Source organism: Eriocheir sinensis, chromosome 13, assembly GCF_024679095.1.
Source record: "Eriocheir sinensis breed Jianghai 21 chromosome 13, ASM2467909v1, whole genome shotgun sequence".
In the NCBI taxonomy this organism is placed as follows: Eukaryota; Metazoa; Arthropoda; class Malacostraca; order Decapoda; family Varunidae; genus Eriocheir; species Eriocheir sinensis.
The window spans coordinates 18115631-18187220 of record NC_066521.1 but is presented as its reverse complement, the minus strand read 5'-3'; the positions used below and the strand labels follow the sequence as shown (position 1 = coordinate 18187220).

The 71590-nt window shown below is 44.1% G+C and overlaps 1 protein-coding gene and 2 long non-coding RNA genes across 10 annotated transcripts; 1 reads left to right on the top strand and 2 right to left on the bottom strand.

The window, feature by feature from the left end:
• Positions 1–11519: 11519 nt before the first annotated feature.
• LOC126998116 (uncharacterized) lies at positions 11520–19933 on the top strand. Its single transcript, XR_007752641.1, has 4 exons — positions 11520–11843; positions 12095–12298; positions 19056–19500; positions 19787–19933. It is a non-coding gene; the product is annotated as an uncharacterized LOC126998116 (long non-coding RNA).
• Positions 19315–23549, bottom strand: LOC126998115 (uncharacterized). 2 transcript variants are annotated; one of them, XR_007752639.1, is made up of 5 exons: positions 23424–23549; positions 23205–23301; positions 20020–20142; positions 19592–19879; positions 19315–19461 (listed from the first exon to the last, which is right to left on the bottom strand). It is a non-coding gene; the product is annotated as an uncharacterized LOC126998115 (long non-coding RNA). The 2 variants fall into 2 exon arrangements; XR_007752640.1 differs by lacking the exon at positions 19315–19461 and having other exon boundaries at positions 19502–19879; positions 23424–23537.
• A 977-nt stretch (positions 23550–24526) lies between these two features.
• LOC126998114 (uncharacterized) lies at positions 24527–55431 on the bottom strand. 7 transcript variants are annotated; one of them, XM_050859523.1, is made up of 11 exons: positions 45463–45884; positions 43032–43100; positions 37176–41718; positions 35775–35912; positions 33866–33916; positions 32175–32275; positions 31806–31938; positions 31374–31458; positions 30905–31076; positions 30440–30536; positions 24527–28499 (listed from the first exon to the last, which is right to left on the bottom strand). In XM_050859523.1, the coding sequence occupies exons 3-11, from the start codon at positions 41712–41714 to the stop codon at positions 25431–25433; spliced, it is 8385 nt and encodes a 2794-aa protein (XP_050715480.1). In that variant the 5' UTR covers positions 41715–41718; positions 43032–43100; positions 45463–45884; the 3' UTR covers positions 24527–25430. The 7 variants fall into 7 exon arrangements, with proteins under 7 accessions (XP_050715480.1, XP_050715479.1, XP_050715476.1 ...); XM_050859522.1 differs by lacking the exon at positions 43032–43100 and adding an exon at positions 42903–42966 and having other exon boundaries at positions 45463–45883; XM_050859519.1 differs by lacking the exons at positions 43032–43100; positions 45463–45884 and adding an exon at positions 55305–55431.
• Positions 55432–71590: the final 16159 nt, after the last annotated feature.

The window sequence follows — 71590 nt, the reverse complement described above, 5'->3', positions numbered from 1 at the left end:
CAACTTTCCCTCATGATCTTCGGCTTCTGACCACCAACTTCACCACCCCCCAACCACCACCACCACCACCGCCTTCCAGCCTCCCTTTCACCTCCTCTTGGCCGCCTACTCTTTCCCCCCCTCATCCTCTTGGTCTTCGTCATCGCAACATCTTCACCGTTTCTTCATCTTGATCCTCTTGGCGTGATGACTCCCTTTGTGGCGCGTCCTGCCTTCTCTCGGCCCTCTCCGGCTCAAGACGATACGGAGAACGATGAGGGTGAGGGCGAGGATGAAGATGATGGTTGGCGTGTGTGTAGGTGGTGTGTTAAATGTTGCTCGTGGCTTATGTTTATAGCTCCGGTAGGTTCTCTTCAGCAACGTTGCCAGATTGTCTTACTCAGCCTCTTATATTTACCGACTTCCGACCCAAAAACACTCTCGTGGACCCCAATAAGGAGATTCACCTCTAATTATCGTTAAAGTAGTTAATTCCTGATGTTTCTTGGCAATAGTTAGGCGTCAGAAACCGGTAAATAATATGCTCTAAGTACGACAATCTGGCAACGGTGCTCTTCAGGGTCCGGGTGGATGGTCCCAAACGTTAGTGGCGCAAGCGAATTTTTTTATAGTGACTGCCGTGTGGTTAGATAGCCGGATAGATAGTTAGAGGGAGTTAGTTAAGTCATGCGATTTTTTATTACTATTTGCTGTGTGATTTTGCTTTTTCATATATTTCCTGTTCCTTTGAGCTTTTGGTGCGATAAATTTCATGAAAGCTTATCGACTCACTTGATAGATCTCCATTTTCTTCGTTAAGAAAATATCAATACGCACTACAGCAGCTACAATAAATATTTCATACCATCGACTTCTTTGTACATGAGCAGTGCCAGAGGGATTTTTCTTTCTTCTCTTATTTTCTTTTGCCCTTGATCTGCCTCCCTTACTGTAAAAAAATATAAAAGAAATACACCCGATAAACATACTCGGATTTATCCCACTCCGACTTAACGGCTTTATCTTTCCTTACTCGTGGCCGCCTCTTTTTCCTCCTTTTGAGTCCCTTTGATGCCCAAGGACGCCGCCTAAGCCTCGAAATTGTGATCCAAAGCTTTTTATCCTGTCAGTCTGTTGTACACATGTTTGCTCTTCGTAAAGGACGCTTGCTGGTTAGTTTTTGTACCTCCCCTTGATCGAATGAGCATTGAATTGATGGGTGAAGGACTGCTCTGTGTGTTTTGTGGGCGATAGGTTCAAGGGATTATGGTAAGAAGGAAAGGGAGAGAAGTGATAGAGAGCGTGAAAGATGAGAGTTTTGATAAGGGTAGGGAAGAGGATAGGGAGAAAGGGCTACTCTGTGTGTGTTTTGTGGGCGATACGTTGAAAGGCGGTGATGATAACGAGGAGGAAAAGGAGTTAAAAAGGTGATAAAGATAACGTGAGAGATGATGAGTATGATCAGGATAAAGAGAATGATAGGGACGATAACGAGGAAAGGAAAGTTAAAAATAAATTATAGCTAACATGAATGACAATGGATATGGTCACTAAAGGAACAGAATAGGAAGAAGACACTAATGATGGTACGTTTAGAAGAAAAATAAAGGAATAAAAAGGGAGAAGGGAGGAAGCGTAGATGACAGAGGGTAGGAAGAATACCATTAATCAGTCGTTGAAAAATAGGATACTGCTACTACGACTACTACCACTACTACTACTACTACTACTTCTTCTAATACCACCACCACCATCACCAACATTTTCTACCACCACAACTACATCCATGGATTTGTGTTCTTTAGGATTGGAAATGAAAGAAAAAGGGAAAAAGAAGAGAACGGGAAGACCGGAGAGGGAGGAGGTAGGCGTCCAGGTGGCCACACAAGCCCGTGATGTAATTATATAAAGGTGTGGTGAGGGAGGAGCGGCTCTCCCTCGGGTCCCACGCCTCACCGGCCACCAAATCTCGATGATGTCGCAGATTTAACTAAATTGGAAATAGTCTTAAAACGTGTAGCTCAAAGGACGGGGCTCGCGCTCTCTGGTTTTGTTTCTTTTTCCATTTCACCGTAAAAAGAGAAGCAGACAGTGAATATAAGGTAACAGGATAGACACGATAGAAGATAATATTTAAAGTGAACTACGAATTGTAATATCTAGGGGTACAGTGTATTTCGTTTTTCTGTTATTTTACTTCACCGTTGAAAAAAAAAAAAAACAGACAGTAAAATAACAAAGCAGGCATTGAATATAAAGTAACAAGATAGACACGACAAAGGATATATTTAAAGCGAAACTACGAATTGTAATATCTAGTGGTACAATATATTTCGTTTTGTTATTTTTTTACTTCACCGTTGAAAAAAAAAAAAAAACAGTGAAATAACAAAGCAGGCAGTGAATATAAAGTAACAAGATAGACACGACAAAGAATATATTTAAAGTGAAGCTACGAATTGTAATATCTAGTGGTACAATATATTTCGTTTTGTCATTTTTTTACTTCACCGTTGAAAAAAAAAAAAGACAATGAAATAACGAAGCGGCCAGTGAATATAAGGTAACAGGATAGACACGTTAGATGATATATTTAAAGTGAAACCACAAATTGTAATATCTAGTGGTACAGTGTATTTCATAGTTATTTTTTTACTTCACCGTGAAAAAAAAAAACAGACAGTGAAATAACGAAGCGGCCAGTGAATATAAGGTAACAGGATAGACACGTTAGATGATATATTTAAAGTGAAACCACAAATTGTAATATCTAGGGGTACAGTGTATTTCATATTGTTATTTTTTTACTTCACCGTGAAAAAAAAGACAGTGAAATAACGAAGCAAACAGTGAATATAATTAACAGAATAGAGAATAATTTATGATGGAAACTAAGAACACTACGAAGCAAGAAGTACAACAGCGTCTTTAGTTTTGTTTTCCTTTTTTACACTTCACCGAGTAAACCAACTCACGTATACAAGTTCTCTGATAAAAAACAAAGCTAAGAACCACTATGGATGTTAGTAGAACCGTGAAGCTTTAAGAACTACACGACCTAGTAATACAACAACGTCTTTAGTTATATTTTCAACTTCACCGAGAAAAAAGGACCTACGTATGCAAAGTTTTCTGCTCTAAACGAAACTAAGAACCACAATGGATGTTAGTAGAACCGTGAAGCCTTAAGAACTACACGACCTAGTAATACAACAACGTCATTAGTTATCCTTTTCAACTTCACCGAGAAAAAAAACAACCTACGTTTACAAAGTTCTCTGCTCTAAACGAAACCAAGAACCACAATGCCTGCAAGTAGAGCCGCGGAGCACTGCCACAAGGATAACTGCCGCGTGGGAACTTACGGGAGTGGCGCTGCGGCTGTGCTCAATGGGTGGACCCGAGCCGAACCTGTTTGACGGGGTGAGGGACGACACGCGGGCGACGGCAGCGGCGCCCACGTAACGGTGATGAAGCGAAGGGCAGGGGATAAGGAGGGCAGGGATTAAGGACAGGACAGGGATTTAGAAGGACAGGGTTTTAGAGGGATAGAGATTTAGGACAGGGACTTGGAAGGACAGGGATTCGGAAGGATGACGGACAGGGATCAAGAAAGACGGATTTAGAAGGGCAGGGATGAAGAAGGACAGTGTTTTAGAAGGATAGAGATTTAGGACAGGGACTTGGAAGGACAGACATTCGGAAGGACAGGGATCAAGAAAGACGGATTTAAAAGGACGGGGATTCAAACGGACAGGGGTTCAAAGGGACAAATTTTCGGAAGGAGAGTTATCAATGTTCATCCTTGTCACAGCCCTCCCAGACCAACACTATGGATGGACGCGTCAGTGGAATATAAAGGAATGTATAATTATAGGAGTTGTTATTACGGTAAGTGGTTGGAAGGGCATTTATTGTGTTCATTCCTTCCACAGCCCTCCCAGACTAACACAGGAGATGGGTAAGTTAGTGGAGTGTAAACGAATGTATATTGGAGTTATCACTGTTAGCCGCCACAAAAACTAACTACACTGTAATTTCGGAGTTGATATCACGGTTAGTGGCTACATAAACTAGACAGCATTTAATAATCATATGCTGACTAGATTTCAGAAGCTGCCTCGCGTAAGCCGGCTAAAGATATCCTGTGGTCTCCGTATCCATGCATATCCCTGTGTTTTTTTTCTTATTATTTCGTGTGTCTGTTCCCAGAAAGACTATGGCTGTCCATCATGACACTTTCCCTCTCTAATTAAAGCTTGAGGATAAAAAAAAATATATAAAAAAAACCGTTGAATTATGAAGCAGAGGTACTCCCTCCACAGAGCTATAGCAACCTCGTGTACTTTTGGTTGAGAATAGAAAAAAAGAAAGGATTGTGGAAGGGAGAAAGATGACAGGAGAAAGGAAGGAAGGAAGGAAGGAAGCACGCAAGGATGGTGATGAGGATGACGATAGTGACGGTGATGATGATGATGGTGATGATGATAATGATAACGGTGGTAATGGTGATGATGGGAATGATGATGATGATGGTAGTGATGATAATTGTGACAGTGAGTAATGGTGATGAAGACGATTATGAAGATGAGGCGCCGAATCGAACATTTCCCCGAATACGAATATGCCTCACTACGAAACACGCGATACGCACGAAACACAGCGATCGAAAGTAGACGAAGAGGAGGAGGAGGAAGGTGAAGCGAGGGACGAGGCTTCAAGACCCTGACAATAGCGGCGAATCTGGCCCTTCTTCTTCACCCTCTTTTGAAGCACTTAACTCCTTTTTTTCTCTCTCTTTTTCTTTCTTTCCTCCTCCTCCCTCCTTCTCTTCCTCCTCCTCGGTCCCTCCCACTCTCACTGACTCTTCTTCTCTCTTACAGAACCCGCAGACTAAAGATTTTTTTTTACTCTTTCTCTTTTTTTTCCGGTGGACGAGAAAGAGAACAAACCCAGCCTCTCGTCTTCTCGGAATGATTTCATTGACGTGGACTCTTCCAGGAACACGCGGGCATAATTAGGCTCTCGGTCCTTGATGCGCTCACGTCCATGTCCTCATCGCGTCATGCTAGGATTTGCGTATGGTCACCTATTCTTGAACTCGTATTGCTGGTTATTGTTGTCGTTGTTTTTATGTCAGTCAAATCAGGTTATAAGAAAAAGTTGGACATTGAGGAGCGTCACAGTTTAGGATTTGGGTATGGTCATCTATTTTTGGTTCAATTTGCATATGTTTTTTTTTTTTCTTAATTTGTATATGTCAGTCAAATCAGCTCCTACCGTGTTTATCTAAGTCAAATCAGCTCCTAAAAAGTTACCTTCAGGAGCGTCACAGTAAAATTTGCGTATGGTCATCTATTCTTGAACTAGTATAGATGTTTCTCTGTTTAGTAATTTGTATATCGTCACCCTCGTCAAGAAACTGCCCAAGTCATTTTTCGGCGATTTCCAAAATTTGTCTTAATCAGTTTATCATCACGTGCCTTTGTCATTCAAGGCGTGAGTGTTCTAAGATTTGCCTTCACATTTCTGCCTATAACGGAAGCCGGCTTAGAAAATGTGAGGGTTCAATTATTTCTTTTAATTCCCGAAAAATAGAAAAATGACGAGCAGTATATTTTATGCAAGTCAAATCAGTTTCCTAAAAAGAGTTCAACATTCAGCCGCATCACGTCCGGATTTGCGTCAGATCATCGTCGGTCGATTTTACGTTGCATTATTCATCTTTTTGTGTACGTCGTCAAATTAAAAGAAAAGTTAGGTATTCAAACGCATCACAGCAAGCGCAGGACAATCAGGATGGCGTGAGATAATTGTTACATGTGCTTCATTTTCAACTCCATAATTTGTGTTAATCAAATGAGTTAGAGGTGAGTCAATCAAATCAGCAACGCGCGCATTCTTAAACACTTCAAATTTATGACGTACATGCCAGATTAGATTCGCGTTAAGTGGCTTTGAAAAGCAGTGTGTTTGTAAGTTTTCTTTAGATGATCAGCTTCGTGTTTCCAGACAGCGAAACAAAGTTAAAATGTGTTCAGTGTGTTTCCGATCCTTTCTGCAGCTGACTACATTCCTTCGGTCCTTCGCTTAACCGTTTTATCTCTTTATTTATGAATGTCGCGCCGTGCTTGAAAAATTGGAGAGTAGATAACCATAAGTACTGAACAAAGAATGACTGATACACCTTTTAAATTGCGCTAATAAATCAATAAACAGCGATTCGTAGTGATTAAACGAGTCTCAATAATTGCCGCTCACAACAAAAGAATGGTAAAAATGCAACAGTGTGGTTCATTAACTAGAGAATTACCGACAAGTATAATACAAGTGAATGATGATGAACACGCTTGAGGAGAAGACACAAAGAAAAAAGAAGAATCATCAGAGCAAGAGTCCTTAACCCGCTAATCGTTCGAAATTAGAGCAAATCGTGACATATAAAACAAGTGAATAATAATGAACTCACTTAAGAACAAAGAGAAGAGGGAAATAAATAGCAGAACAGGAGTCGTTAACCCACTAACTGTTCGATGGGAAGTGATTAAGAGCTGAAGGGTCATAGAAAAAAATAGACCAAATCATGACAAGTATAAAACAAGTGAATAATTATGAACTCGATTAAGGGAAAGAATGAAAGAGGAAGAGAAAAAAAGCACCAGAATAAGAAGATAAGAAGGACCAAGAACATGAATAAAAAAGGAACGAGAAGAAAAGAACAGAAGAACATTGAGAACAAGAAGAATAAGAGGCAAAGGAGAACAAGAAGAAAGGAAACAGCCGAAGAAGAGTCGTTTAACCCGCTAAATATTCGATGGAAACTGAAGAAGCGCTGAAGGGTCGTTAGGAGAAAAATAGAGCGAATTAGTCTTTGTGTAGCGGTGGTGTTCTGTCTCCCCGTGTCACTCGAAGCTTCCTCAGTGTTTCCTCGCGGTCCTTCCTCCCTTTATGAAGCCTCCCTTGAAGCCTCCCTCGTAGATTACTCTCCCTCATAGACTCCCTTTGAAAGCACCCCCAAGTCTCGGAGAGTCATTTTTTCCTCCCCGCTTTTCTTTCTTCTTCTTTTTATTATTCATTCTATTTCCTTTGTCTCATACATATTTTCTTTTTCATCAGTCGAACTATCCTCCTCCTTCTCCCTCTTTCCTCTTTGGTCCCTCCTGACCCTCCCTCTCTCCCTTCCCTCCATCCCTCCCTCTCCAGTCCCTCAGCGGTTCCTTTCCTTTATATAAGTCTTGGAGGCTAGTGGTGTCTGGCAGTTCACTCGAGACAGGAAAACAATTCACAGACTTCCAATACCTACTTTTGAGGGGCGGTTGAGCGTTGTAGCGTCCTCTCTGCCCGCCCCCTCCACCCCAGGGACGCCGGCAGGGCTCCAACAGGGGTCTTCGGGCGGAGGAGACCCTGAGACGCCCCCTAGCCCATCCGCCAAGGCCCGAAGAACCCCTTGGGAGCGCCGGTGTGTCTAATATCGAGGTCGGAGCGTCTACCGCCACGTCTCGAGGTTTGAGTAAGAGGGTTTTGTCTCTTTTGGCCGCGGCGCATATTACGAGTTCCTCCCACCGCCCTTTGGGAACGATTCTGCGGGGTTATCACGGTTTTCTCTCCCTTTTTTGCTTCTTCTATACTTGGGAGAACCTGAGGAGTCATGTCTTCGGGTTGCGGCCAAAAAAGTTCACGCGAAGTATAAGACATTTCTCTCATGGTTAGTTTTGGCAAATATTCTCCTCCTCCTCCTTTTTCGTCCTCCTCTTCCTCCTCCCCCTCCTCCTCTTCCTTCGGCTTGCTCTTCTTCTCTTCTTCTTCCTCCTTGTCCTTCTCATCCTCGTCTTCGTCCTCCACCTCCGTGTTGACAAGGCAAGATATTTTATTTACATTACCGGAATGAACCGAATGGTCTCTGGAAGCGGACAAAGACGCCAGTGAAAAAGTTATGTGGTAATGTTGTGCAGGAGATGGAGACGGCGGAAAGGAGGAGGAGGAGGAGGAGGAGGAGGAGGATGCATATGACGCTCGGCGAAGGAGAAGGACTTTAGACGTGTGCGGATAATGGAAAGGAGTAATTTGTCAGATGCAAACTTAAAAAAACGACTTGGGGACGGTTTTTGTATTCCGCCCAGACGTCAGGAATTGGGGGTTGGAGGAGGAGGAGGAGGAGGAGGGGGAGGAGGGAGTGTTTGGCGAGGCTTCAGTGAGTTCGAGCGAGAGAGGAAGGGAAGGAAAGGGGTTCGAGGGGGTGAAAGTGGAGGGAAGGCGAAGGACGTTGATGTTGGGATATTTCATCGAGTGGACTTCGAGTACCTTTCATCGTCCCCTACAAGAAGCTGTCGATGGTTCACTCTACGTCATTGAATCTTCGAACTCCTTCACGGGATAAAATTTAGTTCTTTTCTTCTTCTTTTGTTCCCCTCGACGCCTTCTTTATAAACTCTTCTCCTCAGCACAGAAAATAAGAGGCTGACACGAAAGTAGCATCCATGTGGCCACGATGGTAAGATGGCGGGAGGATAAAGGATCAAATTGCTTATATTCATCCGCTGATCCCACTCAAGGACGCAAGGACGGACGTACATTCCAAAAGGGGGAAAGAAAGAGAAGCAGAAAGAGAGGACGAGTAGAAATAGAGGACGAAGTAGAGAGTAAAAGAACAGCGGAAAGAGAGGGCAGTAGAAGGAGAGGACGAAGAAGAAAGAGTAAAAATGAGGGGAACGGAGACACACGTATATGCCGAGAGTACTTGCGTAACTTGGGTCTCATTGTCTCGTGGCTTCATTAGGGTTCCGGCGGCCCTCACGCAGCTGTCCGGCGGGCCCTCGTGCGGGTGGTAACAGCCGCGAGTCTGGCCGCAGGAAGCAAAGGTTGGAGCGATACACGGATCCCGCCCCGCATGGATCCCGACCCTCGACAAGCCCTCTCAAGTCCTTCCTGAAGACTTCCCCCTAAAATTTAATATTTTATCTGGCGGCGAGGAGGGGAGAGGTTGGAAAGTGCTGACGACTAGTAGCACCACCAGCCTTCTTAAAAAAGTCTCCAGGGGGGGAGGGGGGGCACGCGAGGGGGAGGGGACAACTTTTGTCTCAATGAGCCGTTTTGAGAGCCACGTTGGGCAGAGATAACCCTCATTAACACTGCCCGCAAGAGAAACCAAAATGGGTCATATGTACCGACGCCACAGTAGTTAAATCCGTTTGACCCTGGTGAAAATTTTTCCATGGTGACGCCACGGCGCAGCGGCGCGGCGCCAGGGCAGAGTCGGCCTAATGAAGGCGGGCCGTAATGACGAAGGTGGCGGCTGATTCGCTTCCAGGGGGACAAAAGTTGAGGAATTTCAACCCTACTTGCATCGTGCACAAGAGTCGCATTGCCTTTGAATACTGTTTTGTGCTCGTCTTTAGGCAGCGCGGCGCGCGAGGGAGAATTTTCAACTCTATGCCGCGGGAGAGGAAGGCCGAGTTTTCATTAGGGCGGGGGGAAGAAGAGACCCTTGAGGCACTCCAGGTGAAGAGGCACCAGTATCGAGCGAGGACCAGCGCCGCAGGGGAGTGTGTGCGCCTCCACCCAGATGTTCCGGCGCCCTCCGCGGCTCCCGGGCAGGCACGGCGGCCTGCTCCCTGCGAGGCCCCGCCGCCGACGACATGCATGATGCCCCCGCCCCACGCCGCTGCCGCCGCCTTCGCCTCCTCCTTCATACCCTCCTCCTCTCTCTTTTTCCCTCTTTTTCTTCCCCATTTTTTCTTTTCTTCTACTCTTTATACACTCTGCTATTAGCCTTTCTTTCTCTTTACTTAATACATGTTTTCAGTAATCTTTGTTTAGTTTAAAAGTAACATATCTTACTCGTGCACTTGATAAGCTAAATAAGACGATATCATTTAATTTCAATCTATATTTTTGTTGTTTAATTATATAAATTTATATTTACCGTCAGCAGAGACTTTTGATGCTTCGAATATTAGTTATTATTATTATTATTATTATTATTATTATTATTATTATTATTATTACAGTATTTTCATTATCATATATTCCATTCCATCATCATTAGTCTTCATTAAAATGACTGACGACCGCAAGGTGCTCAAGACTCAAGGGTTAATTAGTGGCTACGTTTTAGAATTAATTAGCAGTGTATTTTTTTACCTGTTGCTGATTTTTTTTTATATATACTTAGTAAACCTACATATCGTCGTCGTCTTCGTCGTTATTATTATTATCATTATTATTATTATTATTATTATTATTATTATTATTATTATTATTATTATTATTATTATTATTATTATTATTATTGTTGTTGTTGTTGTTGTTGTTGTTGTTGTTGTTGTTGTTGTTGTTGTTGTTGTTGTTGTCATTATTGTTATTGTCGTTTTCGTCTTCGTCGTCTTCGTCGTCATTGTCGTGTATCATATAATTACATACACATAACATTTTTTGTTACTGTTTTTTCTCCAAGCTAGCATTGTGTCACATCACACACACACACACACACACACACACACACATGACCTGACCCACTTCCAACAACAAATCCGGATTCTCTTGACGCCGCCAGTGTGTGCGCGGCGCAACGTGAAGCCAAACAGCCAGACAGACAACCACACAGCCACCCAGTCCCCCCCCCCCACCCACCCCCCAGAAAGCCAGCCAGACAGCCAGAGAGCCAACCAGCCGTCCAGCCAACCAGCCAGGCTCTCTGCGGGTGGCGGGACACGAGAAGCGACGCTGTAAATTTCATCTCGTCTCCTCCTTCCCGACAACCTTCTTACGTACCATCTTCGTGCTGAGGATCTTCCATGGAGTGACTCTTTAACCTAAAACTGCAGAAGACTGGAAGCGAGGTGCCGCGCGCTGGCTGGCGGAGCGCGTCTCTCAGCCAGCCAATCAGAGCAGCCTTGAGGAGCGGCCCGGCGCGCGATAGGTCAGACGAGGCCGGCCCCTCCGCCAATTGAGACCCTGGATCACTGGATTTATTTGGTGCGTGGAGTTGACTAGCATCTAGCACCATGTGAATTCAGTACATCTTGGGGGTAGATCGACATGTTGCACCTCTCCAGCGACGATACTTTACCGAAATTCACCCCCATCTGCAGCTGTTACCAAGGGCGGCGCTGCGGAGGAGGAGGAGGCGAAGGCGCGGAGGGAATGGCGAGGGGGAAGCCTTGCCATCCAGCCCGCCAGCCCGCCGTCGCCCAGCCTTCTCCTCCCGCCCGGCAGATCATTATGGCCCCCTTGTTTCTCTCAGCAACTTGGTCAATAACTCTGCTCTCTGGTGTTGTCGTATTTTTTCGTCCACACTTTTCATCACGCTGGAGTGTTGCGCCTAAAGATGTGTTGCCGCCTCCTCCTGCTCCTGGTGGGGGTGGGGGTGTCGATGGGTGGTGGACTCGTGGAGGGTGGGGTGGAGTGGGGAGGGAGGAGGGGGTGGGGTGGGTAGGGATTGGGTACAAATAGGGAATGTAGGGTATATAACTCTCTCTCTCTCTCTCTCTCTCTCTCTCTCTCTCTCTCTCTCTCGTTATTACTATTCCCGTTATTATTTTTTCCTCGTCTCTATTTTTACCACCTCTTCCCTCGTTCTTACCATCCTCTTTATATCTGTCTTCCTCTTCACTTCCTTTTAGCTATCACGAACTTCCTCCTTTTGTGCAAACTTCGAATGTAATCCTTCTAATTCAACCTCAAAATCATTCCCTAACTTATCCATCAACTACACTCGCTTGGTAATGGCGCAACATGGCCGTCGAAACTATTTAAATATCATTGCTTCATTTCCAGTCTCGTTCCTCGGTCAGGTGGTTCGCCAGGTTCGAGTCTCTGATAGCTGAGGCTTCACAGGGTTTAGTGTTTAGCTAACCGCTGTGGAGGTAAGGTGTATCTCTCTCTCTCTCTATCTCTCTCTCTCTCTCTCTCTCTCTCTCTTGAACTATTGCTATTGTGTTGAGTGTGAATAGTGTATAGTCAGCCACTTAAAATTACCTCGCTCACCGTTTTCTTTCTAATTATACAAGATAGAATTGCCATTTTAATTTGTTGCATATGCATCTTGATACCTGACCATAATTACCTCGTTTACGTACTAATATTCAACGAAATTATACAAGTTTACCATATTTAGGTCTATTCCGGATGGCTGACGCGGATCATGAAGAACAAGAACAACCAGTGAAGTCAAGTTGCCGGCGACCACTTGAAGATCAGCGGCTGGGAGGAAGGAAGGATGTCATCTCGCATCACTTCGGTTCTTCGTCATGGAATCCTGTGGGTCGTGAGGGTGGCTATGGTATCCTGATCCGCCTTTTGATATGGAGCTGTTGGTGAGGTGAGGCTGAGCATGGTAGTAAATGGTAGTGTACATGGTGTTTAAGGGCCAGTCAAAAATTAAGTAACGCTCTTTTGGATCATGTTTTTACCCCCTTTTCCCGTTTGTCATGCCTTGTAACATGTCCAGACCCCCTTAGAAAATTATGTAGCACCAGTCCCCGTCTCCCTTATTAGCTGGATTACATTTCTTATATCAATTCAGTGATAGTCTAGTCTGGTACCTACAAATTATAATCTTTAGTTGTCTTTATACCTTAATATCAATGAACCCAGATAAATTCAAAAGCTCATGTTCTCTTGCCATTTACTTAATTTCCACATCTCCGAAAATAATCAAATTGTTGTTATAGCTGCCCCCACCCCACCCCCCTCACCCTCAATGGAGCACAGGACCTTGAGATTTTCACTCGTGCCATGATTGACTTATCCATTAATTAAAGCCTTTGCTAGTTGTAGTTTGAGATGAAGTTTTGTGATAACTAAATGCTTGTTTGGATGTAACATTGTTTATTGGGGTGAATATCAGCATATAACGATCGTCACGGAGGTATACTTACGCTGGTGATACCATAAGTGCTTGTTTGGAGGTCTTTTTTTTGCGGGGAGTGGGAGTGAGTTATCAGCAGGTAACGATAGGTAGGTGTACTTGAGTTGTTTGGTCTACTACTACACTGACCTCTCGCTCGTTATCCTGTTAAGTTGGTTTAATTATTGGATTATTTCAAAATAGGGTCGTGGATGAGGGAAGTGGAGGTGTTTAGTGGGGTGTGGCGGGTATGGGGAAGACTACTCGGTTAGCTGGTGGGCGTTAAGAGCTGACGGGCATCATTGAGACGTGCAGCAGCCGTTGTAAAGAAGCTAATGGGTGTTAAGCCTGAGGGTAATTATATAGTTTTCTTAGTTCCCCTGGAGAGAGAGAGAGAGAGAGAGAGAGAGAGAGAGAGAGAGAGAGAGAGAGAGAGAGAGAGAGAGAGAGAGAGAGAGAGAGAGAGAGAGAGATTTTACCTGACCAGTTCTTACCTTACGTAGTCTCATTATCCCTTTCCTCTGAAGTTTGGGCCACCTGTGCCTCCTTGGTTTACTCTGTTTACCTCACCTCAAGGCACCAAGTCCTCCCAAGACGCTGTACATACAAGACTTTGCGAAGGTTTCTTATTCAAACGAAGATGTTGACTTTGGTTCCTTGAGAAGGTCTTTAAAGTTTGTAACGTAGCAACACAACATTTAGGACGTCGTTAGGAAGTTTAGGGTGAATAATGGTTAGCGAACTGCATCAGATGAATTGCCATTGTTGTGTAGCTAACGATTATGAGATCTTTTTGCTGTCTTTTGAATATGTATTTTGAATATCCTGCACAGGTCGTATTTAAGTATTATGTTTTAAGTAAAGATTGAAAGGTAATATGAAACTTAAACCCATTTTCATCTTTGCATATATTGTACCCACTGCCTTCAGAGTTTTACATATACTGTATAGGAATGAGCTGAGTATTTATTGTTACGTAAATAGAAAAACTTGGCTGAAAACTTTTGAGACTAGGAAATGCAGCTCAAAAATAGGATTCAGCTCAGTTTAAAGCCAAAAAGTTTGATGTTATAAATTTAAATGGATTTAATCGACACCCCCCTCTCTCTCCCTCGCTTTCTCACTCCTCAAAAAGAGATAACTAATAATTGACAATATTGGACGTTAAGTAGATCCCTTCCCCCCTCTCTTTTTCTCTCTTATCTCTCTTGTTCGTTCCCTCGAATACACAAACAGTTTCTCGAAGACTTCCTCGTAACCGTATTGGTCTTTGTTGACGGAGCTCGGACGGTGTGGCTTGGAAGTGCGTGGCTACTAGGTCATGCGAGGGTCGTGTGTGTGTGTGTGTGTGTGTGTGTTCGGACCTTAAAGGGGACAAGTCGGGTCCTATACGTGTGCTTTTATGTCCGATCTTTTTCAGTAACATTTTTCTCGTGTTCTTTCACTTTTTTTTTTCGTACCCAGTTCTAATGCGTGTTTCATGTATAGGGTACGAGTTTTCTCTCTCTCTCTCTCTCTCTCTCTCTCGAATTAACGTTTCCATAAATCATGTTTTTCGTTTATTTACACGTTTTTTAATGGATTCCACGAGAGAGAGAGAGAGAGAGAGAGAGAGAGAGAGAGAGAGAGAGAGAGAGAGAGAGAGAGAGAGAGAGGGGGGTCAATCACGTTAATTATTCGTTTTGTAATATTAGTGAGCGCTCATTTATACTTCATTTTCCTTGTACTCAGAAATACGAAGAATTATTCACTCATCAAAATTCTTAGTACTCGTAATTAGAAGTCGGGAGGAAAATGGAGGTAAAAAAAGACATCTAATATATACATTTCAACATTACTTCGAACAAATCCTGACCGAGAGCAAATATATTAACCTGAAGAATAAATAGTTAGACTTTTAGATGTATAGAAAGAGTCAAGCAAGGAGAAAGAAGCTGTGTTGATCATTTGCCAGTTCTCAGACGGTAGGAAATAGAGTATTATGTAAGGAGGAGTGAAGACGTTGGTGAAGCATGAGCAGTTTACAAGTAGGCGATGATATGTGCTATGAATCAGGTTGAAAGGGAAATCATAGAGGCGAAGCAGGTGTTTACGAGTAGGTGACAATATGAATCAGGAGGGAAAGGAAGTCAGAGAGGTGTGGTGTGTCTAAATTCAGGGGTTTCACGGGTTAAGGCAAGAAAGATGAAAGGAAGTACGTAAAGGAAGGTGGTGAAAGTGGAAACAGATACAGGTGTCCATCATGAGAGGTGCCAACCAGATCTGTTATCCGCATATTTTCCTTAAAAGAGCAAAATCACGAACCAAGAACAGTCCTTACGTGGTTAAATGTTACATAGACACAGATAGGTAGCAGAAAAATTAACTTAGCCTTCTCTTAAAGATAAAAAAGGTCCGGTAAATACCCCATTAGAAAGGATCGTGGGAAACTACTAATTCAAGGTGTAATGTTTGCTTTTATTGGGGATTAAGGAGATGAAGGGTAAGGGCGACAGGACACATGGCATACCTTTACGGGACTTGGCGTTTTAAAGTGGAATGATGAGGAAGGTGGCGAGAGGTGGAAGAATGTAGTGGAGGTGGGAGGTGGAGGGGATGAGGTGTGGGAGAGGGGAGAAAAAGGGGGTGAAAAGGGGGATATGAAGGTGAAATAAAAGGGAGGGGTTTGTTTTGAGTGAGTGAGTGAAGGAGGGAGGAAGGAAGATGAAAAAGAGGGAGGAGGAGGAGGAGGAGGAGGAGACTGTGCAAGGAAGGAAGAGGAAGGTTGGATGATGGATGGCAGGATGGTGTGAGGAAGAAGAGGAGGAGGAGGAAGAGGAAGAGGAGCAGCAGCAGCAGGAGGAGGATGAAGAGGAGGAGGAGGTTGGAGGAGGACGCTCGATAGGTTCATGTGTGTGTGTGTGTGTGTGCGTGTGTGTGTGTGTTTGGATGTGAGTGTGTGCGTGTGTGCGTTGGTAGGCTGACTCAGTTGCACAAAATGGCGGCCTCTGACTTGGAAAATGGCTCTGATTACGAGAAAAAGATATATACATTTTTTTTTTTTTTTGTCGCCATCTTTTCGTCCTTTTTATTTTATTTTTCATTTTTTTCCCGGACGTTTTTTCTTTCTTAGTTTTTCCTTTTTTTCAGTTTTTCTTTTTTTTTATTTTCTGATGTTTTTTCGTTGTCGTTTTTTGGTGTTTGACGAGGCGTACGAGTTTTTTTCTTTCGTTTTGATTAGAGAGCGGGTATAGACTCTCTCTCTCTCTCTCTCTCTCTCTCTCTCTCTCTCTCTCTCTCTCCTACTAACAACCTTCTCTTTTTAAGCTTTACATAATCTTCAATTCTTCCACTTGCCACTTCAGACACTTGCTCACTTCTTTTATCTTTGTCTATCACTCTTTGCTTGCTCTGTTTATCCACTTTTTATCACTTTTTCTGCTTATCTTTCGCTTCTTCCCTTGCATTTGTTCTTTCACCAACTTTTCCTTATCTACTTTTTTTCTACCTCCTTTTCTAGATACCTTTTCCTTCTTCGCTTGCTTCTGTCGATTCACTTTTTCTCGCCTACTTTTTCCTCTCTTTTTTTTTTTCTACTTACACCTTACGCTTCTTTTCTTGCATCTGTTCTCTCATTTTTTCCTTCGGTCGTACTCTCTTCATTCATTCTCTATCTCACTTTCTTCTCATGTTCACACCTCGTTGATCGCTCCTTTGCATGCTTCTGCTCTGAACGGAGGAGGAGGGGGAGAGATAGGGCGACGGAATATAGATAGGGAGAGGGAAAAGGAGGAGAGATAGGGAGACGGAATATAGATAGGGAGACGGAATATAGATAGGGAGAGGGAAAAGGAGGAGAGACAGGGAGACGGAATATAGATAGGGAGAGGGAGAAGAAGGAGAGATAGGGAGACGGAATATAGGTAGGGAGAGGGAGAAGAAGAAGAAGGAGGAGAGATAGGGAGACGGAATATAGATAGGGAGAGGGAGAAGAAGAAGGAGAGATAGGGAGACGGAATATAGATAGGGAGAGGGAGAAGGAGGAGAGATAGGGAGACGGAATATAGATAGGAAGAGGGAGAAGGAGGAGGAGAAATGGGGAGACGGAATATAGATAGGGAGAGGGAGAAGAAGAAGGAGAGATAGGGAGACGGAATATAGATAGGGAGAGGGAGAAGGAGGAGAGATAGGGAGAGGAAGAAGAAGAAGGAGAAATAGGGAGACGGAATATAGATAGGGAGAAGAAGGAGGAGAGATAGGGAGACGGAATATAGATAGGGAGAGGGAGAAGGAGAGATAGGGAGAGTAAGATAGAGATACAATTGTCTTTTCCTTTCCGTTATTAGATTTGTAAGATAGAGAAGTAGTTTTCTTTTCTATTATCAAAGCATTTAAAGTGTCGCCTAAATCACTTTTAATTCTCTTCTCATATCTTCGTTCATTCTCCATTTCACTTATTTCTCATTTTTTTCACACTTTTCGTCGTTTCTTTCTATCTACTCACTATTCTTTTTTTATGCTTTCCTGTTTGTTCTTTGTTTTTTTTTCCTCTTTTAGTTATTCTCTTCGCTTTCTTTGTTTGCTCTTGTTATATTCTCTTTTTACTTCCTTTCTTTATTCTTTTCACTCGTGTTTCATCTCGCTAGTTCGCTTCTCATCTCGCTCACTCAATCCTCGTATTCATCTCTCTCTCTCTCTCTCTCTCTCTCTCTCTCAAGTCTTTTATTATTTATTCCTCCTCCTCGTCCTCGTTTTCGTCGTCGCTTCATCGCTCTGGAAAAAACGAGAAGAAAAAAGAAAAAAAAGTCTTGGAAAATGTACCGAGCGAGTCATAAATAATTACTACCCAGACGAGAGAGAGAGAGAGAGAGAGAGAGAGAGAGAGAGAGAGAGAGAGAGAGAGAGAGAGAGAGAGAGAGAGAGAGAGAGAGAGAGAGAGTCATTAATGCGAGATGACTTGGCTAACGTCCTGAAAATTATCTCTCTGCACGCGTGTTGTCCCAGAGGTCTTGGCGTCAAGGGTGGGAAGGAGGAAGACGAGGGAGGGAAAGATTTTGTGCCCGGGAAAAAAAAGTTAGCGTGTTTCTCTTTCCTATTTCTTTTCGGTGTGTGTGTGTGTGTGTGTGTACGAAACTAAACACTTCACACACACGCACACACGATTTACGTTTTTTTTTATTTCCTCTTTTTTTTCTGCCATGCCTTCATATTTTAGCTTCCTTATGACTTAATTATATTACGAAGAAGAATCCCTTAGTGTTGCCAGAAGCCGTTTGGGTGGGCGGGAGGTCGAAAAATGTATATATCAGTCTGCATTACGAATTTTTATTTTTGTTTCATACATTAAATTATAAGGTAGCATCCGGGCAGAGATCCTGGCTTTTGTTTGGCTTAAGAAAGCATCTTTAATTTTGAATGCATCCCCTCCCCCTTTGAGTCCTTCCTCCCCCCATTCCTCCTCCTCTCCATTCCCCCCACACCTCCTTCCCCCATTTCCTCTCTCCCCCACCACCCTTGTCCTCCCCGTCTCTTATCGCCACCTGCCTCCCTCCCAACTTCTTGCATCCCCTTTCTCCTCTTCTCCATCACTTCCCCTCCTCACCACCTGCCCGCCTCCTCCATCTCCTCTCCTCCCGCTGTGCCGAGTGAGGTGGCATCGATCTCGCTCCTCCTCGCCGTGTCTTCCCTTGACGTGCCCGCCCTGAGCCCCGAGCCCTCCTGACCTTTGCCTCAACTCTGCCCGTCGCCTCCTTCCCTCCCTACCTGACCTTACTCACTATCAATCTCTCTATGTATACCTTCCTCTTGTGTATTTAGTGACATAGTTTGAGGTTAAGTTTAACGTTGACACTATTTAAGGTTACGTTACATTACGTTAATGCCAAAACACCTACCACAAAGAGTAGGCTACACAGTTAATATTTTGAGAGTCCTTTAAGTACAAAGTTGCTTTACTAGGATCCCTTGCCTAACCTTGCGATACTCAATAGTAAGGATGAGATGTTCGGGTTTTCCTTGCTGTATATTGGTGGGCATGTTGATAGCTGCAGGTACTCGAGTATGTAGCATTATAGGTGGTTGTGAGTGTTTGATGGAGAAAACATTATTGAGGACAACACGTGGGATAGCAGGAAGGGTGAATATGTGGCACGAGGTTTTTTACATCTGAAGGTTTCATTACTCATTTTGTAGGTGTCATGCAGCACAGTGACGCTTCTCTATGATCCCACTAAACTTCGTTGCTTTGCAGGGAAGTGTGCCTACGAGAGCTGACCACAAAACCTGCAAGTGTGACAGAGTCGAAGTGTAGAACGAAGAGGAGTTTGTCAAGTCTTCGCTAATTGTTGATTACTTCTGGAGGAGCGTCCCCACGTAGGCGACGGTACACTTGGGGTGTGTGTGAGAGGGAACAGGAAACTATGCAGTGTAAGGATGTGAATACCATAGTTGGAATGTGTAATTCACAAGTAAGGGGCACAATATAGAAGAGGCTGGTATATGGATTCCAACTGTGGTATTCACACCTTTACTGCACAGTTTGTTTATTCCCTCTCGCATGCACCAAAGTGTACCGTCACCGCCGTGGGATGGTCCATCTTCTGGAAGTAATGAACATTTGTGACGAGTCCGTTGACAGTGAAGAGGTGCAGCAGTACCTAAGAGAGAAGAGGAGGGAGAATACTGAAATGCAAGAGGTACCACTGATATAATTCATTATATTTAGAGCTTATCTTCAATACAGCTGTTAATAATGCAAGATGGGGTAAGCAGCTCCTTTAGACTTACCACCACCTGACAGTTCTCCTGGTCCATGTACTTCGGACAACAGGTAGATGCTGTATGTTCACAGAGCTGCCCTGTGTAGGCAGATTTGCCTCCGCCCAGTCTTGAGTGTGTGTCTTCTGATGATGGCAGTTCAACAGGCGGTGCCTTCCTAGCTGTAGTGTCAACGAAGTATCCTTCCATTTCTCTTCGTTACAGATGTTGGATTGATGGCTGCTGCAGCTGCTATCAACGTCACTGTCATTGGATATCTTCTTGGCCTTCAACACTGCTGATGGGATCGGCAAGCACCTGCGAACAACACCAATTATCAATGGAAACACAGAAACCTTTTCTAACAAAAATAAAGCTAATATTCTATTCAGGCTGGTTATTATCCATAATCACAAGTGTAGATTGGAGTTAAACATTGTTTAACTGCAGTATAGTACCCGGACTCCGGAGACTCTCGGATGATAGCCATCATGCATGTCAGCCTTCCAGTGTGAGTGTGGAGGACAAACCCATGATCACTTCTTTCATTATGCTTCACCTGAAGAGGACTTCTGAGCAACCTGAAATGCAGCAATGAGGTCTTCCATTAACTGCAAAAGTCTACAGTAAAACTGGTAATTTATTCCTGGATACTTCTGTGATCCTAGTTGTTCTCGGGAGAACAAAAAGCACATCCTGTATAAACACCAGTTTTATCAATATTTATTGAATCTAACACTACGTCGGCAGTAAATAAAGTTTAAAAAATATTTAAATTTCTAGGCGCTCTATTTTATTCCAAGAAATCGGTGATAACTTTGGGGCATCTAGTGGTTGGATTCAACCCCCTGAACACATTTTTTTATCCTTCATGCATATAATTTGCTTATTGATGTTTCCCAGTTTGATTCCTTAAGCAAAGTATACGCATGAAGGATAAAAAAAATATGTTCAGGAGGTTGAATCCTACCACTAGATGTCCCAAAGTTATCACCGATTTCTTGGAATAAAATTGAGAGCTTAGAAATTTACATTTTTTTCAACTTTATTTACTGCCTACGTAGTGTTAGATTTAATAAATATTGATAAAAGTGGTGTTTATACAGGATGTGCTTTTTTTTAGCATGTATTGAACAACATGATTGAGTTAAGGCAGTCTTTATGAAGCAGTGAAGTAGGTTTATCAACTCGTCAAAATAGTGTCACAATAATGGAGCAGAAATATACTGTACATGCAATGGGGGGCAAATGCTGACGTGCAGGTGGCCTCAGTGCTCATGTCTCATTGGCCCTTGAGTCTATAATGGGGAAGAACTTATCATCATGGAATGCAGGGCCAGTGCGACATTCAGATTACCAAAATTCTCCTTCCCAGGTGACCAGCCCAAAAGAAAGCCTTCCTCCATGGAGCAGTGGTTAATGTGCATAGCTACAAATCTGCAGACCTGGGTTTGAATCCCAGCCCGGGCAGTCGACATGCAGCCCACACAACTGTTTCTCCTCCCTTTTGAGCTGGTCAATAAATGGGTACCTGGGGAAACCTAGGAAAGGAAAACTTTGGCAATCCCGGACTTCACTTTTGCCCTATGTCCTGCGGTAAATGGGTTCTTACCACCACATGTTCAAAGGGCTAATGCAATGCGATGAGCACCACAGCCATGCGCAGCTACAGCGTATACACTCAATATTACCTTTACCAAAAGGGAGGATAAACAAAGGGGTGAGCAGGGCGCTGACTGACCAGGCCAGGATTGAACCCGAACCTGTGAGTTCTTGTGAGCTAGGCAGGCTAACAATTATGCCACAAGGGTGCAGCATGTGGAGGACAGTGCATGCTGTAAAAACCCTCTGTGGCAATTAATCCACTGCAGCAGAGGACAGCGTGTGCTAGGACTTTAGTGTAGCACAACCAATCGACAACAGTGATGACTATATGGATATTGAATATACTATGGAAACTCCATTATCTTGAAAGTAGAAACAATTTTGAAAAAGGAATGGCTAATGGACAAGTACAAAGTAGAATTCAAGCAGTGTGAAATAAATGGAGAAAGGCACTGGGAGTCTTGTGTGCCAGGAGGGTCAGTAGTCATGGGAAGAGTCTTATAGGTCAGTGGTGAGACCAGTATTGTTGTATGGCATGGAAACAATATCTTTAAAGAAGCCAGAAGAATATAAGTTAAACATGGGAGATGGTGATGTTGCAATGGAAGTTTAGGGCGACAAGATGAGAGAACAAAAGCGCTTACATCATGGGAACAGTCAAAGTTATGGAAGCATCAAAGAAAGTCACATACCTCGAGAGGGTCAAATACAGATATCATAAAGTTGGGAAGAGAAAATTAAATGAAAACCAAATAAGTATGTTTTATAGAACTTTCAAATGTGGTCAATACAGCATCCATCTATCTTTGCCTGCCTGTATGCCTGAAAGATTAGTCTGTGTCAAGGTCAGGCTTAACACGAAACCTCAGCTTGGTGACAACAATGGTAACACTGCTGCCTTTGCCTAAGTCTATCGGATGAACTTTACAGAAACTCCATACTAAGACAGGAGGGTTAAGTTAACTACTACCAATGTCTGGGGTCCACCAAATTAAAGTTCTTACTATCATATCTGGATTAAGTGATGTGATGAGGTGATTCAACTGGGCTATCGTATTTTTCAAGCTGCAAAAAATGTTGATAATCTGACGGAAATGTAGTAATGGTGTGATGGATATGGATCGGAAGGGATGGAACAGATGATGTGGAAGGTGATAAGAGGAAGAAAGTGAAAGTAAAGATGATTGAGGAAGCAAAGAAAGTGAAATAGGGACCCCCACATACATACTTTTATATCTGTATTAATTCATCTCTCTTTCCCCTTCTCTCTCTTTCCTCAGTCCTCCCTCATTTCTCTCACCCATTTCTCCCTTTCCTCATTTTCTCTCTTCCCCATTTCCCTCCCATCTCTCACCCATTTCTCCCTTTCTTCACTTTCCTCCCCCATTTCTCTTTCTTCCCCATTTCTCTTTCTTCCCCATTTCTCTCCTCCCCCATTTCTCTCTTCCTCATTTCTCTTCCATTTCTTTCTCCCCCATTTCTCCCTCCCCCCTTCTCTCTCTCTCTCTCTCTCTCTCTCTCTCTCTCTCTCTCTCTCTCTCTCATACGAACGAGTTTTACACAAGAGGAAAAAAAGCAAAAAAAGAAAAGCCTGCAGGAAACAAAAAGCCCAGGGGAAACTAGGGGAACATTCTAAACAAGCAACACCAATCAAGCCTCAACAAGCCAAACCACTCATCAAAATTATAGGCCTTGTAGTAACATTATTCCTCCAGCAAGATTACTGCTCCACAAAACAATCAGTAGAAGTAGTATAGTTAAAACATCAAATACGTTTAAATCCTCTTCAAGCACCCAGCTCCTACTATCATCCACAGCCCCCCCTCCCCCCATCTAATTAGTCTTAACTGCCTGATGCTTCGGTGTGTCGTTCGAAACACTGAACCAGGTTGAGGGAATGTGGTTATTCTTCAAGTGCTTGTTTGCTGTTGCCGCCTAAGACCTACCTGTGGCCTGGAATGTGTTACGTGCCATGCAGTGTGCTATGAGTGTAAATGAAGTCACAAAAATGATTAAATAGTTTGTGTTATTTCCGTACCTTGTGTGAAAGTCTGGTGCGTTGAGGTCCTGTGTTGATGTGTTGGGGGTCGTTGAGTGTAGCTGGGCAGCCTCAGGTAGTACAATGACAAGCTTCTCTGAAAAATATGACTTGGTAAAATCACACAACACTGACATACTAATAAGATAAATGTCAAAAATGTAACAAGAATAACGCAAATGTATAATCATGAAGTGCTTCGTGTCTAGCTTCACTTACCTGAGGGATGGGAAGGGCGAGGAAGTGGACAGGGCAGGGCACGTCCACACTCCACAGGATCCACCTTCCAACTGATCAAACCCTTGGATCAAATCAGTGAACCTAGACAAAACTCCTTGTTCGAACCACACACACACACACACACACACACACACACAGACCAAATGAGAGGAATATGCCCTAAATAATGAATTCAACACCTTAATTACCTCACTCCAATGACTATAGTGCATTCGTAGCATGAAGTCCGTTCTGGGTGTGGCAGATTCTGGAATTACCACGAGTGCGGCGTTGCCAGTTCGACCGCCAATTATCAGATTAAAAGTATCCCTACCTACCTACCCACAACCTAATTGACGGTCGAACTGGCAGCGCCGCACTCTTGGTAATTCCAGAATCTGCCACACCTAGAACAGACTTCATGCTACGAACGCACTATAGAACAACTTTGTAGACACCGGTGACGGCCAAAGCTGCTGCACCTAATACTTAAGAGGACAAAGACTGGTCGCTAATCTGGCCACGCGCATGCACAGGTAATGAAGTCCTGCAGTGGTTCCCTCCTTACCCCTCCCTCCCTTTCTTCCACTAAGACACGCAATAAACTTGTGTGCTTTGCTTGTTGAGGTAATGAAGACATGCATGACAATTTGAATGTGAAGTCTCCTGCCCACAGTCATCACACAAATCATACACAGAATCATTGCAAGAACTACACAGCAATGGTTGATAGGATGATGGCTTGGCATCACTAGAGTCCTCAGGGTTAGTATTTTAGGAAAACAGGCAGTGTAGATAAATGATATAACGAGGTGGTTCAGTAATTTGTTGAGAAAGTGCCTGTGGTTGTTTATAGATAATGTCATTAGATATCCCTCTTACAAAATATTTCTGAGGGCGAGTATGTACAAGAAATGTTGCCAGCCACCTCTGTTCTTAGTGAATGCCCAGAAAGTGCAAACACCAAGCAGTCATTCTCCTGCACTAGCATTCTTTCTAAACACACATACAATCACCCCTAATTAAACTTACCCAGAAATATCACGGATGAACCAAGTCATGCACCAATTACCACACTTCGTAAGGACAATGACACAAATCTCTCCGGCACAAAAATTCTTGTGAAAATAGATTATACAAAATTCCCTTTACAAAAGTGGCAGACATCCCGGGGCTGCGGCAAACAGGCGGCGCACAGCGGGGACATTTCCACACTCCTGAAATCCTTCCCCCAACTATAGAAGGAAAACAAAATATATAACAACCCTACAGACTAAAGATAAATTCAATCTTTATACAGGTGTACCTTACAAAATAGTCAATTGTGGTTTTAAATAGTCCAAGTATGATCAACAACACACTGCAATGCCTTACTATTACCATGACTTCAGTGGTAGAAAATTATATAGAATCACATTGTTACATCTATAGTTTGTATTGAAAAGGTACAGTAGTGAAGGGAACAAATCCAAGCTTCCATCCATACTTCCATGACTATGAGTAACTTAAATGCAAGAATACATTACATTACACACACACACACACACACACACACACACACACACACACACACACACACACACACACACACACATTCTCCAGTCACGACGTACATGGCACCAGCATAGCAGCACCAAGTCCTGTAACACACTGGTGGGGGGTAGCGGCCACCATCCCTATATGCACACACAATGTAGTAGTACTGAAAATACTATTATAAGCAACAATTTTCCTTTACTGCAACATACATAATTATGATGCATGTGAAAAATTCAAGGCAAAATTAGTCTGAATTATCAGTTAATTCTTTTATCTTTGGCTGAAAACAAACCCGGAATTAGGTAAGGACGAGTTCCCAAACCTGTCATAAATAATGCCAATGCAATAGTAAAATATGAATAAATAAAGTCTGGAGTGCTTTTGTACACTTTGAAAGTAAACACACACACACACGAACTTACAGCCTTCACACAAAAATATATGTACTGTATGTTGCTTATTTCATGTTTAACTTTCTGACGGAGTGCTTCCCTTGCTCTTCCCTAAAGGCTGTGACAATTCACTAAGCTTTGACTCTGACACTTTTACATTTTCCTGGCTTTTTACGGGAGGTTTTGTCACTTCATGTATTTCCTCTACATGCCCGTTTTGTAAATTTTCAGTGTCTTCTGGGGATTCAGTTTCCATGTCGTGATCTTCAACAAGACTCTTTGGTTCTCCAGAAGGCTCTGTTGGCATCTCAGTTTTCTCATTTTCTCCACTAGTTGTATTTTCATCCACTTCCATGCTCTCATCTTTCTGGGGAGCCTGCTCTGTGCCCACTGAACCGTTTTCTCCACTAGTACTTGGCACAGCAGCCTCAGGATTCATCCTCTCTACCTTCTCGGCAACTTCGCTGGAATTATTGGTCACGTCATTGGCTTCCAGGTGGAAGCTAGTAGCTTTGAATTTGGGCCGCAATGATACTACATAGTCAAAAGGAGCTTCCACTATATCTCCAGAGTGGAAATTCACTTGTATACTTTTAACCATCTCTGCATTAACATTTTCCTCCTCTTCTCCTTCAGACTCTTCAGCTGGGTTGGCGTTTCCCACCTCGTGGGAATATATCACATACTTTTCTGGAGCTGACTGAGAACTACCATCACTCTTTTGCTTATTGCCGGCTTTGGTTCCTGAGCCAACAGGTAGGCTGAATATTTCCTGTCGGTCATGGCGCATGAATCCTTCTGGGTGAACATACTTGAAAGGACGGAAGTGCACTTTGGTGTGCTCACGAATGAAATTGGGTTGAGAGGCTGTGTAATCGCAGAAGGTGCATTTATAGGATCCAAATCCACCATTTGCACGATGCCTCATACTGTGACTGTCTACTGCATCTCTCCTTATGTTAGCATAGGGACAATACTGGCAGTAATACACTCTTCTTTCTCTTTCATCATCCTTCTTTGGGGCCTCTCCAACTCCCTTTTTGTTTTGTAACAAAAGATGCTGACGTTCTATTGTTGTCAAGTCAGCCTCTTCCAAATTCTCCTTATTTGAATGTTCTTCATTCTGGGTCTTACTACTTACCACTTTCTCTCCCTGAGAAGAGTTTTCTTTTGATACAATTGGCTCGTACTTTGAGTCATTGTCTAGCGGTGGAGTTTCCCCGCTGGTCTGCGCTTCCATTCTTTCATGGTACTTGTGACGCTTAATATGCATCATGAAGTTGGCATAGAACTTGACTGAGTAATCACAGATACGACATCTATATTTGTGGCTGGAGCCATGAAGGTTTGTGTGAACAGTGTACTGCTCCACCTTCTCAAATGCTGAGGGGCATTTACTGCATTTGTAGCGCTTTTCGCGAGACTTTCCAGTAACCTTGTCGATGTGAAGGGGATAATGGAGCTGAGGGTCACCAATTCTTTTAGGATCCTCCTCCTCCATGTCTTCCCTTCCTTTGCTCTTGCTGAACACATGGGGTCGTATCATATATTCAACATCACTAAAGTGTCTGTCACCTTCCTTCTCCATTTGAGTCTTGCGGCGCAGCAGATCAACACCCGAAAGGGGAACTTGCTCTTCAACGTAATATTTGAACTGTGGGCGGCTTCCATCATGATTGTTTTCTCCTGTTCCTGGTCGTGGTCCAATAAGTTTGAGCTTAAGTGGTGGAATACTTGAGGTGTTGTTATCCTTTTCTGTCCTTTGTGAGATTTTTGAACTCAGGCTTGCCTCAAGAGCTTTTTGAGCTTCTGCTTTCTTTGCAGATTCATTTGCAGCTTTTTCTGCTTGACAATTCTGATCATATTGGTTATGAAGCAGAATATGTTGCTGGAGGGAGTCCCAAGTCTTACCAGCATATGTACACTTAGGGCAAGGGTGCGGATTCTTGGTCCCGTGCAAGGACTGGTGGTACTGGAGAGTGACCAGCTTACTGAATGTTGCTGGACACTGATCACACATGTACTTGCTGGTAGGTGGAGGCTGTGGCATGACTCCTGGAGCAGGCGGCGGTGAAGAAGAAAATGGACGGGAGCCTGATCCTCCAGCCTCCTTGGCAGAGTGCTTTTCTCCGGATAAGTCTGCAAGTTCGTGAGGAATGGTCAGTCCTGGGACTGGAGGGTAGCTTGAGGCAGTGCGGTGCTGGCCCATCATGGAGCGCGTGCGCTGCTGGTACTCAGGTGTGTGCACCTTAAGGTGAGTCAGGAGGTGGGCAGGGTGACGGGTGCCATAGTTACAGTGATCACAGGTGTGCGGCAGGCTGGTGTTGTGGAACCGTGAGTGAATCTGGATTTCTTTCTCCAAGAAGAACCTTGCTGGACAGCGCTGACAATAATACAAGATCTTCTCGTCATTTTTCCAGTTGGATAACTTGTCTGCTGCTGCCTGAGTTGTCTCTGTGGAAGCAGCAGGTCCTCTGGAGGTCAGTTGCTTCAGCTGATCTTCATCACTCAGGGATGGATCAACAACAGCATGGCACTGTCCCATTGAACCTCCATGCACCTTCAGGTGGGCAGACATGACACCAGCGTTCACACTCACATAGGAACAGTACGGGCAATGGAGTCCTCCAGCTTCTTTGCTTATATCTGTCTTGTGCATTTTTTCGTGTTCCTGAATGTTGGTCTTGCGAAGGTTGACATGCGGGCAGTGTCGGCACTTGAACATTTTGAAGAACCGATGATCCCTGGACACCCACACCAGCGGGATGTCCTCCATGCGAGTGGTGGACTCGTCCGTCAGTTTGGGGAGATTGGACGAGTCAGTCAGTGCCGAGTCCTCTCCTGAGGATCCAGTTGCTGCATTGGTAACAGGAGTGATGGTGAGAGATGGAGATGGGGAGTTTGAGCGATCATCCATCTGACTCATATCCCCATTTCCATTTCCTTCCAATGTATCCTCTATCCCATGAACACGGATGTGCTGAGACAGCAAGTGGCGTCTGGTAACATTATAGGTACAGTGCGGGCAACGGAATGGCAGACCTTTGGGTTTGTGGAACTGCTTATGATGCATCAGTTTGGCTCGACTTCTTGTTTCAAAGGGACAAGCGCTGCATATGAACTGCCTTGGTCCTCCAATATCATCCTAGAAGAGAAAAAAAGTTATGAAGTCATACAAATAAATAGTTTCCTTCTTAATATGCAACACATTTTGAGTAAATAAAAATAAAATCCTTACACATACGTCAATATTGGTGATTTGCAACTTATGCGGGGGTTAAAAGCCCGCTACTCACTGCTCCCGAACAGAGGTCAAAGGAGTGTCCAAAACGAGAGGTCAATTTCGGGAGGAGGTGTCCTGATACCCTCCTCTTGAAAGAGTTCAAGTCGTAGGCAGGAGGAAATACAGATGAAGGAAGATTGTTCCTGAGTTTACCAGTGTGAGGGATGAAGGAGTGAAGATGCTGGTTGACTCTTGCATAAGGGGTTTGGACAGTATAGGGATGAGCATGAGTAGAAAGTCGTGTGCAGTAGGGCCGCGGGAGGAGGGGAGGCATGCAGTTAGCAAGTTCAGAAGAGCAGTCAGCATGAAAATATCGATAGAAGACAGAAAGAGAGGCAACATGGCGGCGGAATTTGAGAGGTAAAAGACTATCAGTATGAGGAGAAGAGCTGATGAGACGAAGAGCCTTTGGCTCCACTCTGTCAAGTAGAGCTGTGCGAGTGGACCCCCCCCACACGAGATGCGTACTCCATACGAGGGCGGACAAGGCCCCTGTAAATGGATAGCAACTGTGTGGGGGAGAAGAACTGGCGGAGATGGTACAGAACGCCCAGCCTCGAGGAAGCTGATTAAGTGAGAGATGAGATATGAAGTTTCCAGTTGAGATTTTGAGTTAAGGATAGACCGAGGATGTTTAGTGTTGAGGAAGGTGATAGCTGAGTGTTGTCAAAGAATAGTGGATAGTTGTTTGGAAGATTGTGTTGAGTAGATAGGTGGAGAAACTGTGTTTTTGAGGCATTGAAGGACACCAGGTTCCTCTTGCCCCAATCGGAAATAATAGTAAGGTCTGAGGCTAAGCGTTCTGTTGCCTCCAGCCTTGAATCGTTAAGTTCCTGTATGGTGGGTCTTCTATTAAAAGAAGTTGAGAAATGCAGAGTGGAGTCATCGGTGTAAGAATGGATAGGACATTTCGTTTTGGAAAGATCATCAATGAACAACAGAAAGAGAGTGGGAGATAGGACAGAACCCTGTGGGACACCACTGTTAATAGGTTTAGGGGAAGAACAGTGACTGTCTACCACAGCAGGAATAGAATGGTCAGAAAGGAAACTGGAGATAAAGGTACAGAGAGAAGGATAGAAAGAGTAGGAGGGTAGTTTGGAAAGCAAAGATTTATGCCAGACCTATGCATGTTTTTTTTTTAATAATTAACACATTTTCACACAAACACTGATTCCACTGAATTTGTCTAGCTGAAAACTTTCTATTGATGTATGGTGATATTGCTGTGCGTGTTTTTCATTATGTTTTTGCTATGCTTGACTTTGAAGGCCTGTAGCTCAAAACTAGGTCATTAGCTTGTTTGCCCCTTGAGCACTAGATGCCTCATTTACCCTCTTCATGAAACTCATGAATATACCAGGCAGTGGAGTTTCACCTCATAAATCTGTATTAGAATGTCTCAGAAAGAAAGAACTAATTGTTATTTTTTCACCAGATGATGTAAGCCTTGAAGGTTTTTCTTTAAGTTAGTAATGTGTTTAGTGCACAAGGTGAGGGATTGGTAAGGGTACTTGTGCTGTCCAGGAGTCAGAATGGCATACAGTCCTGAACTCCACAGACAACGTAATTCTCCTATAGCACACCAATTTACAACCGTCTGCTTTCCGTCATCTCCTTTCTATCCTTTCTCACAGGGACCCAACGTATAAAGGGAGAGACCATAATGACGAGGAGACTTTCTTGCTGTGGCCATTCCCTTGAGAGAGCTGTTGTCCATACCCTGACCTAATATAGTCAATTCTCTCATTCATCTGGATTCCCTCATAAACTCCCTTCCCCTCTGTGGCCCTGTGACTCACCTGGCTTGAGATGGGTGAGCTGCTGTTCTTGTTGGTGGCGTCCACTACAGATGACGGCACCTCCATGCCATGGACTCGAAGGTGCTCAAACAACTCACTGTTGAGAGAAGGATTTGGAAGTTAGAAGAGCACAGATTAAATAGGTGAGGCTTTTTATCTTCTCTAACTCATGCCTATCATATATAAATACAGTGGTGGGCTCAGCTTAAATACAATCTTTTCCCACACACCTATGTATCACTTCACTTTTGCATCAATGAATTCAAAGTTCACAATCTATAATTCTTCTTCATCTGAAGTTTTTATTTTCCCTTATGGGGTTGGCTGGGTTGATAAAGACTTTGTCGTCTATAATTGTGCGCATGTATAAAAAGCTAAGACAAACAAAACATACACAACCAAGTCTACCTTCAATAGGGAACCAATCAGTCACTGACCTAAGTAAAATCTTTTGCTTTGACTTACCTCCTTGTAGGAACATAATAGGGACAAAACATGCACTTGAAGATGCAGTCCGCGCGTTCTGTATGGTAGGTCAAATGAGGCTTCATCTCGCTGCGCTTCTTGCAGGTGAAGGGACACTGCCGGCAGTGGTAAGTTCGGGCGTTTTCACTGTATTCGGCATTCTCAGCGTCACCTGGGAAAATACATCCAAGTTACAAAATACCAATGACGTATAATCAGGGAAGAATGTGATGAAATATAGCAGCTGGAAGGAGATGCATCCAAGTTTTCTCTCCCTGGAAGACAGCACACACACAAAAAAGAAAAATACAATCCAGGGCTGCCTATGTGTGAAATGGAATATGTGATGATAATGATGGGGTAACCAAGGCTAGTCTTTTTACTGTAATCCTCTCTCTTTAGTTTAAAATATTCTCCATGCTGTGTTGTTGAGGGAACGCACTACAGACAGCAATGAAGCAATGCTCACCCCCAGATTCTTTGGTGTCCGGGTTTTGCCCTTCGCAGCGGCTGGTGATGCCGCCCTGGCCCCCGTGGCTGCTGTCAATGTGGAGCTGAAAAGATGAAATTCCAATTGGTTCTGGCTCTCAAAGTGTTGTAAATGATACTTAATGTCAATCATCTCTATTCAATCCAATTTTTAAGACAAATTTAGTGAAAATATTAAAATCTGTTTTATGGTTTGAACTCAGCAATAGGCATTTTACTTTGCCCTGAACCAGTCTGAACATGAGATAACACATTTACACAGTCTCAACGATTCATCAAATAACAGCCAATATGAATTTTATTCGGACATAACTGATGAACAATCCTCGTGTTAATCAACCTGCATCTATTGACTACTCCCTGACTAAATATATCTACACAAGGCAACACAGCTTGCCCATGACTAGCTGACCTGCACAGCGCGTTTGGTTCCGGCAGCGTAGCCACACACATCACAGCGGTGGACAGCATGTAGGAGGGACACGGGGCCATTGCGCGTGTGGGCGAGGCGCACGTGTTGCACCACCGTCTCTCGCTCACTGTCCCTGTGGAGTGAAGCGAGTGGTAAGGCAAGAGAATGTAAAGACCACAGAAGGAATAATTCATATTTCAGCAATGATGATCTCTATGCATTTGACTGCCATTAAAAAAAATCCTAAATAACATACTAATACAAACTTAAGCTTTCAAAAAGGAACAACCTGTCTGAAACCCTGCTAACTAATGTGAAAGACTGATGAGATTCTTCATGATTTTTTGCACAAAACGTGACTGTGCTTGCCTGAAATCACAGGTGTTGCACTTCCACTCTGGGTTGCCCTCGTGATCCAGGACCATCTTGGCAACCTCCTTCCCGTCCTCCCCCGTTGATGACACCGACACCTGAGAAAACAGAGGATTTAATTCAATCTTTGGATCAAAATATAAAAAAGATAGTGGACATAGATAATGTTACATGAACTTATAAAATATATTGTTTGGTCAAAAGTTAAATAAATTTTACTTAATTGATGAACACTTCAATGAAAGACCATAATATACATAAGATTTTTATAATCAATATCATATCATTTTCAACACAGAAGAGTGGCAAGGCAATGGTGTTGATACAAGAGCTATTAAGAATATTCTTTGCAAGTGCTGTCAGTGACATGCACATGCTTAAATTTAAATGCACATTGATATCACAAGAGAATCCATTGGATCAGAGAAAATTTAATATTTGAACAAATATATTGATTTCACATTATAAATAATGAAAACTTATTATTCTTAAGATCTGATGGTAATCATATGTATCAGTTCCTATATTCAAACAGTAAAACAAATGTATGTGCACACACACTCACACACCCACCCACACACACACACACTGATAACCAACAAGAGATGCTCCATAATGGACATAATCTTACACTGAGTAAAGGAAGGAACACCTGCCAAGTGGAGGCATACATAGGGTGGCACAGAAGAGGTGCATGGATCAAACAACCTTACAATGAAATTTAATAATAAGACCTTCAGAAATTGGCCTTATTGATACCAGAATTCCAAAACTGCATTTGCTGTCATTATGTATGTAAAGAAGTCCCTCCACAAATTATGAAAATTGTTGGCATTTGAATGCTATGAAGAAACTAATCACAGATGATATTTGGCGAGCAGAGTACATAAGATGATCCTAATATGTGTATGTAGGAGCCATCTGATGAAGTGGCATGTGCTGTAAAGTTATGGAAGTTAGTGAAGCAAGGTGTTACTAGTCTAGGCCTTGGGTGTGCCCAGTGCTGAGTTCAACGAAACAGTTAGTTAACCAGATTACCCCAAAAATGTTATCATGTTGGGTGATCTCAGTACTCATATGAAAATATTACAGCTTACTGAAGTGTTTCATCTGGAATCCTGGATGGCTGACAATTTTGTGATAGTCACTTAAAAAAAATGTATTTTTTAATCAATATGGGTGTCTAAGTCATCCTCCTTATGAGACTTATATGGACAAGTCATCCATTTTATGAGATTAAATTATAATTCATGGACAAGCCATCTAATATGTTTGTCAACTATATAGGCAAAACCCTCAGCACATGACTGAAAGGATGAGCCTCACTATAAGAAAGATTCACAAGACAATGACAAAGGCTTCACATCATAAAGTGTTCATTCTGAAGGCCTTACTGTAAAATTAGACCTAGGATGATTTAACCCAAAGGCTGTACACGCATAAATTCAACTGTCAGTAGTCATACATAACACTACATACACACACAAATAACCGATTACTGAGGGACAAAACATCATCATAACTGAGGGCTTGAGTATGCAGCACCAACACAGCTTCCCACACAGTGCAAGTACTGTACTAAATCTACTCTGCTGGTACAGTGCAAAAGTCAGCAAGTCAAAGCAACGGCACAGGTGTAAAGCATATTAGTACACTGCGTCTGGCCCGGGGAAGTGGTGCCATGTTACCTGCTCCTCTGCATCTGTCATCAGGAGGTTCAGCCACGCTAGGAATCTCATCTGAAGTTATGCAAAAGGAACAGTTTCAACGCTGCCCTTGGTGACTGTCTACCCACAGCCACCTGATGTCATGCTGCTGTGGGCATGTATAGCTGTTTCCAAGGTTTAGTAGGCAGAATTATGCAGCATACATGTAGTACTAGTATATTAACATTGATAAGTAAAACTACCATAAAATATATCATGCTGAAACTGCACTGAAACTCCAAATCACGAACCAGTATCATCCACTTCTACTGACAAGTGTAAATTTGATCCACATGAGAAGTAAAGGTGCCCTATGGATACACTTTGTATTAAGAAACCCAAGAATAGCCAAAAGCTGTCTCAAGTTTCCCAGACGTTTATTAAGCCAGATGACACCACAGACTTGAATGCAAATCCAGTACTCATAGGATTTTTACCAGTGACATGTTTGATATTTATGATGTTCTGCTTAAGGAATCACCATCACTACTGAAACAAAGCAGAGTTGTTAAGACACTCACACCCTACACCAGGAACTCTCACTGTACAATATTTCGTGCTGGTGCAGTTTCTAGGTTTTCATATTCTTCTTTGCTGTGATAATTTACTTTGGGTGATCATATAGTAGGTTAAGACTTGCAAATGACATGGAAGGTATTTTTAGCTTTTACTGAAAATTTTCAGGCAAGAAAGCTTTATTGGCATGCATCAAGGCAGACTATAAAGAACTGAATGTTTCCTTTGTCATGTGTATAGCATTCTGAAGGTGAATGTCAAAGTAATTTTAACATACAGGGGTTGTGATAGGCACTGTATGTATTTTCTCTGAGCACTTGTTATATTGTAGAATGAACTGCAACTGTACAATGAGAGTTGCCCTCGTCAACACGCTGACATGCATTCTTTCCTATTTAATCCTTTCTCCAAAGGATCACCTCAAAGACATGCTAGAGCACAAGGCTTGCTGCAGGTGTGGACAGCCTCAGGAGGATTAATAATGATGATGATTGCATGCACAACTAATGAAAACTGAAATGGGAATATGAAGTACAAGAAATATGATGATAGAAGTATTATGTCTGTCAGCAAAGGGGTAGGTATTGTATGTAAGATCCTCTGAAACTCTTCTAAACTGCTGAAAACTTCATTGTGTAAGATCTCAAGTATTCCTTTCACAAGCAATGATATAAATCACCAAGCCCTTAAACAAATACATATGGCTGGCTGGCTTAAAGGAAATAACAATTTCTCTATCCATCAATCATGGAGTCAGATGACAACATCAATTAATACATATGCATAGTGCAGTCCTGCACATGACAGAGTAAGGAATTTCAAGATTTTGGTGGAGGAAATTCCCCTACTAAAAGTCTATCATCATTCAGTTTGTATACCAACTTCATGAAACTTGGTGATCTGCCTTCAAATAATAATAATAAAATAAATTGACTCATCAGTTTAAACAGATCAAAACTAAATGCAAGTATTTATGATGAGCCCCAGTGTAAGTCATTTGACTGAGCAGCTCTGGCCTACACTAGACTTGGGCGCTAGCAGGGAACCCTTTAACCATTGCAGAGGTTATCCCTATGAAAGAAGTAAATAATTTTTAGAGGGTGCATCATGGCTCAGAAAAGTGTTTAGTAATAGAGACGTCTGCAAAAGAAGCTCCAAAAGTGTACTGGTGTATTTTGTAGCACAAGGACTATAAAGGGCCTTCTACTGCCACACGCTATTCCTGACTACCTTATCTGTCTGGAACTTCTACCAACTTCATCTATAAAGGGGAAATCTGTGGAAGGCTATTTGTGTTGCTGCACCCACACAGTGCCAGAGGTAGACCCAGGTATGCCCCCTAGTTCCCTTTATGCCTCCACTTCACCTGCCTCACCTGGTGGCTTAGTGTGGCCTTACTGTCTTTCTCTTCTGAGTCCAGCAGAGAACTTTTCTGCTGCTTCTTAAGCTTAGATAAGTTGGTGGAGCCAGATGCCAGGAGTTGAAGTGTCTCCAAGCTAGTATTTACCGACCCCTGCAATACCACATGATCACTGCATTGCTTAACCACTCTTAAAACCAAAAACATGATCACTACTCATCTACAACAAATTGACAGAGAAAGGGACTGAAGAGCCATTTTGCATTACCAACACTGATAACTGTATTTAGCTATTTGAAATATAAAAAATAATCAAAATGAACACATATAGCTGCAGGACTTGCCAGTGCTCCTTCAAATAAAAGAAATGCCAATATGCAAAGCTGAGACAATAACATTCAGCTAAAACAGGGAACACACACATTTGCAGGAAATGAATGGAAATACAAATGGGGAAGTCACTGTAGCTACTTACAAAACACAGGATCTAAAATATTACAAACCATGCACACTTGTAAGCTACACTGCATGACTCAGCCACGAGGCAGAATGACAAAACCCCGACAGCTTGTGAAGTAATTGTGTGTAGTTTTGAAATCTCAATAAAAGATACATGTCCCCACCCTGTCTGTGTAGGCAATAGGGTCTGAGGCCTCTTGCTTTCCCTAGATAATACATTGTAGTGTTCCTGCACGGACAACTTGTGTATGGGGAATGACAATTAATATGTACCCTAAAGACAACTTTCGCTTCAGACTACAGCAATTGTTAAGCTGTCTGCAGCCTTTCCTCACCTTCATTTTCCTTCCGAAAACTACTATGAAAGTAGTGTAGTTTAGCTAATTTTAGCATCTTCAGCCTTTGGCTGGTCTAACTGCAAGAATATCCAAGACATCTAACGGAGATGGACCAACCATATGAAAGATTCCACAGTAACAATACTTTCTCAACACTAACAATAAAACATATCATCTTTCATCAGCTCTGCTGCAAACCCTCTTTCCCTCACAATCATGAAAATAAGACTAAAATTTATCTATGCAAAGCTTTTTATGTTTTGCTATGCTGTTAATGTTTCCCTGTTATGATGGTTTGTAACCTCTTGGATGACCTTGGATGACTATTATTTTAACAAGGAATTACTTCAAATAGATTCTCTGGAAAATTCTAATATTTATTTGTCTTTTGCATTTTAAATAACTGAACTGTGCTGCAAAACCAAACCAACTGCCATCAAAATTAATCCTTCAGATTTGTCCACAGTGTGAAGGGCTAGTAGCATAATGACATCATAGGCAACCTTAGAAGAGAACTATCTTTAAAAAAATGAAACTCATCTGCCTCTAAAAGCAATCATTCAGCAACTCATTTTCCCTCCACTCACATCCCACCTCATACAACAGAGCAAAATCTTACCTGAGGTGTAATGATTTGATACTGCCCTCCAGCCACCGGGTTGGTCACAGCCGTGTTCCCTGAGCTGGTGGTCTTGGTGGTGGCAGTGGTGGTGGTGCTGGAGGAGGGCGAGGAGGAACCAGACTTCAGGGCCCCTTTTGGGGTTAAGGGTGGAGGTGGTCTTGGGCTAGAGCTGCCGGATGCCCGACTACCTGCAATCTGGACCATCAGTTGAGCCCCCGGCAAGATGGGGCCAAATGGCATTGGTCCAGGGCGAGAGGTTGGCGTAGAGCGGCCTGGAGCCCTGGTGAGGCGTGGCATGGCCTGCAGGCGTGGCATGACTGGTATGGTTACCATCGGAGGCTTGCGGATTGGAGACGCAGACGGAGTGACTGGTTCAGGAACTTCGTCTTTCTCGGGGGTTCGTTTGGGTCGGCCCTTTCTGGTTGGGATCCCCCCTTCAGTGCGATGTGCATTAGTTTCATCAAGCTGAATGATTGCAAGGTAACAGTCATATTTCTCATAGTTCTTTTCTCCCGTTTCATCAGTGATAAGGACCCGAGCGTTTTGGTGGCTGCTGTCCCGAGAGGTTTTGAGCTTGATGTGCTTGGTAATGTCCCACCTCCAGTTGGATTTGTAGCCACACTCTGAGCAGTTGTAGGGCTTTCTGTTGAAGTGACCAACAATGTGCACATGGAACCTTGATGCTGTGGTGGCCCAGAAGCTACACTGAGGACACCTGTAGACCCGCTTGGTGTAGTAGTGGTGGCCCTTGGGTGTGGGGCTCTCAATGTAGTAATCAAGAGAACCTTCCATATCCACGGGACTCTTGGAGCCTGAGCGTTTCCTCTTATTGCTTTCCGTGGAGCTCCTCCTGCTTCCGCTATCTACTTTCTCTCGTTTCTCAACCGATGATTTTTCTTGATCATCCGACTTATCAATGTTGTTCCAAACAAATACTCTGTTCTCCATGGGATGCTTCATGTCCTCCCTCTTAACAATTGTTCCATCTACCAAGACAGGAGTTTTATCAGCCACTTCATTCATGCTGTCCTCCTCATTATCATCATTATCGTCATAGTCTGCATTTTCTCCCCTTTCACTGCTACACTGAGAGTCTTCGTTCTCATCCAGACGGCTTCCACTGGCTCGTCTTCCTGAGTCAGTGATCTGATTCTTTCGAGCCTCAGGGCACAGTTTCAAGTGACTCATCAGGTCATCTGTAGTTTTGCATCTGTGTCGGCAGAACTGGCATCTTGTTGACAGGGAGGCTGGAGCATATATGTTCTTGGCACTCAGATGAAGCTTTTGGTGGCGCACACTCTCAGAGAGGCACTTTGATTCATGGCCACAAAACTGACAAACCAAATTTTGAACATTTGATGTTGGCATTTTCTCTTGGAGTTTTTCGAAGAAGGACAAACTTTTCTTCTTTGCTGAGTCCTTAGAAGGAGATGTCTCTTTGGAATCTGGTGATTGTTCATCCACAGCTTCCATTGAGTCTTCTTGATCTTCGTTGAGATTCTCAGATTCTGCTTCATCTTTGTCTTTGCTGGAACCTTCATCATCTCTGACATTAGACATGGCGTCTTCCGTTTCACTCAACTTCTGAAGACACTCTGCAGGGATTATTTCTGCTGACTCATTCTTATTCTCATTCTGAGGAAACTGAAGGATTTGAGTGAGCACATCATCACTAGAAGAGGATCTCAGTACTTTTGATGATTTTATGGTTTTCCTTGCTTTCTTTGCCTGACCGATGGCCTTGAGGCCGGGGGTGGAATGAACCTTCTTCTCATGGCGCATAATCTCATTTTTGAAGGCTGCCTTGAAGGTACAGAAGCGGCACTTGAAATTTTTTATATATACATTACCATGCCGGTGAACCACATCGTCTGGGTGGATAAAGTCTTCCTCAAAGTTGTGCCGTTCATTGAGTTCTTGAAAGAATGTGTCTTTAGGTTTGGAGACCTTCATTTTTTTTAGAGTTATCTTTATCTTTGGTTTCTTCCTTTTGGGTTCTCCATCTTCATCTTTGCCATCATCTGCATTGACCTGAGAATCATCCTGGCCACCAACATCAATATTGGACACTCGGAAGCTGTTGTTACCGTTGTGCTGTCCGTGTGGAGGCTCAGAGGCCGTGGGAGAGTCTGGACCATCATAACCAGGTGGAATCAGAGCGTCTGGATGCTCATCTCTCTCCAGTCTCAGCAATTCCATCTCTTGGTCATCAAAGGCACAGTCGGCAGGATCACTAATACCTATAGTTCGTCGCCTCTCCCTCTCTCGAATCTGCTCTGAGGTTAGGTGATGATTTGATATGTGCACTGTAAGGCTCTGCTTGATTTGTGCAGTAAAATTACACAAGTGGCATTTGAACTCCCCACACTCCTCAGTGTGATTTTTGAGGTGACGGTCCAAATTCCATCTGTATGGAGTTCTGAAGTCACAGAAGTCACACTTGAGGATCGGCAGCTGGTGGTACTTCAAGTGCTTGGTGTAGCGCCCCTTCAGGTGGGTCACGTAATTACACTTGACGCAGCGGAAAAACCTGCGCTTCAAGTGATAAGATGTCTCGTGTCTATTTAACAGCTTACGACTTCGACAGGAATACGAGCACTGCTCACAGAAGTAAAGTTTCTTTTCATCACCCTTGATGGGTGATCCGTCTTGGTCAAATTCTTGGTCATCTTCCTCATCCATTACATCCCACTCATCTTGTGCAGAATCATTACTTCTTGGAGACTTGCCTGGACTACTTCTGGAGGACTTTCCTGGGGACACACTGGCCCTTGTTAGCTTGTTTGTTGTAGGAGCAATCCCTGATGGCTTGGATGGTGGCTTGCACGGGCTGGCCTCCTGCTTCTTTATCTTCACTTTGTGCACCATTCTTGCATGACGAATAAGCTTCTGGTGATTCTTGGATGCATAAATGCAATGTGAACACTCAAAGACCTTCATCTTTTCGCCATGGTCATCGCGAAGGTGGTACAAGTACTCCCTTGGGTTCTGTGTGTTTATGCCGCAGTGAACACAGGTGTAGTTACGTTTCAAGCGGCACTGTGGGAGGGAGCCGCCATCTTGGAAGGAGCTGTTGGTCGTGTCCTCTGATATAAATTCCTCGTCATTGAGGTCCTCATCATCTTCTATGGCACCAAGTCCATTTACTTCATCGCATTCAACATCATCATCATTTCCGCCTTCTTCCATAGCTTCGTCAACTTCCATTGCTTCTTCACACAGTGGCATTTCTTCTGTTTCCTGGTCTTCCCCTTCTTCTCCAGTTTTCGCTTCACTTTCTGCAGCCTCCTCACTGGTTTCATCTGCATTTTCTCCAACCTCTGTGATGCCTTCAATACAAATTTTTAGTTCTAGGCCATCATCAGAGTCATTGAGTTCATCATAATTTTCATCTTGATCTTCTGCATTGAGATCTTCTCCACCTTTCTCTGGAGTATAAGTTTTTCCCGCATCTCCCAGGTCCTCCACATCTACATCTGAATCAGCATTACCGGAAGGAGGCGGAGTACCTTTTTCAGCTGCTGTTTCAGTGTGTGTTGGATTACCATTTTTGTTTTGCTCAGTGTCATTCATTTCCACATCAACACCTTCCTCCTTGTCATCCTCCTGTGCAGCTTCACCCTCCTTTATGGAAGAATCTTCCATTTCTTGATCAGTATTGATTTTCTCTTTGCCATCTGTGGTGTTCTTATTAATTATTTCTGGCACAGTTTCTTCTTTTCCACTTTTATCGCTCGTCATCTTTTGTGATGTTGGATTAGACTCCTCAGACTCTGCCATTTCCTCAGCCTCTTCCTTCAAAGGCTCCACAAGCATGTCTTCCTCTTCTACTTTTTCAGACCTTGCTTCTGGAGTCTGGTCAAGTCCTGCAGCATTGGTTTGTTGGTCAGAGGAAGCATTACTCACTAGCTCCTGTTCCTCTTCCTCCACCACCTGTTTAGCCACACCAACATTCTCCTGAGGTAAATCTTTGTCCAAATTATCTTGCGAAGCTGAAGTTTCCTGTTGAGTAACTTCTGGACTTTCTTCCTTTTTATTACACACTTCTGTCTGCTCTTCTGCTTCCTTGTTCAAACTACTTTCTGTTGATTGCTCTGAAATAGCTTTTATAATGTCTTCAACTTTATCTCCCTCCTGTTTTTCTTTGCTATTGTCTTCCTTGTCACTTTTTACCTGTGGTAGTTCTCTTTTTTCTTCAACTTCTGCATCCTTCTGTTGCTCATCTGTTTTAATCTTCACCTCATTGGTCTCCTGCTCATCAATGTTTGTTTTGTCCTCTATTATCTGTGATTTGTCTTCATGTTCCTCCTTCTCTAATGTTTTTTCTTTTTTCTCCTCCTCCTCCTCCTCCTCCTTTTCCTCTTGGATCTGACTTGTTTCTGCCTCACACTCTTCCTGATCTTGCTTCTCTTTGTCCTCTCCTCCTTTGGCTTCCTCTATTTCTTCTTCAGGACTGTCTGTCTGACTTTCAGCAACCCTCAACTCTGGTTTTGTTTCTCCTGAAGCCCTCTTGGGTTCATCATCCTCTTCCAGCATCCTCCTGTTGGTCAAATGACTCATCAACATTTGAGGCATAAAAATTGCAGTCTGTAAGTGTACCTTACAGGGGATTTAGCTAATGATACTGGTATGGAGGGCAGTGACTTCTTTCCTGGTGCAGCCTTGTAGCCAAGAATAGGAATGAAGATCTTTCATATGCTATGAATGTAAAAATTTGAATTTTTGGACACCAAAGGTGTCTTGATAATCACTACTAAATTTGACACTTTTGTCCATCCTATCAATCAAATCAAAGTACATTTGACAGATGCCACATGTTACTTTATTTACAGATATTCTATATAATTACATATTTATCTATAGTTACAATTCATAATACATGAAAAATTATTTTGATAACTACCATAAAATAATGTGAAAACTTCAAGAATAGTAGCATCTTCAATTGGTCCTCTAAAGAAGAATATCAATGATAGGTTCCAAAGCTGGGAGAGATACAACTCATAACAAAATACTTAGCAACTGCAACCCATAAATGGTATTCACACATTCGTTGATTTCTTCAACCTCAACTTTTACCATTCATTCACCACCCATTACAGCAAATAAAAAAATAAAAAAATACACTAATAAACTTTACAAAAAACTTTTATTCTGCATAAACGATGGAAACATGTAAAGCTACCAATACGACTCACACCTAAGGTAGAGCAATTTAAATGCCAATATACAAGCTAATGAGACAACTGCAACTGAGGTATTATGAAACATATTATACAATATTTCTCCCTTGGTTAGTATAGTAATTTAACTTATGCAAAAGTTATGAAGTGGGACTACAATGAAATGTAACAGTGCTTAATTTAATGCCTTAATGATTAACTACAGCAATACTACGTCCCCAAATGATGAAAAGAAAGACCTTCATGCATTACCCCAAGAATACATTAGCATCTATCAGACCTTGGCTTGTCAAAATGATCAATCAGTAATAAGTGATATTCTTATACCTTAACAACTATCTCCTTTTGTTATGAGTTTTGTCAGTGGCTCAGGACTGGCAACATTTTCTCATTAAGGTTGACTGTTGCATGGCTCGGGTAAAAATATGTTTACTTTTAACACGTCAGACTAAAGACAAGAAAATAAGGAGAATAGGTTAACTCAATAAGTTTTTGTATGTAACTGAATGTCCACATGCATACTCTGGTCTCACATCTTCACCTAAAACATTAAAGGTGAGACCATCAGCTGGTGGATACTGCTAGCATGCGTCACCCTGCCAAAGCTGGAAATGGGAAAAGACAGGAATAGGTGAAGAACATAGACTTTCTACTTCTTTCAATATATTACCATCTTACTCTGCTGACACTCCATTTAGTTTTTATTTGCAGCTACCAGACCAAACCAGCAATAAATTACCTGAAAGTTTAAATTACTCATTAATGTTTTGTCATCTAGTGTTGTAGAACTTAAAATTAAATGGGTCTTGTATATGGTTACAGTGAGTTTAGGGTACAGGTTCCTCTATTTCTAAAACCAAGCTTGAAAGTCTATGTACAGGTGTACTGAATGATTCTACAAGTTTTTAGTTCCACAATCTCAAATAAGAAAAGTTCATCACACCTAAGAAGTTTGTGAGTCAGATTGCTACTTTGATTGACTAAGGCTGCTGGTTATCTCTTGTAGACTCCAGAAGGTGTATAACAGTGCCTGATGCTTCATGTCTTTGGGGGAGTCACACCTAGATGATGAATGTTGCTTGTCATGGTGATTCAACACTTCAAAAGCAAGCCAGTGTGTAGTTTCAAGGGTATAAGAAGTTCTCAAGTGGATAATATGAACCCCATTTGTACCTGCATGCATAAGGTGTGTAAATGCAGATGGAATTATAATTGTGATAAATAATTATGTATATGATAATATAAAAAAAAGCCTTTGAGAAATCCGTAAAGCTTCCTGGTCATATCAATCTTTCTAACTATGACTTTCCAGGATGCAATCAAATGGTGTAATTGGTTGGACAGACAGTAATTTAAAGGTGAAGGCTGACAGCTGATAACTCTTCATGCATCCCAGCACCATCACAATCCCTCGCGACCTTGAACTTGCTCTTGGTGACCTTGAATAATATGAAGGAATGTAAAGACCATCATAGTAACTATCAAAACCAATCTAGGTAAAGTTCATGGTGTAGTTATGGTACTCCGCGACTGGATGGTTACAATAAACAAGTATAGATGTGATATGTTAATGGCTTTCTGAACTGGTTGACCCTGACATAACTTTAAATTGTTCTTACTGGGAGTTGCGAGTGAATGTAGTGCTTCCTCTGGTTACTACAACTTGTTACTAGGTTATACTCTTGGTTATACAAATACAAGTTCCTCGTTTGTTTAATTATACTGCAATGATTTCTGAATTGGGAAATTTGTGGATAATTCAGAAGATGATTGTGGAATAGTGGTAACTTGGAATGACTTGGTTTTGAGGGTGAGAACGAGTTTGTGGGTAAAAAAAAGAATAAAAACGAAATAGTATACTAATCATGCTGGTGCCAGACAAGCAGCAACATCCTACAAGCAATGCAAAGTGCTCTCATTAACAGCCAGCCGGGGCACCGCAGCTAAGGATACGGCCGCTTCCTGTAGGAACTCATGTGGCCTGTTTGATGTCCTGCTCTGGCTCCCCGTACCCCGTCTCCGGCAGTCCCTATCTCCCCTCCCTTTCTGTCTCCCCGCTCCCCATCACTGTCCGTCCCTGCTTGTTCCTATCTCCACGCTCCCCGTCCCTAAATGTCCCTCTCTCCCCACCCCCCGTCCATGTCTCTCGCTCCCCGTTCCTGAATGTCCCTGTCTCCCCGCCCCTGTATGTCCCTGTCTCCCCACTCCCCGTCCCTGAATGTTCCTGTCTCCCCCCTCCCCGTCTGTCTCTCGCTCCCCGTCCCTGAATGTCCCTGTCTCCCCACTCCCCGTCCCTGAATGTTCCTGTCTCCCCACTCCCCGTCCCTGAATGTCCGTCTTCCCGCCCCCCCCGTTCCTGAATGTTCCTGTCTCCCCACTCCCCGTCCCTGAATTTCCCTGTCTCCCCGTCCCTGAATGTCCGTCTCCCCGCTCCCCGTCTCACCCCCCCCCCATCCCTACCTGTCTCATCTCCACTCCCCGTCCCTGCCTGTCCCTGTCTCCCCTCTCCCGTCCCTGCTTGACCTCCCCACTCCCCTCCCCTCGCCCCTTATCTGCCCCTGAAGACAACCAAAGAGGGCAGACTCCCCCCCAAGAGCGGCTCAGTTCGGCGGAATTCAGCGCAAAATTCCTAAACAGCAACAAAAACATGACATTTTCTCGGATACTGATAAAAGTTGCGGGGTCGAGGTGCCGAGAGGGACGGGCGGCCAGCTGTGTCCTCCCCCCGAGCCCCCCTGCCACCGCCTCCCCCTGAGCCCCCCCTGCCTGGCTCCCCAGCGACCCCCTGCCAGCCGCACGACCCAGCTGTCTCCACGTAAACAACCTCCAAAGCACTGACCTGGCGTTATGATTCCATGCTCTGACCTCAGCACATGAAAATCTATCCCTGTTAGTGTCTAAAAATGTCCCTCGTGCCTTGAAATCAATAGAGTAAGTATGATTTTTGGCCCTAATACGAGCCATCGCCGACCGCTGCCTGCCTTCGCTGGGATGTCTCTCAGGTTCACTGAAGGTTCGTCACACTAGTCTTTGATTTCTATGCCAACACGACACCCAGGGGCGAAAAGACAGCAATAACCGGAAACCTTGAAGTTACTTACGTGCTTTCCAAGAAGAATCGGTATGGTAATTCACTCCATTTGCGCACATTCGCAATATAACTGAAGGCAGATCCTTGCCGGAGCGACTTGTATGAAGTCTGAGCTGGCAATGAGCCTTCCTGCCCCCTGCCGGCCACCGCCTCAACCAGCGCAAGAACGGCCCCTCCTCCACACCCAGCCCACCATCCACCAGCCCACCACGGCCCTCACACTCGCCTTCCCCAGAAACTAGACCTTCCGAAGCGCGTCGTCTTGAGGCCACGGAGCTAAGGCCAAGAGAGCCCTTCATGGGAGCCATCAATTATTTTAGTGGTCGGTCGTGGTGGCTCCAGAACCCTCAACCTCTTCTCATCTGTATCAACAAGAAATTGATAAAACATAATTTTTATGGTACTGTTATTCATCTGAGGCCTAAGCAAAATGACTGGCTCATTGGTATTACCTTACCAATCCAGCAGCGACACAACATGACTTGTAGATCACACCAGACACTCCACGCCCAAGGAAGATTACAAATTCAATGAACTTGCATTTTTTATGCTCGCAAAACTACGTTGTAGTTTATTTTATTTATTTACTTGCATGGTTTTACATTTTCAAGACTGAAAAGAACAGAGCCATGTTCCATTGCAATACGTTGGGATGAGGGCGGTAACAATATCAATGGATATTGACTAGGGCGTTCATCCGCCCTAGTGTCGACACTTCATCAGCTTACGCAACCCCAGCACGACCGAGTCTCGCCAGCCCCTCAGCCAGCCAGCCTGCCAGCCACGGCGGCCGCTCTCATCCGCTCACGCCGAGGCCAACTCACTCTCCTCGCCTCGCTCCTGAGATCAAATGACCCACAGTTCAGTGGTCCACTTTCCGTGCACTTTTGCAGCTCAGTGATGTTAGCTCCAGCAGAATACAGGCGTGTCTGTTCTGGCAAATCCTTCCTCATGTTAAGAGGGGAAGACCAGGAATGGTATCTAAGGCCAGTCGTTACTTTTCAAGGGCTGTCTAACCTTACAAATGAGCAGCTCTTTTATTCAAACATATAGAGAAGCTACTCAAACGCTCTGGAATCACCAGTTCTTCAAAAGGTGCTGGCGTCCTTCCTTCAGCGCTGTGGCCAAGGGCTCCAGGCTGATCGAGTAATCATGGTTTGAAAATTAATAATTTCAAGCTCTTTCACACAATAGTTTCTCATACGTTGGAAGTTGGGAGTTGGCTTTATGTTAGTTCAGTTATCACGTCCTGATCACCTTATCAGTGGGACTCTGGGTTATTATCACTAAGTCCCTATCACCAGACAGTATAGTAGGGACATCAGGGGTGCCATGCTCTCTTGCATATTTTCACTTTACGTGCGAGCCGTAAGAATTACTGTAGCGTGGAAGGCTCCACTACAGTTTTGGGCACGTCTCCTGTCGCTGGCATAGCCTGAAAGTAGTTCTTGCTTCCAGCTGGTCCTCTCTCTCTCTCTCTCTCTCTCTCTCTCTCTCTCTCTCTCAACACTGCAGTACTATACGACAGGTGCGGTAACATGACACATCAGTGTGTGGTTTGTCTTTCACAACGAAACCATAACGGATAATCATGGCAATTTAGTATTGTTAACAGCTTCGATATTATAGAGATTTTTTTTTTTTTTCAGACTCCTTCACCTACTTTGGGAACGAATGGTACTGTTTCCTGCTGCTGTTGCGTTATTAATCGGTTATATAATAGATCAAACACGATTGCTTCAAAGAACCATAACATAAAAATGTGGAACCAGATTCTGGGAAACACTAACAAAGTAATTCATCCTCTTGAACGAAGAAAGTGAATTACTTTTATTAACCATGCCTGAGTGGTATGCTTGCTCGTTTACGTATACTTCGGAGAAGCTGCACCGTTCATATGTTATGCCGGAAACTGGTTATTTATTAAGAAAGGAAAGTAATTACTCCTAAAATTGCACTGTTACACTTGTGCATCGATGTGCAGAGACAGACAAGATTCCACCGCTGACGTCCATGCGGATGAGTAAAGCGACGCGCCCCCTGGCGTATGCTCTCCATTAGTTAGCTTAAGAGGAAACTATGGAGCTATAATATATTCTTTTTCAAAAGGAAAATAGTTGGTCACTTAATTGGGAGTGTTTAAGAGACCAAACTAAGTTCGCAAGTCATTAGGGGTGGACGGCGGAGATGAAAGGAAAATGCAATTTCCGCGATGTGGTGCTTTTTTCTTTCTCTAAGTGTCGCCGTCCTGTCTATCTGAACACATATGGAAGAGCTTCCTTTGGGTGGTTACAGAGGATCTCATGCAAAGCATTATTATTCTGAAAATTTGTCACGATGCCAAAAATGTGCCCAACGACCAACTGAACTGTGATTTTCTTTCTTGGATACCAAAGTCTTAACATCTTCGGTAGCTAAGACTACCAAAGTTACATCGTCTCATGAGGAGCAAGAAATATAAACCCTCATAATCGAGTCTCGCAATACCCTGGCTCTGCAGCCGCCGTGGCACTGGGTTGGTGAAGCTGTGATCAAGTCTCTCTCTCTCTCTCTCTCTCTCTGATGGCGGCCGCAGGTGGGTGGTGCAGAGAGCAGCTGACATCAATACAGTCTTGAAGTCTTGAAATGTAATGTTCTGCAGGGAGACTAAACTATTCATGAGGGCGTGCTGCGCCAGGCCGTGACAACTGTTGTGTTGTGCTCCATGGCTCGGGCGGCCAGGCTGCGAAGAATCTAGGGAATTTCACGTGATGCATACCTAGGATTTCTTAGGAACAGGAGCCCCAAACGTCTCTCAGTTCGTAAGTGACAGAACACTGGAACATGAATTATCTAGGTTAAGGAAATTATGGCAGCCAGCCAAAGACAGCTTGGTATCTACTTGTTTTAACATCCTTTACGATATCAACATTTCCGTGACGAACACGAAATATGAAACAAAAATCATCCCGACTTATGTGCCTGCGCGGTTGTTGGCTGACTGCCGTGTCCTCACCCTGTACAACCAGGATGTTTCTGGTTTGTTTTTGTCGCTCGATATTAACTGTGTTGTATCTTTCTTTTACAGTTACGTATTCATTTGCTTTCATGAGCCATGCTGGTATGGGAGTCGAGACATTAATGTAGCCTCTGGGTCCGGCCGCTCTCCACAAGGCACACTTGTACCTTGCCCGGGAGTTGTTGAGCGTGCGGTGACCATTCCTTGGGCAGCGAACGATACTTGAGGGTTACTCGAGGGTGAGCAACTGGCAGAGATGAGATATGGCTTATTTGCCTCGAAAACGTGGCTAAGCAGATAAGTAATAAGCAAAAACGTGCTATGCTTTACTACATTGCTTCAGCAGTGCGTGAAGGGCGCGAGGGGTCGGCCAGCCCGGCACGAGGGTAACACACTGGTGGTGCCAGCCCTCGACTCTGCTCCCGCCGACCCGCCGCCGTGCACATCATGGCAGTCCGTGCTTCGCTAGGTGATCTTGACCGACATTGATCCCTCCTACTGGCCGCACGTGCTCCACCTGCAAACTTGGGGGTGTTTTTTCTCTTTTTCCCCCCGACTGGAATAGCAACCAACTGCAACATTTGTGGCCATTGATTGGTATCCACCAAAACACCACCGAAGCGGATACAGGTGGCTGAACAGGCTGCTCCACCCACTTCATCCTCCCCTGCTTGACGTCACTCACCCTCAGCAGCGACACATCTTGCTGTAGCTCTACATGCCCCTGGAACTGATTACATTCATACTAATCAGATTATGTTATCTTCTGGGTGGACAGGTCTGACTACCATTTAACTGAACGGCCTGTAATGTATTTTAAATCTTCCTGGCAAATATAAGTGTTTTAGGCGCTCTTGGTATCAATTAAAACGACGTAGGAGAGAGAAGTAAAGGTTTCCGTATCTTTAAAAATACTCGTATCTGTAAAAAAGAAAAAGTGTTAGTGGTTTGGGCGACAGTAATGTTTGAGTCGCAAGACTGTGCGAGTTCCACCGTCGGAAAAAGCTCGTACTGCAACACATCAACCCCATGCCTCATATTACATGGACGTTACGACAAGAGAATAAAGCTCCTATGCTGTTTTTAAGTGTTCTTATTTAGTGTGTTCTGTTTCGTCATGGTTGGAATTGTTCTCCGTAAACTGTCCGTAACTTGCAAGAAGACCTGCAAAGTGGCGAGCTGGAGGGTGGTGGAGGGGAGGGCCGCCCGCCTACAGCAGGAAGGAGCAGGGCTTCGCTCGGGAGCTTCATCGTGCCCCTCACCCACGCCTCGCCTCGCCTCGGCCGACACAATGGCTATTATCATCAATTTCCATAACCCAAAGATGATGTGAAGACAGAGGCCACGAAAATACCAGACTGCCGAAGAGATGTTTTTGTAGGGCAAGGAGAAACTTTGAAAATATTCCCTAAGCTTCTGATAGCAGCTCGACATGGTTATAAAAACACGATCTCTTTTGGTTCAGGGAAGGAAGGAGGATTACATCAAATTCCGGCTTCCTCTGATAAAAAAAAAATCTAATGTAATTTGTACAAATTCTTAAAATATACTGGGTGAAGAAAAAGGAAGACTGAATTCGATTGACTATAGATAAAGAAGAACTACACAATTATTTACGCACACTGAGAGCGTTCAACAAGGCTCATTCTTATTTCTGCGGACACACGTGCTTCACCACCTGCTACAAGACACAACTACCAACTGTCAACGCTGCTGGGGTACCATGAACATGACATCACTTTCAATAAAACATGAGAAAATAATATTATAGGAGACTTCACCGCCTGGCCGTTCGCGTAAGGCAGCCATGCACGCAAATACCACTAAACAACTTGAAGACGATTTTACGTTATTAACTATACAAGCCACTATCCTGCTTGAACGTATAGCCTGAAGGATAAAAAAAATCTGCCAGGAGAGTCATGCCTATACTTGATACAAAACTGTAATAAATTGTGGCAAAACTTCATCTACGAATCCTAGGTGGTACATCACTCCGTGGCCACGTCAGGTATGCCTTAGATCACACCAGTAAAACATGCCAGACGACCCTGAAGATACCCGCCGCCCCTGCCAGATGGCGCTCACGGCCTTGCTTCACGGTGACTCACCCTACAGGAAATAACCCCCTGTACGGAGTTCCGGAGCGACGCCAGCGAGAGGCACGGGTCCACCAGGGAAGAGAAGAAAGGAAGATGCCAAGAGAACAATATCAGCTTTAACGTGACACAACAGCGTGAGATCGTGAGATTAATGGAACAGTAACGGGGCTAAGGAAGCTGGGACGAGTGTGAGGTCTTCAGGTATATGAACTGGAGACGTGGCTTGGTTGTATTCAGCTAATGGCGACACCATCCAACATACTCAAATCAAATCAAAAGTGAAAACGTGTGTGAAGGAAAAGGGAACGCTGAGTATCTTTGTTTTAATTAGTTGAATATTAAGTGCCCACAAAAACATGAATACCATCAAATACCTGCTCTGCCAGTAATGGGTTGGTTCAGAGAAGCATATGCTCAAAAGTAATAAGACAAGACAAACTGCTTGATATAAAATCTATGCAAGGAATATTTTTCGCCGCCTGTCCTAGTGAAGGAAACGCAAAATTTAAAGGAAATTACCTGACAAAGGTTAATAACCCTGCTGCAACCTTTGGGTTGTAAGCCAGTCTCTCTCTCTCTCTCTCTCTCTCTCTCTCTCTCTCTGGTGGCTCGGGTATCGTGTCACTGCATAGTTGCCACAGCTTAATGAAGTCACTGCTATCTGTCAAAACTCATAGTCGTTGGGCGCCGAGCGAGATCCAGGGGCGAGGAGGACGTGAGAGAATAGCTAGAGGAGGAAACTTGAAAAATCAGGCAACAGAAAGCCTGTTGGGTTATAATGAATCTGCCTGCTGTGATGGTTTCATCAATTCGTCAGGCAGTTCAATGACCTGGACTTGCTGTGGAACAGCTTAAAACCCTTGCTGTGCGTACGTACGGGAACGTTGAGTTCACCCGTGTCGCAACAAAGTCGCTCAGTGCGACTTTTAGTACAGTTGATAATTTTTGCACAAACAGCTATTGTAGTAAGATTATTCCACTGGCTGGTGCTCGGTTTCAGAGATGAACAAAAAGATGCAGATATTTGTACTGCATCGCCTCCCTTTAATCGGTAGACTGTTCTTACTGGTTCCCGGGTTAGTTGGGAGCTCAAAAACACTTGGAGTGGTCGACGTTGCCCAAATTATTCGGGTAACAGTCGTCTCTTTACCGACGCAAAGAGGTTGAGTTGCTGGAGCCGTTTATCATGCCGCTGAGCCCTCAAGGAGGTGTTTTCGTAGCGTGTCGCTGCACTCTCTCAGTAACTCGCACTCTCTCTAGTACTTCAGTGTCCTTTTTGTGATTTGGGGAGGAGAAGGAAGAGGTGAGGGAGCAGGAGGATGGAGAGGAAATAGATAAAAATAAAGAAGGAGGAGGCGACGGAGGGGGAGGAGGTGGAGGAGGACGTTGCTACACATGATCACATGATCACATGATCCTCAGAAAGCAAGTAAGGGAGAAGTAGAAAAAAAGTAAATAGGAAAGAAGCCAGACTGAAAAAAACACAAACGAAAACTTTTCATTCACTAATGAAAATAAATGAGGTATACGCGAACAAATATCCCAAGCACATGCGAGACTTTACATCCCATTAGCATACAAAACAGTTACAGACCGGCGACCCAGGAACTGCAGATGTCCAGAGCCCTGAGAACCAAGTGGCGAGATGAGCCTAGAACCCTTGCCAGAGCACAATGAAGTACGCAAGCCTTCAACAGAGAACGGTAGGAAAAGTTGGAAAAGACCTTTGTCCTGTAATGTTGTAGTGGTTGTTGATGATGATGATGATACATGAAATTAAAGTTCCATCGTAGAACAAAGTGGACAGTATACTTAGCACTAACACAAACATTTAAGTGGCTCTTTCGGGGGTAAAAGAAACACTATCAAGCCGCCTCAGTGAAGTGTATGAAGCGGCGTGTGATTGTGAATGCCCGTGTCACTCATGGCAAGGATGGCGCCCGTGTCCTGCCTCTTGTTGATGGCCACTCAGGTGAGGGAGGCGGATGCTGTGGGCAGGGGGGTGCACGTGGTGTCTGGGGCTGTACACTGTCCTCATTCATACCTGGCCATTACTGACACTGAAGCGTTTGGTAGTGTTCCAATATTCACTATTATGTTATTTTGTGGACGATCATAACAGCCTTTTTCATACGGTCCTACATTCGTGAACCATACCTGTCTGTCTCCTCATCCATGCATAGACGGTAATTACTGATGCTGAAATGTTTAGGAGCGTGCCAATATTCTCTGTTATGATATTTTGTGGATGATTGTAGCCTTTTCAAACAGGCCAACATTCATAAACTGTCTGCCGGTCTCTCTATGTCTGTCTCTCTATGTCTGTCTCTGGAAGCGCCCCTCCATGTTACTTCCTTTCCCTCGTACGAAGAAGGTTGGCAACGGTCACCCAGGGCAGCGGAAGTGGCCGGATAGGGTGGAGAGGGGCGGGAAAGGGCAGGGTGGAGTGGGGCGGAGGGGGGCCTGGGCGTTGAGGGGCGGGGCGTTTCAGGGTGGAGTCGGCGGAAGCTGCTGCCTGTCTACTCCAAGTCAGCTGAAAATTCACAGTAGAAGAGTTGTATTTAGTCTCTTTGACAAGCTGCTCACTCCTTATGATATTATGGACCTCAAATCTTTATGAATTAAGATGCGGGAGTCGTTTTTCGTGGTATTTTTTATCCTTCCATTTCTATTTTCCATCTGCCATGAATTTTCCCTCCCTCCTTTCATCTCTTACGTCGGCAGGATGAATATTTTCTCACGCCAGCCTCCTCAAGAGACGATTTTCTCCCGGCAATATATGGAAGAAGTCTTAAGATGGAATGATAGCTATTTAACGTACCCTAACATTTCACCTCTCAACAAGAACTTCCTTGGAACGTCATAAATAAACTACTTCTCCAAATATATCAATAACCGAGTCTATCATTGACCTAACAGTGACGGTATGCGAGGAACAGACGAGGCCGCTTCGCTAAGGCTCGGCGTGGATGGGTGTTGAGGTTGTGGACTACAGTCAATCCCTTTGGCATCCTAATTTTCTGAGTCGTTTCAAGCTTCTTCTCTTCCACCCAAAAATATTAACTGGGGCACCTTCCTTCATCTCGTAACATTCCTTTTTGGGCTACGGCAAAATCGCTGGTTTATCTGGTTCATCTCGTCTTTCATTCAGCTGCCGCCATACCATCGTGATATATTGCCGTCGCCTTTACCTTCTTCCACTCTTATTCTGGAAATATTATCAATAGCCGACTTCACGTGGCCCAGTAATCGATTATGCCACCGCCAGCTGTTCACTTTGCTGAAAGAAGCGGCGAAGCACACCAGTCATTCGTCTTAAAAAATACAATCATCACTATTTTTTTTTTTTTTTGCCTTCAATGATATATAGGGGAGAGGAAAAGTTGACGCCAGGTGAGATCGTTGGAGACTAACAGACGCCACTCAAGTTAACGAATCGTCCTATTCGGTTATGCTGCTACAAGCTATGCCCGCCGTTAGCCAGCCCTTAATGGGATTGAGGCCGCTCGCTCGTAGGTCGCCCACTATAGCAGCGGCCAAGGCAGTGACACGCGCCTCGCCTCACCATGGTTGCCCGGGGAACGTCGCCGCCGCCTTGCCCAACAACCCTCCTGTGCTGTGTCGCTCCCAGCACGGCGGCCGAGGCTCTCACCGCCGCCCCGCCACACGCTCCTTTTGCAGAGGGAGAAGAATCCATGTTGAGAGTCTAGTGAGAGGTATACCTGTCTGTTCTCGCTTCCGGTCTCTGTGTGTATAAGTAGGTGGGGCGAAGACAGCGAGAAACCGATAATAGAACCATCAATTTTTATTGTATTTTTCAGCGCGCTGGCATTGACGGCTGGTCGCGAGCGGCGGGTTTGTGTTGGTGGCCCCGCGCCTCGGCCCCGCGTTAAATATTGCATCGTTATTACTTCCGGTGTTTCACTGCGACACAACGCTGGCGTCAAAGTTTCATGCGTGGGTTGTTATTAACGAACGGTCGCATTTGTATTAATGGCCGGGCCGCCGTGCCGCCCTGATAGTGTGGAGGGTTGTAGATGTTGCGTCGCCATTATATATTCATTGCAAACTAACCTGGCACGGGCTTCCTGTCATGTTTTTTCTTCTCCTCAATTGGTTCCAGTGTATTCTCTTATTCACTGCAGCCATCTACTATGCTTTCAGCAAGCATAGTTGTGAAGGGATATATTTTACCATAGATGTAGAGCATAATTACAATATACTCAAACCATATTAAAATACTACCTGAACTTTTGCTCTCCCTCAAGATGCATAGCGGTACAGGAAAAGATTTGTCACAGGTATAGTGAGGAGTTACAGTTTACACTCATTCTATAAGTGTATGCATCTCTAGATCTGCTGAATCAATATTTTGTCATCCATTGTTATCAAAACTCAGCATATTTCACTTGTTGGTGTGAAACACCCAAGAAGAGTACTGGAGTAACCACGTTATCCACTGTCTCTCAAGGGAACTGGTGCTATCACTGTATTGCTGCAGGAAACTTATGAAGGCCGAGGGTACATAATGACGCTCCGCGCGTCAGTGGTTAAAACCAAATCTATTAAGAAAGAATTAAACCCAATATTAACACAAAAGAGGTCAGTGCATTGAATAGGTGCCTTTCATGTGTTGAGGAGGAAATGTGCAATGTGAAGAAGCAAAGAAGGGACACCGATGGAGGCTTAGTAATGGAAGGAGTGGAGACATTCGACGGAACACCACTAACTGCACTGAGGCCGGCAACTTACCTCCATCTCTTCTGCCTTTCAGTTCGCCTTGGGTATGACCTCCCCGTCCTGAGCCACTTGGGCGACAGTGACAACATGTTCACAGGATAAACCTTCTCCGAGTCCCTTCTGTTTCCGACTACTGACAGCACGCAGTGGAGGAAGAACAGCTCGGGTACCTTGATGGACTGTGGCTGCGCCCCGACCAAGTCTCAAACCCTGTTCCGGAGGTTCACGACTCGCTGCCGCGCCACCACCAGCCAGGACGGTTCCCTCGGCTTGACAAGACCGCAACCCCTGACGTATGTTGCTGCTGATACTGTTACCACTACAACTACTACTGCTGCTTCTACTGTAGATACTTCTATATATTAATACTACTAGTGGTGAGGCTGATTATGATGATGCTATTACAACGAAAACGACTTAAGAACAACAACGCTAATAACCACTACTACAACTACTACTGCTACTACTACTACTACTACTACTACTACTACTACTACTACTACTACTACAACCAATACCACTACTACTACTTCTACTGCTACTACTACTGCAGCTACTTCTACTGATACGTCTACTAATGCTGCTGCTGCTATTGATTTTTCTGCTAATGTTGCTACTTTTTTTTATGTTCTCGTTGTTTTTGATGTTGCTACTGCTGCCGTCACCTGGTACACGCAACCCTTCTAGTGACCTGAAACCTGTAGATGAAAGCCTGACATAAAATCAACCTCAAAGTGGGCACAGGCATATATTAAGGTTCATTATGGCGGCATCGTAAAAGCTTCAGGAAGTAGGCCAAGTATATATCTGGCCTGGAAGGAATAGGGTCCAACTTTTCGTAACTATCACACGCATACACAAAAGGAACGTAATCAGTTGGGATACGAAACAGCTTCAAGTAGTTATTATAGATAGTGAGCCTTCAAGTTTTTATTTTATTTGTTACTTTCCGTGATTCATTCAGTACTTTTGCTGTTTGAAGTACTTAATCTTATAGCGTTACTTTCGCAAACTAAATTTAAGTATACTCTGGTAACATATGCAAGACTTTTTTTTAGTTTTCTTTTCTTTCTGGGGGACTTAATCAGTAGTTCCATCGCTCTTCTTGCTGGGTGTACAGATATGTTCGAACGTTTGACCTTCCTTCATTTATTACCAACGAAAAAGGTCGCTGTTGTGGACTGACTGACTGACCTTTGGGATCTAAAGCTAATATTTTCGTATGTGTTGGCGCTCCCGGGACTAGCCACTCGCTTGGGTGTAAGATAACTTATTATATTCAAAGGAGACACAGCACAACAACATCACATTCATCGCCAAGGACCAACAGCAAAGTATACCCTTGAGACTAACAGTAAACACGATGCAGAAAGCTCCGTCCCTCTCCAATCTTATCCTCCTTTTCCTTCATCTTTTCTTCCTTCTCCTCCTTCTTTTCCTCTCTTCTACTTTTTCCTTCTCCTTCTTTTTGTTCTTCCTCTTTTTCTCCTCTTTCTTTTCTTTCCTCTCCTTTTCTTTCCTTTCTTCTACTTTTTCCTCTTCCTCCTCCTCCTCCTCTAAGGCATCTATAGGCAAAAATGAGGCTGTTGGTGGTGGTGGTGGTGGTGATGATGACATACTTCACACCTCCTCCTCCCTTCCTTCCCTCCTTGTGTCACAGCCAATATTCCTTACACGTGCAGCTCTGGTCTGTACCAACGCCGAACGAGCAAGTCATTGTTATCCAGTAGGCAATGATTAGTATGTTTGACTCCTACCACGAACTCTGCCACATCCGCCGCCAGCACCACCAGTACAACCACAACTTCATCGTACCTTCCCTCCCATTCCCGTGCTTCCTATCCAGAGTCACCTGTATTATCATTATGTTATCGTATGAGCCAAGATCTTCAACAACGTCACCGTCATCTACCTGTAATTATCCTACCTCTAGCCCATCACCATTGCCTTTGTCATCATCATCACTACCACCATTGCACTGCCCTAATCATCACCACTACGACTTAAAACCTTCAAGAGTGTCACCATCATTTGCTTTTAGTTACCCACCTCTCGCCTATCACCACTAGCATCATCACCACGACCACCGTCACCACCACCACTACTGCCTCAACCATCATCACTACCACTTAGAATCGCCCCCATGAAAAGGTTAAGAAAAGACCAAATTATACTGACGAAGAGGAACGTGATACACATAAATCTAGCAATCACACATAGGCAACAAAAATAAAGCAAATAAAAAAGAATCTCTGGAGCATCAATCTACTTTCTGCTAAAAATAAGTAAATAAAAATCAGGTGAGCGTGTTAATATTACTTTTCTTTCCGCAAATAGAATGATAAAGAATCCAATAAGTAGTGGCATTAGTGTTTACGTAATTTGGATATATAGAAATTCTCTCTCTCTCTCTCTCTCTCTCTCTCTCTCTCTCAAAGAAAACTAGAGGAAAAACAGCTTCATAGAGTAAAGAATTAACATATGAAGGAACAAGTAGATTTAGAGATGCCTTAGCAAGAGAGAGAGAGAGAGAGAGAGAGAGAGAGAGAGAGAGAGAGAGAGAGAGAGAGTAGAGGACAGGGAGCTACATCCACCTCAATATAGGAACACGTAACCTCTTAGGCGGCGCGCACCAGACGAGCCGAGCAGGAACAAACATTCATCTTATAGTTTTACCGCAGGACGCTTCTCTAATTTACGGCCGGGCGCGTGTATACATCAGGAGGGGAAACACGCGCACGCCTACGAGGGCCGCGTCTCCTGCGTCTTCGTCTGCTCGGGAAGGGAGAGAAAGAAACGAAGGAGGCGACAAGACAAAGCACCATTAATAAATACTCTCCCTGATGCCTCACTTCCTTCCTTCCAGCACACGCACGATATAAAAAGGGAGGGAAAGATGTGGAAGGATAATGTTTCTTGTTTTTTGTGTTAGGGATAGAGAGAAAGAGTGATTACACGATGAAAAAGGAGTGAAAGATATAGATGGATACTGCTGATGGATGCTGGATTCCTCTTTTTTGTGTGTTAGGGAAAGATAGAGAGATTATAGAATAAAAAAAGGGGGTGAAAAATAGATGGATACTGTTCTCTTCTGTTTTGTGTTAGGGAGACACAAAGAGAGAGAGAGAGAGAGAGAGAGAGAGAGAGAGAGAGAGAGAGAGAGAGAGAGAGAGAGAGAGAGAGAGAGAGAGAGAGAGAGAGAGAGAGAGAGAGAGAGAGAGATATTATACGATGAAAAAGGAGAGAAAGATATAGATAGATACTGTTTTTTTTCTCTTTTTTTTGTACGGGAAAGAGAAAAAGAGATTATACAATGAAAAAGGAGTGAAAGATGTAGATGGATACTCTTCTTTTTTTGTGTTAGGGAAAGAGAGAAAGAGATTATACAATGAAAAAAAGAGTGAAAGATGTAGATGGATACTCTCTCTTCCTTTTTGTGTTAGGGAAAGTGAGAGAAAGAAAGATTATACGAGTGAATGAAGTAAAAATGAATGCTCATCCTTTCCTTCATTTCCTTCCACACAAGCGAGTGAAAAAAATATTCAAATAGATACAGTCCCTCTCTTTTTTAGGCTTAGTCGAGTGAGAGAGAAAAACATTGAGGATAAAAAGATGAAGTACCATAAACACACCTACGCAGTTTCACCTGTACGAAGAAATTAATCAAAAGAAAATCAAAGAAAATTAAAGGGGAAAAATATGTACCCTTTTTATTTGTTTGCGAAATTGAAAAAGAAAAGATGAAATTTATATAAAAAAAAAGATACAGCTTCCTTTTGGTGTGTGTGTTTATTTGATGATATGTTAAGAAGTGTGGGAGGCGAAGGGAGGATTTTTAGTTTATTTGCTATATTTTTTTACCCGATATTGATCAGTGCGATATATCTGATAAGGATCCTCGCTTTCCTCTAAATCCACAAACGGGGCATCGCAGTTTATGATGATTCGTTCATTCATCACGTGGCTCTGGCGAGACCTTGATGTTTAGATGTTATATTTGGGCTCTGAAGGCTGGGGAGGCTGATTCTGTGTGTGTGTGTGTGTGTGTGTGTGTGTGTTCCCTTGCTCTCTAGTCCGGGCAGGTAATGTCTCTCGTGCTGTAATTATTAACTAAGCATCGATTCATGATTCTCTGGTCGCCTGGAACTGTCGCACAAGAAACGCCTTCAATGGGTGCGGTGTTGTTTCCATTGTGATTTACGTTTTCAGATTATCACATAGGGAATAGGTTTTTAATTCTCTCTCTCTCTCTCTCTCTCTCTCTCTCTCTCTCTCTCTCTCTCTCTCTCTTACATCTCCCTAAGTAAAGAATCAGGAAGTCTAAGCAGTGTCGATATTCATATATAAAGACCAAGAAAAACGACGGACTTATTCTGCTAAAATCAACATATCTATCATTTTTATGCTACAGAAGTCACTATATGTTTGAGTAACCTCGCATTTTCCGCGAAAGCTAAAGTCTCGAGTAACAAAAGACTGTTGAACAAAAGCCTTCCAATCCTCTTTCTTGTGTCTTCCGATCTTGCGTCACCACGGCGTTGGAAGCGGACGAAACCAGAGGAGAGACAGACAGACAGAGAGCGGCGAAGAACGACGCTGAATGGGCCCTTTCTTTTTGGATAACACCGGACACACAGTAACTTCAAGGGTGTATATATAACCCCGTAGCTGCACGTTGCCAGGTATACAGTGGGGCACAAAGGAGCGCTGTGAGTAGAGTCAAGCACACAAGACAGCCTCACGCCCTGCCCTTCCCTGCCCTCCCTCCCTCCCCGCTAACTGACTGGCCCTTGCTCCACTTCACACGCGCTGACGCAGACACGCTCGCCCGCTTTCTGCAGCCTCGAGAGCACACCGCCTTTTGGGTCTCCTGTATTACGATTATTTATTTGTTATGCCTAAGAGGAACACAAAGCCCTTGATCAGTTTCACGGCATAATGCGTATTGATTTCCGTGACATTTGTAAAGGCGTGGGGGCTGGTTTCCATGTTCCTGAGCGGTGTGGGTGATGACTTAGGACAAGGTTTTGTTTATTGACGTGTGTGAGGCTCGGGGGCTGGCGTCGTGGGCTGCTGGCATGGCAAAGCCTCACGCACAGAGACCGACGAACCAGAAATAACTCTGCTATGCTAAGAGATTCCATGTGTGGTTGCCAATAAGTATTTTCTCCGAGGGCGTCGCGTGCATGGTCATTTCTTTACCTTCAATGAGACTCAGGTCTTCTCCGGTTCGCAGTGTAGCTTTCAGGGCATGTTGAGGCTCCTACAAGAGGCTGACCATTGGGAATGACTCTTGGTTTGATTTTAGGGCAGCGCGTCCCTTGCTAGAGGCCTGTGGCAGCGCGGGGTGACGGTGTGTGTGTGTGTGTGTGTGTGCTCCGCTGGTTCTGAAGAGTCACCGCCGCTTCTCTACTCTGCTATGAGTCTACTACTTCATACACCCACAAAACCTCTCGATTCAGGATAATCCCAAAAATTATCCATGAGGGCGAGATGGGGCGTGATGGATGCGAATAAAAACACCTATATGGAGTTGAGTAAGTGAGGTGTGTGGAGACGAGAGTGGGTGTTGGTTATCTCCACTGATATCAACTTTGTCCGGGTGGCTGGCGGATGGCGTGCAGGAAAACATACACGATTTCATTACAGCGGGAGGGAGGGAGGGGGAGGTGGAGGTGGCGTCTAAAGTGGAGCGAGGCTAACATGCGTGGCTGACGGAAAGTGGAGACTGCACAACCCGGTGAAGCCTAGATCCCGCTGCTCCCCGACCCGCCAGCGCGAGCCAACCCACCTCACTCCGCCACCACCACCGCCACCTCGCCCCCACGCAGCTCGGGTCCAAGAGGGAGGTGCCGTGTGCCGTGGGGGGAGGAGCACACCACCACACCAGCACACCTACATCATGTCCTTGCCCTTCTTCGGTGACACGTGTCGTATAACAGGCGTGGGTGGCGGTAGAGGGGGAAAAAGGGGACTACCTACGCTCTGAGATATTAGAAACCTTTACGCGCGAGGTTATTGGGGTAATTTTCCTGAAGGCTCGTGTTCCTCCCGTGTAGCTGCCGCATGAAATATTAGGGCTATCCGTCTGTCTTTGAGGTGAGGCTCGGCTGGGTGGCACAAGGGCGGACTGGCTGGCAGGGATGTTTCATGCTCGCGTTCGTTAATGTGAGGTCGGTCAGGGTATAGCGCCAGGGAGTGGGAGGGGGCGACAGGCAAGGGAAGGGAAGAGGGGAGGGCAGGAGGAGGAGGAGGGGGATGACAGGCAGGGCGCTTCAGTTGCCTACAAACTTCAGTCCTCATGCGAGACATTCACACTTCCCGCGTCCCACCTCATGACGCGGTTCGTGGCGGCAAAAACCAACGCTAAAGCCCACAAATGAGACGAAAAAAACGGTCCCAAAGGTGAAGCGAAGTGAAGCTAGCACTGCGTAGCGGCGAAGGGAGATCCTGTGGCGACGGCATTCCTCAAGCAAACTCGTGATAACTCTACCGTGGGATATAAGGATGACTTCTTCCTTCCTCCCTGCCTGCCACACCCTTCCTTCTCTCTCCTTTCTTTACCATGAAAAAGCCGGCACGTGCGAGCGACCGACGAGCTGGTTCTCTTGATTTGCTTTTTATTTAAGGCGTTCAAGCTACCGCTACCATTAGAGGCTGCGTGTGGCCCTGCAAAGGTCACGCCGGAGTCAGGGTCGTAGGAGGGAGGGAGGGATGCTACTGTCGCTGCTGCTTGTCTTGTTACTGGCAGCCCCGTCAGGAGTCTTGTATCATGAGCGTCAAGGAGGATGCAAGTAGAGTGACAGAACGAGACACTTAAGGCCGTATTACTAAATATTTCGTCGCCCAAGTTCACATAATTGACAAGGCTCTCGTAAGGGTTTTGGGCATTTCCTTCAGTAGTAGTTTTATGACCCTGGTGGTAGTTTGACCTTTTCTCTGTACCATGAACCTCAAGAAACACACATTAGAACCCGATTGATCCCCTCTTTGACCTTTAGAAATAGTTTATGTGAGAAGCGGAAGTATCTTATAATACCGACCTTACCCTCGTTATGCTAAGACTAAAGAGAAAAGAAAACAGAAGAACAGTGCAACATGGAATGAACATTTGCTTCGCTCGTTGTGTTAAAAGAATGAAGTGAGGTAAAAAGTCATAAAAAAAGGCATTTAGCTCTATTATCCTAAGAGGCCACATGCACCGCAGGATAGAAGACACTTGAAAACTTTACTTGCTGTACGTAGAGGAATCAAGGAAAGGAAAATCTTCAGCTGGTAAAGAAACGAAAGAAAGGAAGAGAGAAACAAACAAGAGAACACCGAAGATAAACTAGGTATTAATAAAGAATGCGTGAGGAGTAAGATGCGATATAATGAAAAATGAATAAATGAAAAGCTGACTTAATATGATCACAACCAATTTTCACACTTGAACTAAAATAACCGGCAAATCAGCACTGAGAACCCATAAATTTACACCTCATCGAGTATGCTAGGGGAGCAGTCATTAATAGCCCTGCTTAATAGTACTTACAGTCCTCTCTTCTCGTGGCTCTGAATCGCTCGCTCTCTCTCTCCATTCCTCTCGCCTCCTCCTTTTCAAAATGCGAGACTGCAAAGTGAAACGGAAAAAAAAGGAATTAGTACTCTCAGAAGAATGACTGAGAATTGATATAAAGTAAAGATTGGGACATAAATACAAACAAACAAACAAACAAAAAAATATATAAAAAAATAGGTAAACACTAGTCTGCTCTGTAAAGTCCTCCAGAGTCTGTAAAGATAAAAAAAAATACTTATCTCACTTATTTCCTCCTTTAGATAATGGTTACCTGTATCTCACCTCTCCCATTCACACATCTAATTAACTGTCTACCTACCTGTCTTTATTTACTGCCTCTTCACACGACTCTTTCAACCTGTGCATTTACTCATATAATATCCATAGCCCATCTGCTCAACATACCTACCTTGCATCATCTAATTGTTTCTTACCACTCAATACCATCAGGATCTTTGAAAATGGAGAAGCTGCATGAGTTGAAAGCGAGACGGTAACTAAAGTAGAGTTATTGATGTTTAAGTTAGTGTCAGTGTTATGCAGGAGACGTTTAATAACCTTACAGGACATCAGAGTTAGCGTAGAGGCTGTGTTAGTGTTATATGAGGAAAAAAAAATGATACAACGATTTCCATGTATGAGATCCATATGCATGTATTTTTTTTTTTTACAGTAAAGAAAGCAAATCAAGGACAAAAAGAGTAAAAAAGAAAAAAAGATCGCTAATTAAAAAGTCGTCAAACAAAAAAATGCCCTTAACAACAAACAACAAAAGACCCCGTATGTTGTAATAAATGCAATACGACAAAATAAAAAAGGACCCGCTGCACTTTTCTATTAAGAGCAAAGTAAATCGTCCCCCGAGGTCGTGTCATGTGGCCTGTTTCCCATTCGTATCTTGCCCCATCCATCCCCTGGCGAGAGGCGACCCAACACCTTATCAACACATTAATACCATTCAAGGGAGAGACAGAGGCAGCGTCTGAAGCCACGCCAGCCACTACACGCCCCTTGCTTCGACTCTCCTCCCCTCATCCATTAGTATACTTTTCCTTCACCTCAGAGCTTAAGCACCTATCGTATGTTGATGGTACATATATATTCATTACTTCTATTGTGTATACGAAGCTGGGAATGCACAGGGGTATTATAAGACTGTTTTACAAGTCTTATCAAACATTTCTGGTATCCATGTATGTATAAGTCATTGAAATATCCGATTATCTAAATTTCATCGTACTCAGCACTCTAAATAAGTGAACATGCAAAAAATAGTCACTTTACTGTTCATGAGCCATTTCCCTCACGCGTCCTAGCTGGTAATATACAGAGAACGGAAAATCAAGTTGAATAGGGTCTTATCCCCCCCAGAAAAGGCTATCGTGTGTTTAAGCTTGTGAAAACGAGAAGGCAGGTAACATTACGAGTTATGTCTGACGTCAAAGTGTGTCTAGACTTGGCATTTATAACCTGGTGTGTACAGAGGAGAACGTTATTGTGTGTCTAGTGAATTCGAGGAGGCTTTGGGTTTCAGTGGGCAGTCGAGAGTCGAGTCGCCGGCGTCTCACAGCATGGGGGAGGGGGAAGGCAGGCGAGGTCAGCTTGGAGGCGCCTCGCTGCGGTGGCATGCGACGGAGCCAAGGCGGTGTTCCTCTCTGGCAGGAGGAAAGGGTGGAGCAGCGTCCGCGACCTCTAAATATAACCAAAACTTGGCTTTCTTGGGGGTGTGGGTACTTCGGTGGCGCGAGGCGGAGAAACGGCCAGACAAGGGCGAGACGGTGGCATGACGAAGGTTGTTGTGTGGTGAAAAAAGGAAAATAAAAGAACAGGAGAAAAATAATGAAAATAGAAGTAAAAAGGCATAAAAAAGATAAAAGGTTCTAAACTAAAGCGTTGCTAATGGTAAAATAAAGGAGGAAAAAGAAGAGAACCAAAAAATAATGATAATAGATAAAAATGTTAGAAAAAAAAACTTAAATGGTTCTAAAATGAAGGAGAAACGAGAAAATATAAACACGATAAACGGATGAATGTGAAATGCAGCAGTCAGAAAATAACACGAATACAATAGAAAAGGAAACATAAATAAAGGGAAGCATGTAGCAAAAGAACATTTAAAGCAGAGAAAGAACGAGGCGAGACGAGCACACCAGTCACCTACGAAAAGGAAGACGTACATGAGTAGTAAAGGAAAGGAAAATGGCTGTTAAGTTGTAAATAGCAAAGACCACATAGCCAAGTAGTAGGCATGCGGAAAGAGATAAGACAAGTGGGGCTGTAAGGTGAAACGAAAAGGGAAAAAAAATACAAAATAATAAGGATGAGTAAGAACCAATACAAAGGGAAAATTGGGGCACAAAAGAAAAAAAAGAAAGGCAAAACGGTGAATACCACATGCTCGAAATAACCAGCGATGCGAAACTAGAAAAGGTATACAGCCGAGGTAAGGATGACACTTGACATGCTAGAATAGTAGCAATGATTAGAATAAGGTGCTTCAAACTATAAGATAAGTCAACACAACTGAATAGTTATAGATATGAACGATAAGAAATGGGTTTTAATTTCAGTATACTCATTTCTACTGTATAACGCCCCTCTTAAGTGCTTAAGTACGTACACTTCATAACTTCCCTTCAAAAGTATTAAACTTCGAAGATACTTCATCTCCATAACGTCCCTCAGAAGCAATCAACTCCTCCGATATTTTCCCTTCCAAATCTCCCTCAAACCTCCTCCAATATTTTCTTTGCATATTGTCCCTCGAAAATACACAACTCTCCCGATATTCTCCACTGATATTTCCACCACTTAATACCCCGATAAAAAAGTATATTGAAGGAAGTTCGGCACATATGAAGCATTGAAGTCAACCAACAGAGTGAAGCAATGCGAGATGAAGCGCATCAAAACAATGGGAACATGTAATGGAAGAGACAACAGCGTCACACTCCAAAACACTCCTTCATTTATTGAGAGAGAGAGAGAGAGAGAGAGAGAGAGAGAGAGAGAGAGAGAGAGAGAGAGAGAGAGAGAGAGAGATCTAATTAACTATCGTTTTCATGGAGCCAAAACAGATAATGAGAACTCGATCCATCTCCTCCCTCGTCTTCTTCCCCTTCCGATCTTCCTTTTTCTTTACTTCTTCCATCTTATACTCCTTTTTCTTTTCTTTCTTGGTACTTCTCCTCCTCCTCCTCCTGGTTCTTCCCCACTTCTTCCTCTTCCTTTTTTTTCCTGTCTAGATATTCCTCCTTCCCACTCCTCTTTTTCCTCTTGATTCCCCTTTTCCCTGTATTCATCATGTTTTCCTCCTTCGTGCTCTTCCTTTCCTCTTGCTTTCCTTATTCCTCTTTCTTCGTACTCTTCTCCCTCCTTAATTTCTTTCTTTTGGCTTACTTACTTCTTTGGGTATTTTTTCCTTCTTCCTCTTTCTTTCGCTCCTTGTTTTCTTCATTATTCAGTACTGCTGTCTTGCATTTCCCCTCCATTCTTGCATTCTCCATCCTTCTCCTGTTCCTTATGTTTCTGCTTTTGACGTATACTTCTTCCTTGCATCCCCCTCCACTTTCCTCACATTCTTCCTCCTCCTGCTTCTTATTTTCCTCCCTGTTAAAGCATACCACTTCTTCCTTGCATTTCCCTTCCTTCTTTCTCGCCTTCTTCTTCTCTTGTTCTCACGTTTTTTCCTTTTGAGTTACTTCTTGCCTTTCCCCTCCTTACTTAACGCATTCTTCTTCCTTCTGCTTCTCCTTCCGTAGCCGCCTCACAAGGTCTGGCAGAGGACCAAGGGAAGGACGAGCCACACTGACGAGACCCCGGCCAGGCTTCTCTCCCCTTCCTCTCCCTCCTCTCCCTCACCCTCTCACGCATGATCCCTCCTCCTCCTCCTCCGTCTTCACCGCCACTACCAGCACCGCCAGCCAGTTCACAGCCCTTGTTTTGATCATGGCTCTTCTCTTTCTCTCTCTTTATCACTTGCTCCCTATGTCCGTCGTTCCCCTCTTAGTGTTCTCAGTTCGAAGTGGTTTTTCTTCCTCTTTTCCCCTTTTTTTTTTTGGAGTTTTTCTTTTATGAGTTAACTTTCTCGCCGCCTCTGCAGTACCGCCTTCGTTTTTAGTGGGAAGTTTTGTTTTGTGGGCTTCGTGTCTCCCGTTTTCTTTTTCTTTTTTTCTTTTCAGTGGTCTGGTTTCCATGTCGGGTTGTATACAAGGACTCATGTGTTGATAAACGGTCGCCACTCATCTTCCACATCTCTCTCTCTCTCTCTCTCTCTCTCTCTCTCTCTCTCTCTCTCGTGGGCAGCATGGAAACTGACCAAGCTCCTTCTCCTTTTTTTCCCTCCTCTATCATGTTACCGCTGCCTCCTTTCTACCCTCCTTGTATCTTCGATTTGTCTGATAGTTACTGACAACCAGAGACTCCTTTTCTGCAGCTCCTGTTGTCTAGAAATAGAGTTTGTTTGGTTTCCTTACACCAGCTCTCTCACTCTTCCTCCCTTCTTAAAACATCGGCTCCTTCCTTCCTTCCTTCCCCTCGTTTCCTCGGTCCAGGGAAGGCTAACAGGGAAGGCTCTGAGCTTGATCTGAAAAGAGGAGCACCAGCCGGGCGGCCAAAGCGAGTGTGGGACGCTATTGTCTGATGCGGGCGAGAGGGAAGGAAGGAGGACGGGCGGGAGGGAAGGTCGGAGTGGGAGGGGACGCAGGGAGGAAGCGGGGACGCGAGAGGATGAGGGGTGGGTGAGTAAGGTCCGCCCTGCCGCCTTGCCCTGCCTGCCATCATCCGCCCTCACACTCTCCAGGGGACCTCCGAGCCACTCCCCTGCCACTCTGCTTCACGCTTGGCTCTTCCTGCACCATGCCGTGATGCGTGAGGGTCCTTGCCAGGCTTGTGTGCTCCCTTGTAAGTATGCCTCAAGGATGCAGAAGTCCGAACTGCATGAAGGAGTAAAGAAAGCAAGAAAATCGCCATACACTAAATCTTACGTGAAAGCGGGGACTAAATTATCTCCGAGGAACGAAAATCAGAAAGTTGGAAAGTTTTGTTTAGTCGGCGCAACATCTGTGGTCATATGCCGGAGAGAGACAGAAGGGGAAGGAATTATAGAAGGGAACAGAGCCCAGGAGACGGGACACAACCCCCGATTAATACCTGGTACCCATTCACTGCTGGGTGGACGAAAATCAGAGAATGTGTAAACTGTTTGTTCCTTGAAGCAAGTATTTCTTCAAGAGTTGGTTCTCCCCATGATATGAAGATACCATTAAGTGAAATCTGGAACCAAACTATCTTAGGAACGAAAATCAGAGAATGTGTAAATTGGTGTTCCTTGAAGCTTGTATTTCTGCAAGAGTTGCCTCTCCCCATAATGCGAAGAGAGAGTGAGAGGCCAGACTGGACTCCCTCAGCGGCCAGGGACAGCGAGCGAGGAATTTTGGGGCTGCCTTTGTTTGGTGTTCCAGCCCTCCAGCCTTTACTAACGGCCACGCGCGCCAGACGAGGCTTAAAAAAGTAAATAGTCGCTGAGTCACTCCTTAATGTAGCGTTCCAGACATAACCCGGACCAGACGAGGCTCAAGAAAGCAGACAAGACTTGAGTTACCATCGAAAGAAAGTCAGGAAGCATTCGAAAGCACATCCTCGACCCTCCTTTATCGTCCAGGGTGAAAATAAGACTTAAGCCTCTCAGGGAACGAGTCTTGGCAGGATAAAACCGGTTGGACCCTTCTATAGAGGCTTAGACAAAGGGCCCAGTAGAATCTAGGCCGACGAATCTTTCTCTAGACTGAAGAAAATGAAGAAAAAAGAAGACTTAGCGGAGGGGAGACCTAGAAACGCGGCGGGAAGAAGGATTTAGACTTTTAGAAGCTACTACTCGCGTCCAGCAAACTGAGGCGAGTGAGGAAGGGGAGAAAAGAAGCCAAGGGTGTGTTGAGGAGGGTCGGGCGGCGGGGCGGGGCGGGGCAGGAGGGTGGCGTGTCTGGCTGAGGCAAGTGGCGCGTCTCTGTATCCTTGCTTTGTGTCGGTTTGAGGAAACAAGTGACTGCCAGCTGCTTGCGGGGCGACACCTACACGTGGTTATTAGCAGCGCTGGCGACCTTCCCGCTGAAATAGCCAATCGATTACTGTTTCTTTCTCTCCCCTTCTCCTATTTGCCGAGAGAGAGAGAGAGAGAGAGAGAGAGAGAGAGAGAGAGAGAGAGAGAGATTTACAAAGAAAATCAGACCACACAGACCCCATGGTCCAGACTAGGTGGTTTGTCCTTAAACCTAAGTGATTCTACATCAATCAGATGGCTCCAAAACGTTGCATTTCTATTCAAGTTAATATTAAGTTCAATGAAGTGTCGGTCGAGCTTGTTTTTATTTAAAGGAGTCAATCGTGTTACACTTGGCCACTGACGGTGGGAGCTTATTCCATTCTCGCACTACAACGTTGGTGAAGAAACATTTGGTGCAGTCTGAATTTACTTGTCTACATTTGAGTTTTATGCCATTGTTCCTCGTTCGCAAAGTGTCATCGATCATATACAATTTTGTTCTGTCTACATTCGTGAAACCATTAAGTATTTTAAAACATTCGATCAGTTTTCCTCGGAGGTGACGTTTCTCAAGAGAGAACATGTTAAGGGTGGAAAGCCTTTCTTCGTAGGATTTGTTGCGCAAGGAAGAGATCATTTTTGTTGCCCGACGCTGAACACCTTCTAATTTAGCAATGTCCTTTGCATGGTGGGGAGACCAAAACTGTACCGCATATTCCAAGTGGGATCTGACTAAACTATTGTAGAGCGGAAGTATTACATCTTTATTCTTGAATAAAAAGTTTTTTTTAATGAAGCCCAACATTCTGTTCGCTTTATTTGCTGCATCGATGCATTGATGTGAGAATTTGAGGCTTGACGCGATGAGAGAGAGAGAGAGAGAGAGAGAGAGAGAGAGAGAGAGAGAGAGAGAGAGAGAGAGAGAGAGAGAGAGAGAGAGAGAGACGCTAAACAAATAATAATAAGGATATGCAAGAACGAACAAGCCCAGAAAAGACGAAACTAAAAGAAGAAAACAATAAAAGAGAGAGAGAGAGAGAGAGAGAGAGAGAGAGAGAGAGAGAGAGAGAGAGAGAGAGAGAGAGAGAGAGAGAGAGAGAGCATAATATCTCCGTCTAACAATTTCTTGGAATCATTGCAGAGGATGAGTCAAAGAAAATTACCAGAGAAGAGCTTGAATCAGTGATGTTTGAGATTTTAATGAATATAAAAAACGCCGTAAATTAGGAAAATACATATGATTCTGTTACTGGGTGTTGTTGTTGATGTTGTTGATGTTGGTGGTGGTGGAAGGCTCTAGGGAGGTGAAGCCGCAAGAGTGGTGGATCTGAAGTTGGTGGTGATGGTAATGGGGGTGGTGATGGTGGACTTTGATGTGGAGGTGAGTTAAGAGATGGACTGTTGGGTGATAGAAGAGGAGAGGGAACAGATAATGGTGGTGGTGGAGGTTCCTATCACCAATCAAGTCACCCCACCGTCACCAGCCACCACCGATAGAAGAGAAAAGGGTAACAGATAATGGAGGTGGTGGAGGTTCCTATCACCCCAACGTCACCAGCCACCACCGACAGTCCTCACCGCGGTCCATGTTGTCCTAATCTACTGGAGGACATTCATGGGTTGGCGTTTGAAAGCGTATCATGTTAACGAATTCAAATTATCAAAAGCTTAGACACAAACTATAGAATGCCCGCCTCGGCCATTTTAAAATCACCTGCCTCCTTCTGTTTCCATCGTTACTACCACCATACTCTCTCCCTATCCCCCTCCTACTAGTACCTCAGAGTCTGCCCTACCAGTACCACTTCAACTCTCAATCACCTCAATCTCTGCCCTCACGACTACCCTCTCTAACCCCACTACTGCCACCTCCACCCACTATATCCCATCACTACCACTTCAACCTCAATCCCAAACCACTGTCACCACCAAGATGTCTACCCCCGTCACGACCACCTCCATCTCTACCCAAATCATAACCATCTATATTCTATCACTAACACCTCAACCTCAAACCCAAACCACTATCACCACCACAATGTCTACCTCACATCACGACCACCTCCATCTCTACCCCGATCATAACCATCTTTCTCAACCTCCACCACTACTACCTACTCCTGTGTTTTCTACTGTTCACTCCTTCATTCAGCACTACTTTGATCACCACAGCCTCCATCCTCATCACCATCAACTACAGCAAGTCTATCATCACCTCCAACGTAACCGATCTTCATGTAACTTCTTACTAAAACGATTCAGTGAACATATACCTAAGTTACAAAGAGTAAAAAGGAAGCTAGCGTATACTTTTTTTCTCCGTTACATCAGCAGAAGTTCCTCGCGTCAAGTTGCAAGGCGTTCCTGAAGCGAGTTTCTGTGTCACGCTTCGCTTCTCGGCGCCTCGAACGTGACTTAACTCCACCTGGCGACGCTACGCTTCCCTCATCTCCCGCGGGTCGAGGCACGTCACTTCTGCTTCCTCGTGTCTTCACATTTACATGGCGTTTCCAAGCAGCCAGCCACCCTTGTCTCCCTCGCCTATCTCTTCCTCTCTCGCCTCTCTCTGCTTCTCACTGCTTCCCTCGTCTTCCTCTGCCCCCTCGTCTCTCTCTGCTTGCCTCCCTTGTCTCCCTCTGCCACCCTCTCTGCTTCCCTTGCCTTCCTCTGTTTCCCTAAAATCTCCCTGCCTCTCTC

What these genes read in the sequence shown, in the direction of transcription:
- LOC126998114 (XM_050859519.1), bottom strand. Translation starts at nt 55,381, where the DNA reads ATGTTGTCACTGTCGCCCAAGTGGCTCAGGACGGGGAGGTCATACCCA. An exon ending in GAAAGGCAGAAGAGATGGAG is followed by an intron (nt 41,719 to 55,304) that starts GTAAGTTGCCGG and finishes TTTGACCAACAG; the next exon opens with GAGGATGCTGGAAGAGGATG. An exon ending in TGCAACACCTGTGATTTCAG is followed by an intron (nt 31,939 to 32,174) that starts GCAAGCACAGTC and finishes TTCACTCCACAG; the next exon opens with GGACAGTGAGCGAGAGACGG.